Raw genomic sequence first — 72,089 nt, 5'->3', positions numbered from 1 at the left:
CTATGACTGACCCGTGTAAAACAACACCTATCATACTACTACTGACCCTGTACAACAACACCTATCATACTACTATGACTGACCCTGTACAAAACAACACCTATCATGTAAAACAACACCTACATACTGACTGACCTGTAAACAACACCTATCATACTACTATGACTGACCCTGTAAAAACAACACCTATCATGCTATCTACTACTATGACTGACCCTGTAAACAACACCTATCATACTACTATGACTGACCCTGTAAACAACACCTATCATACTACTATGACTGACCCTGTAAAACAACACCTATCATACTACTATGACTGACCCTGTAAACACACCTATCATACTACTATGACCCCTGTAAAACAACACCTATCATACTACTATGACTGACCCTGTAAAACAACACCTATCATACTACTATGACTGACCCTGTAAACAACACCTATCATACTACTATGACTGACCCTGTAAAACAACACCTATCATACTACTATGGCTGACCCTGAAACAACACCTATCATACTACTATGACTGACCATGTAAAACAACACCTATCATACTACTATGACTGACCCTATAAAACAACACCTATCATACTACTATGACTGACCCTGTAAAACAACACATATGTGTCAATCACAAACATACAGTGTCTATACTACATGCTACCATGACTAGGTTTGGCTTTCTCCCTGCTGTCTGTTTCTCCCTGCTGTCTCCCTGCTGTCTGTTGTCCCTCAGAACATCAGAGAAACTAGCTGTGGCCATGGTGACTGTGTGTTGCCTGCTCTGTTATATATGAATGACTCTAGCACCACCTGGTGATGTAATATTTTATATGAATGACTCTAGCACCACCTGGTGATGTAATATTTTATATGAATGACTCTAGCACCACCTGGTGACGTAATATTTTATATAAATGACTCTAGCACCACCTGGTGATGTAATATTTTATATAAATGACTCTAGCACCACCTGGTGACGTAATATTTTATAAAATGACTCTAGCGCCACCTGGTGATGTAATATTTTATATAAATGACTCTAGCGCCACCTGGTGATGTAATATTTTATATAAATGACTCTAGCGCCACCTGGTGATGTAATATTTTATATGAATGACTCTAGCACCACCTGGTGATGTAATGTTTTATATGAATGACTGTAGCACCACCTGGTGATGTAATATTTTGGGTGATATATAAATGATTACATTATTACATGCTAGCTCAAAAGAGATCCACATCTGAGTGATATAAAAACCAGGGCCTATTACACTGAATGACCCTCTAGCCCCCCTGTCCACCTGGCCCCCTGATGTAATATTTTATATGAATGACCTCTAGCACCCCCTCCTCCTCTTCCTACCTGGTGATGCCCCCTGTTCTGTGGGAGTATTTTCCTAGCCCCCCCTGTTCTGTGAAGCCCCTATAAATGACTCTGTGGAGCCTCCACCTGGTATCCTACATTATTACATGCACTATAGACCCCTGTTCTGTGGAGCCCTCCTCCTTAGCCCCCTGTTCTGTGGAGCCCTCTTCCTCCTAGCCTCCTGTTCTGTGGAGCCCTCCCCATCCTCTCCCTAGCCCCTGTTCTGTGAAGCCTCCTCCTCCTAGCCCCCTCTGGGCAGTGTCCCAAGCCCCCCTAGCCCTCCTCCTCTTCCTACCCTGTTCTGTGGAGTCCTCCTTATTTCTGTGGAGCCCTCCTCCTCCTCTTCCTACCAGTTCTGTGGAGTCCTCCTCCTCTTCCTAGTCTGAGTCCTACTCCTCTTCCTAGCCCCCTGTTCTGTGGAGCCCTCCTGCTCTTCCTAACACCCTGTTCTGTGGACCAGCCCCCCTGTTCTGTGGAGTCCTCCTCCTCTTCCTAGCCCCGTTCTGTAGAGTCCTCCTCCTCTTCCTAGCCCCTGTTCTGTGGAGCCCCTCCTCACCTCCCCCTGTTCTGTGAAGCCCTCCCCCTCCTAGCCCCCTGTTCTGTGGAGTCCTCCTTCTCCTAGCCCCCAGTTCTGTGGAGTCCTCCTCCTCCTAGCCCCTGTTCTGTGGAGCCCCTCCTCCTAGCCCCCTGTTCTGTGGAGCCCTCTTCCTCCTAGCCTCCTGTTCTGTGGAGCCCTCCCCATCCTCTTCCTAGCCCCCTGTTCTGTGGAGCCCTCCTCCTCCTCCTCCTGTTCTGTGGAGCCCTCCCCATCCTCTTCCTAGCCCCCCTGTTCTGTGGAGCCCTCTTCCTCCTAGCCTCCTGTTCTGTGGAGCCCTCCCATCCTCTTCCTAGCCCCCTGTTCTGTGGAGCCCCTTCCTCCTGTGTTCTGTGGAGCCCTCTTCCTCCTAGCCTCCTGTTCTTGGAGCCCTCCCCAGCCCCCTGTTCTGTGGAGCCCTCCCCATCCTCTTCCTAGCCTCCTGTTCTGTGGAGCCCTCCCCATCCTCCTCCTAGCCCTCTGTTCTGTGGAGCCCTCCCCATCCTAGCCCCCTGTTCTGTGGAGCCCTCTTCCTCCTAGCCTCCTGTTCTGTGGAGCCCTCCCCATCCTCCTCCTAGCCCCCTGTTCTGTGGAGCCCTCCCATCCTCTTCCTAGCCTCCTGTTCTGTGGAGCCCTCCTCATCCTCCTCCTAGCCCCCTGTTCTGTGGAGCCCTCCCCATCCTCCTCCTAGCCCCCTGTTCTGTGGAGCCCTCCCCATCCTCTTCCTAGCCTCCTGTTCTGTGGAGCCTCCTCATCCTCCTCCTAGCCCCTGTTCTGTGGAGCCCTCCTCCCTCCTCCTAGCTGTTCTGTGGAGCCTCCTCATCCTCCCTAGCCCCCTGTTCTGTGGAGCCCTCCTCATCCTCCTCCTAGCCCCCTGTTCTGTGGAGCCCTCCTCATCCTCTTCCTAGCCCCCTGTTCTGTGGAGCCCTCCTCATCCTCCTCCTAGCCTCCTGTTCTGTGGAGCCCTCCTCATCCTCCTCCTAGCCCCTGTTCTGTGGAGCCCTCCTCAGCCTCCTGTTCTGTGGAGCCCTCCCCATCCTCCTCCTAGCCCCCTGTTCTGTGGAGCCCTCCCATCCTAGCCCTCTGTTCTGTGGAGCCCTCCTCATCCTCCTCCTAGCCTCCTGTTCTGTGGAGCCCCCATCCTCCTCCTAGCCCCCTGTTCTGTGGAGTCCTCCTAGCCCCCTGTTCTGTGGAGCCCTCCCCATCCTCCTCCTAGCCCCTGTTCTGTGGAGCCCTCCCCATCCTAGCCCCCTGTTCTGTGGAGCCCTCCCCATCCTAGCCCGTAGATGGTGCTAAACCCATACAATTCTACAGAGCTGCTGAGACAACATGAAGGCCTACCACTATATCACATTTAGTTACTTTCTAGAGACATGGTTTCACGAGTCAACGCAAACTACCTTATGTGTCAGAGGACGCATGGCTTTCGACCTTTGTCTCTCCCGAGCCCGTACGGGAGTTGTAACGATGAGACAAGATAGTAATTACTAACAATTGGATCCCACAAATTGGGGAGCAAAGGGGGGTAAAATTTATTTTTTTAAATAAAATAAAACTGCATGCAGACATAAAATGATTATCCATGAGTTCATCTGACTGTGGGCAAGTAGATAATGGGCTTAAACTGTCAAAAATCAAACTATCTCTGCATAGCTAGCATTAGCTGATCAATATAACCTGTTGGTGGCTAATTGACTGGCAAGTAACGTTAGCATGTTTTCTATGCTAACTTTAGCTAGCTATATAACTTATACAGTTGAAGTCGGAAGTTTACAAACACTTAGGTTGGAGTCATTAAAACTTGTTTTTCAACCACTCTACAAATTTCTTGCTAACAAACTATAGTTTTGGCAAGTCGGTTAGGACATCTACTTTGTGCATGACACAATTTTTCCAACAATTATTTACAGACATATTATTTCACTGTACCACAATTCCAGTGGGTCAGAAATGTACATACACTAAGGTGACTGTGCCTTTAAACAGCTTGGACAATTCCAGAAAATGATGTCATGGCTTTAGAAGCTTCTGATAGGCTAATTGACATCATTTGAGTCAATTGGGGTGTACCTGTGGATGTATTTCAAGGCCCACCTTCTAATTCAGTGCATTTTTGCTTGACATCACAGGAAAATCAGCCAGGACTTCATAAAAAAAATTGTAGACCTCCACAAGTCTGGTTCATCCTTGGGTGCAATTTCCAAATGTCTGAAGGTACCACGTTCATCTGTACAAACAATAGTATGCAAGTACAAACACCATGGAACCACGCAGCCGTCATACCGCCCAGGAAGGAGACGCGTTCTGTCTCCTAGAGATGAACGTACTTTGGTGCAAAAGTGCAAATCAATCCCAGAACAACAGCAAAGGACCTTGTGAAGATGCTGGAGGAAACAGGTACAAAAAGTATCTATATCCACAGTCAAACAAGTTCTATATCGACATAACCTGAAAGGCCACTCAGGAAGGAAGAAGCCACTACTCCAAAACCACCATAAAAAAGCCAGACTAGGTTTGAAACTGCACATGGAGACAAAGATCGTACTTTTGTCTGTCCTCTGGTCTGATGAAACAAAAATAGAACTGTTTGGCCATAATGACCATCGTTATGTTTGGAGGGAAAAGGGGGAGGCTTGCAAGCCGAAGAACACCGTCCCAACCGTGAAGCACTGGGGTGGCAGCATCATGTTGTGGGGGTGCTTTGCTGCAGGAGGGACTGGTGCACTTCACAAAATAGATGGCATCATGAGGATGGAAAATTATGTGGATATATTGAAGCAACATCTCAAGACATCAGTCAGGAAGTTAAAGCTTGGTCGCAAAAGGGTCTTCCAGATGGACAATGACCCCAAGCATACTTCCAGTTGTGGCAAAATGGCTTAAGGACAACAAAGTCAAGGTATTGGAGTGGCCATCACAAAGCCCTCACCTCAATCCTATAGAACATTTGTGGGCAGAACTGAAAAAGCGTGTGAGCAAGGAGGCCTACAAACCTGACTCAGTTACACCAGCTCTGTTGGGAGGAATGGGCCAAAATTCACCCAACTTATTTGTGGGAAGCTTGTGGAAGGCTACCCAAAACGTTTGACCCAAGTTAAACAGTTTTAAGGCAATGCTACCAAATACTAATTGAGTGTATGTAAACTGACCCACTGGGAACGTGATGAAAGAAATAAAAGCTGAAATAAATCACTCTCTACTATTATTCTGACATTTCACATTCTTCAAATAAAGTGGCTATCCTAACTGACCTAAGACAGGGAATTTTTACTAGGATTAAATGTCTTGAATGGTGAAAAAACTGAGTTTAAATGTAGTTGGCTAAGGTGTATGTAAACTTCAGATATATACAGTTGAAGTCAGAAGTGCAATGTAAAATGCAACAATTTCTAAGACTTTACCGAGTTACAGTTCATACAAGGAAATCAGTCAATTTAAGCCCCAACCTGTGGATTTCACATGACTGGGCAGGGATGCAGCCATGGGTGTGCCTTGGGAGGGCATAGGCCCACCCACTTGGGAGCCAGGCCCACCCACTTGGGAGCCAGGCCCAGCCAATCAGAATGAGTTTTCCCCCACAAGAAGGCTTTATTACAGACAGAAATACTCGTCAGCCCCCCTGACGATCTCGCAGGTGAAGAAGCCGGATGTGGAGGTCATGGGCTGGTGTGGTTACACATGGCTTGCAGTTGTGAGACTGGTTGCACATACTGCCCCCCCAAAAAATGACATTGGAGGCAGCTGATGGTAGCTCTGGTGGACATTCTTGCAGTCAGCATGTCAACTGCACGTTCCCGCAAACCTTGAGACATATGTGGCATTGTGTTGTGACAAAAGTGGCGTTTTATTGTCCAAAGCACAAGGTGCACCTGTGTAATGATCATGCTGTTTAATCAGCTTCTTGATATGCCACACCTGTGGATGGATTATCATGGCAAAGGAGAAATGCTCATTAACAAGGACGTAAACACATTTGCGCACAACATTTGAGAGAAATAAGCTTTTTGTGTGTTTGGAACATTTCTGGGATTTTTTATTTCAGCTCATGAAACATGGGACCAACACTTTACATGTACATTTTATATTTTTGTTCAGTGTAGTGAGACAACCTGAACCTGTCAGTCAATAATGGGTTGCTAAAATCAACATCTGCTCCAACAGTTACAACAATTCCATCAAATCCCGAGTGGTGCAGCGGTCTAAGACACTGCATCTCAGTGCAAGAGGTGTCACTGCAGTACCTGGTTCGAATCCATGCTGCATCACATCCGGCTGTGATTGGGAGTCCCATAGGGACTACTAAAAGCTGCATGAACTGTTAAGTCTCGACATGTCCTGGGGCAATAGAGAGCGGGAGATAGCTGTCTATCAAAATGTTTTTACAGGCACCTGAAAGCTGGCTAGGCAACAGGAGAGCGACCCATCTGTCCACCACTAAACTTTGTACCGGCTGCTTAAAAGGCAAGAGAACCATGGACTTCAGAAACGCGCTGTGTCTGTGTTGGAGTCTGTAATTGGAGTATATAGCCAGAGCGAATTTAGGAACGCAGGCTATGTCTGAGTGTTGGAGTGTGCCCCTTACAGGTTAGGATAATTAAAGTGGCAATTTAATTAATTTTTCCACATTAAGAGCGTTGTCAGACTGTCAGTTCGTATCGCTCTCGGAGCGTTCAGAGCCACACTGGACGCTCTGGCGGAGGAGGAGGGTTGATTCAAGCGTTCTGACCTCACAACGGCAGTCAAGCATCCAAGATAACTGGTTAACATTGGCTAGCTTGCTAGCTACTTCCAGTACAAATGAGAGAACTCTGACATTTCACTCGCCTTAGCAGAGCTGGTTAGGCTGTGTTCATGTTATCCATTGGTGACTTTAACTGAGGCATTTTTTTTTTTTTCGTGACGTTTACTGACACCGGCCGTATTCAAGGGACGTCGAGCGTTTGTTTTTCATCAATTATTCTTCCCTCTGGCACTCAGACGAGAGTGGTCTGAAATCGGAGTATATAGCCAGAGCGAATTTAGGAACGCAGGCTATGTCTGAGTGTTGGAGTGTGCCCCTGACTATCCGTACATTTAAACTACAAGAAAATCGTGCTGTCTATTTCGCTTAATATAATGAATTTGAAATTATTTATACTTTTACCTTTGATACTTAAGTATATTTTAGCAATTACATTTACATTTGATACTTATATGTTAAACTAAATACTTTTAGACTTTTACTCAAGTAGTATTTTACTGGGTGGCTTTCACCTTTTCCTTGACTCAAGTATCTTTACTTTAACTCAAGTATGACAATTGGGTAGTTTTTCCACCACTGGCTGCAATGCTTCCAATGTTATGCTCTCTCTAATTCTCTTTCTTTCTTTCTCTCTCTCTCTTGAGGGACCTGTTCCCTAGGACCATGCCTCAGGACTACCTGACATGATGACTCCTTGCTGTCCCCAGTCCACCTGGCCGTGCTGCTGCTCCAGTTTCAAAATGTTCTGCCTACATTATTGGTTCCATGCTGGTCATTTATGAACATTTGAACATCTTGGCCATGTTCTGTTATAATCTCCACCCGGCACAGCCAGAAGAGGACTGGCCACCCCATATAGCCTGGTTCCTCTGTAGGTTTCTTCCTTGGTTCTGGCCTTTATTAGGGAGTTTTTCCTAGCCACCCTGCTTCTACAGCTGCATTGCTTACTGTTTGGGGTTTTAGGCTGGGTTTCTGTACAGCACTTTGAGATATCAGCTGATGTACGAAGGGCTATATAAAATACATTTGATTTGATTTGATTTTTAAAATGTATTCAGACATCTAAATGTACAGGATTTCCCATGTGCATTTTTTAAATTTATTTAACCTTTATTTAAGTGTTCGGTTTCCCGCACAAATACCAGTATGCATTCTAAAAACGGTGGAAAAGGCAACATATGACAATAACACAACTGATGGCAGTTGCTAACTACTGTAGCTAACTAGCCTCTGTAGCTAGCAAGCAATGCTAAAAAGAGATTGCAAACGGGTTAGCATAACTAGCCAAACAAAATATTAAATAAACATTAGCTAATTGACTAGTATTTATGAGGCCAGCAAACAAATTCCTCACATACTAGGAACGTATTTCCTCCAACGTTATAGTGAAAAGGAGCCTCTCTGTCACAAAACAAGTTTTCTGGAGACTTGTGGGAGTGCTGATGACGTTGCTCACTGTGTGCGCTTTTGGTAGCCGGATTGCACCCAGACTGAGGAGAAATCCACACACAATTGTCGTGACTTTACTTTCATTAATCTGATGACTGTTATGTATCTAAATCAACTAACTCTGTTTGTTACCCGATTAAATTAATCATGTAACAATGAACTCATTAGGAATTTTGGGGCACCATGAGAGCATCTCCCTAATTAAACTCTAAAAGGGTATTTACCTATCACATCCATAAAACAGTCAACGTTTTAATCATAACCCCGTCTCATATCATCATTCTGAACCGTCGTAACCTCCTGCATCTGCAAAAACCCCAGCCTTACTTATGATTCAGTAGTACACAAATTGATTTAAATATTTATTTACAAGCTAACTAAATGATAACACAGGATAAACATACACACTTAATACATGAGAAAAGGTCCCTAGCGGACTGACACAATATAGTGTTTATTTTTTTTTACAAAAGGAGAGAGAGAGAGAAAAAAAACGACACTTATCATCGATACATTTTAGAAACTATTCTCACAGTAATCATATACTTTGCAGACGAGAAGAAATCCTGAATGTATTTACGTGTGAATGCCTTCGTTCGCTGGTTATCTGTCGGCACCAGACCTTCTTAGGAAGGGTGTGCGGCCTTTCCCGCGGCACGTTTGTAAGGTTCTGATTGTCCAAAAGGGTTTCCTCTAAAATGAGTTCCGGCACCTATTTCAGTCCAAGTCAATGAGATTAAAATCACCTATTTCAGTCCAAATCAAGCAATGAGATTAAAATCACCTATTTCAGTCCAAGTCAATGAGATTAAAATCACCTATTTCAGTCCAAGTCAAGCAATGAGATTAAAATCACCTATTTCAGTCCAAGTCAAGCAATGAGATTAAAATCACCTATTTCAGTCCAAGTAAAGCAATGAAATTAAAATCACTCCATCACCTAATTTTAATCTTAGCTGGTCTGAGAGAACTGATGAGTCTTCTCTCCTTTATGCATACGTTGGTGTGTTTTTAAATTGCTCTGTTGAGAGAAACTCTTCCCACAGACAGAGCAGTAGTAAGGCTTCTCTCCTGTGTGTATACGTTGATGTGTGTTTAAATGGTTCTGTTGAGAGAACCTCTTCCCACAGTCAGAGCAGATGTAAGGCTTTTCTCCAGTGTGTGTTCTCAGATGAATTTTTAGATCAAATGATGTTGTGAAGCTTTTTCCACAGTCACAGCAGGAGTAAGGCTTCTCTCCTGTGTGTATACGTTGGTGTTTCTTGAAGCTGCTCTGTTGAGAGAAACTCTTCCCACAGTCAGAGCAGATGTAAGGCTTTTCTCCAGTGTGTGTTCTCTGGTGAACTTTTAGATCAGACGATGTTGTGAAGCATTTTCCACAGTCAGAGCAGGAGTAAGGCTTCTCTCCTGTGTGTAGACGTTGGTGTTTCTTGAAGCTGCTCTGTTGATAGAAACTCTTCCCACAGTCAGAGCAGACGTAAGGCTTTTCTCCAGTGTGTGTTCTCTGGTGAACTTTTAGATCATATGATGTTGTGAAGCATTTTCTACAGTCAGAGCAGACATATGCCTTCTTTTCTTTATGTCTACGTTCATGTGATTTTAAATGGTTCCGTTGAGAGAAACTCTTCCCACAGTTGGAGCAGGAGTAAGGCTTCTTTCCTGTATGTATACGTTCATGCGATTTTAAGGTACCCAATCGGGAGAAACTCTTCTCACAGTCAGAACAGGAGTAAGGCTTCTCTCCTGTGTGTATACGTTGGTGTGCTTTAAAGCTACCCTGGTGGGAGAAACTCTTCCTACAGTCAGAGCAGTAGTAAGGCTTAATTCCTGTATGTATACGTTTATGCAATTTTAGGGTACCCAATCGGGAGAAGTTCTTTCCACAGTCAGAGCAGGAGTATGGCTTCTCTCCTGTATGTATACGTTGGTGTGCTTTTAAGCTACCCTGGTGGGAGAAACTCTTCCCACAGTCAGAGCAGATGTAAGGCTTCTCTCCAGTGTGTGTTCTCATATGAACTGTTAGCTCAGATGAGGTTGTGAAGCATTTTCCACAGTCACAGCAGGAGTAAGGCTTCTCTCCTGTGTGTAAACGTTGGTGTTTTTTAGGTTGGTCTGTTGAGAGAAACTCTTCCCACAGTATGAGCAGGAGTAAGGTTTCTCTTCTGTGTGCACTCTCTGATGAACTGTCAGTGCCTTTGATGTTGTGAATCTCTCCCCAGAGTCAGTACAGGAATACAGATTCTCTCCTGTGTGGAATTTTAAGTGTATTTTTAGCTTTGATAAACCTGGGAACATCTCCTCACAATGTGGGCAGTGGTGAGACCTCTTAGCTCTGTGATCTTCCTGCTGTTGCTCTCTAGATGTAGAGAATGTCTCAACATGGTCTCCTGTGTGAACAACAACAAAAGAACCAGTCAGTTGGTGTGATATACATGTCAATCAAAAGTTTGGACACACCTACTCATCCAACGGTTTTTCTTGAACTATTTACTACTCTTTGTAATACCAAAAGTGTGCAAAGTTGTCATCAAGGCAAAGGGTGGCTACTTTGAATACAAAATATATTTTGATTTGTTTAACACTATTTTGGTTACAACATGATTCCATATGTGTTATTTTCATAGTTTTGATGTCTTAACTATTATTCTACAATGTAGAAAATAGCAGAAATAAAGAAAAACACTTGAATGAGTAGGTGTTGTCAGGAGTTTACCTAGGGGGGGGGGTCATGATTTGGGTCTGTACAAATATTTGATGTATATTATACGAATAATTGATTATGCTTATGTTATATTAATAGAAGGGGAGGGGTTAAAAGACCCCTCCCTCCTTACATTTATAAGGTTTTATATTACAGATTAACAATATAAATTCATTGTAGAGGTTTAGTATTGTTCTACAGTTATATTTTAGTTCTCTCTCTCTTTCTGCCTCATTATAAAGAGGCCCCTCTTAGAAATGTGTGACTTAGACAGAACTCTGCAGGGGAGTGAAGGAGATAAGACTAGGCAAACATTCCACAATAAATCCACTTTGGGGCGAGGGGACATTTACTGCTAAGTGTTTAGCTAACAGTTAAAGGACCTGTTTATACAGCTCTGTAGGCATGGTTTTGGTCCCAGGAGTAGAGGATGATGATGTCGGCGGTGACATCATCAGGGCGCGACTCAGGGTGTAATAAAACAACTGGAGGCCTTTTGTTAGACGCAGAACTTACTCTGAAACATACGTGCCATGTTCCTGGTTTGTCAACGTCTGTCTGCAAATTGCATTAATAAAGGTTTTTGAATGATTTAATTAAAGATAATTGTCATAATGCTAATTTCACCAACGAACCAATGATTTGACAAGGAAGGAAGTAAGGAACGAACCCTAACGGTGTGTCCAAACGTTCGTCTGGAACTGCTCTTATTTTATGAAGCTACATCTACATTGGGGTTTTAGGTTTCTGTAAAGAACTGTGTGACAACTGCTGATGTACAAAGGGTTTCATAAAATACATGTGGCATGTATAAGTGCTGAACAGAAACCCAGCCTCAATCCCCAAAGAGCAAAGCAATGCAGATGTAGAAGCACAACGGCCACGAAAAACTCCCCAGCAAGCAGGAACATAGGAAGAAACCTAGAAAGGAACCAGACTCTGAGGGGTGGCCAGTCCTCTTCTGTCTGTACCGGGTGACATATGTATTCATATCAGTAGGCTGTACAACACAGGGGAATAAAACTATTCTAAAAGTGGGTAACAGTCTGGGTTGGGGGCAATTCCATTTAAATAACAGTCCATTCAGAAAGTAAACCTAATTCCAATTCCACATTTGGTTAATTTAAAGGCATTGAAGAGAATTGGAATTTCAGTGTATTTCCCAAAATTTCTAGAATTGACCAGAACCCTGACAACAGAATTGACCAGACCAGAGTAACTACAGACTCATTTCTATCATCCTCCACTCACTATCACAAGGGTTAGTAACTACAGACTCATTTCATATCATCCTCCACTCACTATCACAAGGGTTAGTAACTACAGACTCATTTCATATCATCCTCCACTCAGACTATCATCCTCCACTCACTCACAAGGGTTAGTAACTACACAGACTCATTTCATATAACTCACTCCACAGACTCATTTCTATCATCCTCCAAGGGTTAGTAACTACAGACTCATTTCATAGAGCTTTAAAACACTGGCAGTTTGTCTACTTCACTTCTTTAGTCTCCTCTCTGATCACTCCAGATAACCCAGTTGTCAGAATTACAGAATTCAACCTAGCAATAGACTGGTCATAACTTATGGAGGTCTAATATATGAAGATAACTTATAGATAGAACCAGCTCTTACCATGACTAACAGTTGTCCTAATCTTCTCCTCCTCTTCATCTTTAATGTTGACATTCAGCTCCAGTGTTTGACTGCAGTCTTCCAGCTTCACTGATGCCATCTCTGGATCCTGCAGTACAAACTGGGCTCCACTGTCACAATCAGGACCCAGTGACTGTAGGTTTGGACTCAGTGTGGAAGGAGAGAGGCAGGCTGGGTTTGTCCTCACTGTTGATGTTACCGGCCTCAGACTTAATCTGAGTCGGTCTGTAGTTGGTCTGTTGGTCTGTAGTAGTAAAGACAAACAGAAAACAATCTTGACAGTTCTGGTGCTTTTCTTTGTCCTCAAAAAAATGTATTATCTTTTTTGTTGTTGTTCAATCATCTCATTTCAACAGATCAGATAAACATTGACAACAAAACATTAATTCAAAACATTAGACAGAAAGTTCACACTTTAAATTACACAAAGTAAGAGATGATCTAAGTGTACAGAATGGTTACCTGGAGGAAAAGGAGGGCTGTGCTTTTTCAATGTCAGTCTAAGGGAGGGTTTAGTATTGTTTTAATCTCGTCCAGAAGAGGGTCATGTCATTTGTAATTGGTGAAATTTCAATATTTCTCAGTGTTTAAGAATGAGTTGCTTATTAGGCTTTATAAACTGGGTGGTTGGAACCCTGAACGCTGATTGGCTGACAGCCGTGGAATATCACACCATATACCAGGGGTATGACAAAACATTCCTTTTTACTCTTCTAATTACGTTACGTACGTTATAATAGCAATAAGGCACCTCAAGGGTTTGTGGAATATGTCCAACATATCAGGGTTAAGTATCCAGGCCCTCCACAACAGCCCTTATCCGTGGTATATTGGCCATATAACAAACCCCCCTCTGACCTTATCACTTAAATATATCAATGTGTGGCTGATGCCTCCCCTCATCTCTGATTCTCTGCTGGACAATATCAAGTGGGACTATAGGCTATTTAGTGTGATGTCAATCAAATGATCCATAGCCTATAGAATACCAAGTGCATGCTGGGAGGAAGCACAGAGCAAAGTTATACTGTATTTCTATGATAGTTGCTGAGAGGGTGTAAATACAACTAGGCTGCATTACACACTACAAAAGGTTATTCCAATCCTGAGCCCCGACTTGCTCTGCTTGTTGATTCAAAACGTTTATTTTTATTTTTATGCTACCTAACCAACGGCTGTGATGTGTCATCCTAACCAACGGCTGTGATGTGTCATCCTAACCAACGGCTGTGATGTGTCGGCCTATCCTGACCAACGGCTGTGCTGTGTCGGCCTATCCTGACCAACGGCTGTGCTGTGTCTGACCAACGGCTGTGCTGTGTCGGCCTATCCTGACCAACGGCTGTGCTGTGTCGGCCTATCCTGACCAACGGCTGTGCTGTGTCGGCCTCCTGACCAACGGCTGTGCTGTGTCGGCCTATCCTGACCAACGGCTGTGCTGTCGGCCTATCCTGACCAACGGCTGTGCTGTGTCGGCCTATCCTGACCAACGGCTGTGCTGTGTCGGCCTATCCTGACCAACGGCTGTGCTGTGTCGGCCTATCCTGACCAACGGCTGTGCTGTGTCGGCCTATCCTGACCAACGGCTGTGCTGTGTCGGCCTATCCTGACCAACGGCTGTGCTGTGTCGGCCTATCCTGACCAACGGCTGTGCTGTGTCGGCCTATCCTGACCAACGGCTGTGCTGTGTCGGCCTATCCTGACCAACGGCTGTGCTGTGTCGGCCTATCCTGACCAACGGCTGTGCTGTGTCGGCCTATCCTGACCAACGGCTGTGCTGTGTCGGCCTATCCTGACCAACGGCTGTGCTGTGTCGGCCTATCCTGACCAACGGCTGTGCTGTGTCGGCCTATCCTGACCAACGGCTGTGCTGTGTCGGCCTATCAACCAACGGCTGTGCTGTGTCGGCCTATCCTAACCAACGGCTGTGCTGTGTCGGCCTATCCTAACCAACGGCTGTGCTGTGTCGACCTATCCTAACCAATGGCTGTGATGTGTCGGTCAATGGTGGCAGTTGAGGAAGAGAGTGAAAGGTTTCTTCACATTTTGTTGTTGTTGATTAGACCAAGTACCCCAAAAACATAAACCACCATCTTGCACGCGGACTAGCCTATTCCTCAACCCACCCGGCACTCTTTAAATAGCCTACCTCCATGTCAGTGAATGTCAGTGAAGGGCTGTTGAGTTAAAACCCAGACTCCACTTGAGGGGTTATGCCATAGGCCTCTTTTAGTGAAGATGCTGTCAAAAAGCACAGGCCTCCCACTTGTTAGATAACATGAAGAAAATCAAACTGATCTGATGATATAAAGAGATCTGTAACAGTGTTTTGGTCAGCGCTGCTTTACGCCAGAAACAGGCTGTAAAATAACCAGGAAAGAAGTTACGTTGTTTCTTTGACATTCAGAGGCTGAGCTACAACCTTCTATATCCTACGAGACAAACAAAAAAATAAATATACTAATCTAATTCTGTCACTATCAATTTATTAAGCTATTTACTGGTCTGTACAATAGAAGATGTTTAAACCCAGACAGCTTTTAGGGAAATATTTGTTGGGTTAAAGACAAAGAATGAGAGTAGCCAGCAGTTGGAGATTTACATTTCTCTGCTAAAAGACTGGATGGTCAATCCGATATCTGACTGCAGATGCATCCTCTGCAGACATCTGGGCTTTTATACTTCTAGCGCTTAACGGAGGAGAGCTGTTGTCAAGGAAGTGAGTTTGTGTTTATACTGGACCTCCCGCCCACCAATCATGTCAATGCGGTGCTATACGGAGCCCTTCACATTGTTACAAAACTTGAAGAGGCACACGGCGATGCGTTAGGAGCTTGATTTGACCTCTGCCTCTGTGGGTTCAGAAATTGTGTCACACCCTCCCTAAGAAGCTTCCGAACACATTTTGGGATCAAACATGAATTGTCTTTTACTCTGTCTGGAGTGGAAAGGTAGCTTGTCTTTTACTCTGTCTGGAGTGGAAAGGTAGCTTGTCTTTTACTCTGTCTGGCGTGGAAAGGTAGCTTGTCTTTTACTCTGTCTGGAGTGGAAAGGTAGCTTGTCTTTTACTCTGTCTGGAGTGGAAAGGTAGCTTGTCTTTTAATCTGTCTGGCGTGGAAAGGTAGCTTGTCTTTTAATCTGTCTGGAGTGGAAAGGTAGCTTGTCTTTTACTCTGTCTGGCGTGGAAAGGTAGCTTGTCTTTTAATCTGTCTGGAGTGGAAAGGTAGCTTGTCTTTTACTCTGTCTGGCGTGGAAAGGTTGAACTATTTAAAGTACCATGATCAGATGGTCTCACATTTGATTATTTGTAAACAGGGACAGATTTGGCATCGGAGAAATATGGAGATGAACACATAGGCCTTTCTCCATTCTTAGCCTGTGTGGTATTAAAAAACATTTGGCTAATACGTAAAATGACGGAGACTTGTATGAAATGTTTATAAAAAGGCTTTTTCTTCTCCCTCAGACCTGCAAATACGATGATAGATTCATGGAATGATTTCACCATAAAATAGATCTATCCACCCTTACTCTTGTTCACGGTGGTCTGCGAACCCACAACCTTCTGGCCCGCAGCCCTGAACGCGATCAGAATTCCTGCGTTCCCAAGCAACGCTTACAGGACGAAGAACAGTTCATAAAGTTCATATCTAAAGGCTCTGGTCTGTCCAAGAAGTGTTGGTAAACATGTTCTCTACTATCCACCTTGTTTTAATCATTATTTTGGCTATAGGGGATATTTTTATGTATTTTTATTCAGCGTTCAGGGAGGGTTTATGTCAAATATATTTTGCTCACCAGACGTTCATCCATTTTCCTTTCAGATATCCGTATTAAAAAATAATGTTCACTACCTGAGTGCAATTAATCTACAGTAGTCTTCCTAAATTCACAAATTACTAAGTAAACAAGTAATGCAAGGTTGCAGTTTGAGGCAGAACTATGTCATATTTTCCACTTTCACTCACAAAAACACATTGTATTCCCCATTCACACCATAGTAACAACTATAGATAAATATAGAAACTGAATGTGTGTGAATATTGTTACAGTGACATGTAGAAATCAGATGAACATGACATTCTGCTTGTAAACAGTAAAACAACCCTGAAACTGTCTCTCTGGTGCAGCCGCACAGCCTGCAAGTCTATTGACTCAGACCGAGAGGCGCCGCCATTTTACCAGCTCATTAACATATGGAAATAATCAGAATAATAAACATGTCAAACGAACTCAGAAATCTCAAATCAATTGATTCTTTATGAAATTACATCGACGAAATAATGTACATCCATTCACTCTGACAAACCCAAAGTCTAACCTTAGCTAGCTAAATGTGACTTCTAAAATATATTTAATCACGTTCTTCACTCACTCGGTTCAGCACAAAACGTCATAAAACCTTTAACAAACGCGATAACACCTTGACGGATTTGCTACCTAACATGTTATGACATGTTCTTTCGATATTAGACAGTTTAAACGTGCTATTACATACCTTTAGTTAATACTTCTGAAACGGACACAACCGCTACTGTCTTCAGAGAACAACTGTGGCTGAAGCCTGCCCGGAACTTCCTGTTCCCCGACTATCAAAACGCAACAGGACTTCTTCTTCTTCGGTGGGTTTAATGGTGGTTGGCATTCAATATGTTGCATTAGTTTATTTAGTAAATATTTTATTAACTCAGGTGTTGCAAGAAGGCCAATAAGGGTATTATCTTTGAAAAACAAGTGTCCTGAAAACGGACGTTTCTTTTTTTTCTTGATCAAGATATAACTGAGGGAGTCAAACAAACACTTTTTGGTTGTAATCAAGCTCTGACTTCACTACTTGTTTTGACCAGTGCCCATACTCTTATGGACTTCGTACCTTGTGCTGATTATTTGAATTAAACACACCACTTATTTTGTTCATAAAGCTGTAGAAATTGAATTAAGTGTCTGGTTAAGATCATTTGAAATGCTCAGCCTCCGGCAGATTACTCCTCTACTTTACTGAGAGAGAGAGAGAGAGAGAGAGAGAGAGAGAGAGAGAGAGAGAGAGAGAGAGAGAGAGAGAGAGAGAGAGAGAGAGAGAGAGAGAGAGAGAGAGAGAGAGAGAGAGAGAGAGAGAGAGAGAGAGAGAGAGAGAGACAGAGAGAGAGAGAGAGAGAGAGAGAGAGAGAGAGAGAGAGAGAGAGAGAGAGAGAGAGAGAGAGAGAGAGAGAGAGAGAGAGAGAGAGAGAGAGAGAGAGAGAGACAGAGAGAGAGAGAGAGAGAGAGACAGAGAGAGAGAGAGAGAGAGAGAGAGAGAGAGACAGAGAGAGAGAGAGAGAGAGAGAGAGAGAGAGAGAGAGAGAGAGAGAGAGAGAGAGAGAGAGAGAGAGAGAGAGAGAGAGAGAGAGAGAGAGAGAGAGAGAGAGAGAGAGAGAGAGAGAGAGAGAGAGAGAGAGAGAGAGAGAGAGAGAGAGAGAGAGAGAGAGAGAGAGAGAGAGAGAGAGAGAGAGAGAGAGAGAGAGAGAGAGAGAGAGAGAGAGAGAGAGAGAGAGAGAGAGAGAGAGAGAGAGAGAGAGAGAGAGAGAGAGAGAGAGAGAGAGAGAGAGAGAGACAGAGAGAGAGAGAGAGAGAGAGAGAGAGAGAGAGAGAGAGAGACAGAGAGAGAGAGAGAGAGAGAGAGAGAGACAGAGAGAGAGAGAGAGAGAGAGAGAGAGAGAGAGAGAGAGAGAGAGAGAGAGAGAGAGAGAGAGAGAGAGAGAGAGAGAGAGAGAGAGAGAGAGAGAGACAGAGAGAGAGAGAGAGAGAGAGAGAGAGAGAGAGAGAGAGAGAGAGAGAGAGAGAGAGAGAGAGAGAGAGAGACAGAGAGAGAGAGAGAGAGACAGAGAGAGAGAGAGAGAGACAGAGAGAGAGAGAGAGAGAGAGAGAGAGAGAGAGAGAGAGAGAGAGAGAGAGAGAGAGAGACAGAGAGAGAGAGAGACAGAGAGAGAGAGAGAGAGAGAGAGAGAGAGAGAGAGAGAGAGAGAGAGAGAGAGAGAGAGACAGAGAGAGAGAGAGAGGAGAGAGAGAGAGAGAGAGAGAGAGAGACAGAGAGACAGAGAGAGAGAGAGAGAGAGAGACAGAGAGAGAGACAGAGAGAGAGAGAGACAGAGAGAGAGAGAGAGACAGAGAGAGAGAGAGCAGAGAGAGAGAGAGAGAGAAGAGAGAGGGAGGGAGAGACAGGGAGAGAACGGGAGGGAGAGAGAGGGAGAGACGGGAGGGAGAGACAGGGAGAGAGACGGGAGGGAGAGACAGGGAGAGAAGAACGGGAGGGAGAGACAGGGAGAGAACGGGAGGGAGAGACAGGGAGAGAACGGGAGGGAGAGAGACAGGGAGAGAACGGGAGGGAGAGACAGGGAGAACGGGAGGGAGAGACAGGGAGGGAGAGACAGGGAGAGAACGGGAGGGAGAGACAGGGAGAGAGAGAGCGAGAAAGAGAGACAGATGCAGGATACATTTGATTGAATCTGTTGTGGAGCCCTCCACCTCCAGAGCCCTCCACCTCTGGGCCCCGTGTTCTGTGGAGCCCTCCACCTCCAGAGCCCTCCACCTCCAGAGCCCTCCACCTCTGGGCCCCCTGTTCTGTGCAGCCCTCCACCTCTGGGCCCCCTGTTCTGTGGAGCCCTCCACCTCTGGGCCCCCTGTTCTGTGGAGCCTTCCTACTCCTCCTCCTCCTCCTCCTCGTCCCCTGTTCTGTGGCCTCTTCCCATATGAAATCTGTAATTACAACTAATGAATTCATGCTCAGGATTCATTGAGGATGTCTATCATATACTGGGTAGATTAATTATGCTTCAAGGTTGGATCTGGATAGGAGAAGGAAAACAGAAAGTATCTGAAAATGATCACTGTGTTGAACTCAATGCACAACGTTGACCTGGGCCCTATGCACTTTATAGGGAACCCTACAGCTACAGCCACACACGTCAGTACAGGCCTGAGTACAGTCTGAACAGCCAGTTGTCATAGCAGCCACACCATCAGTAGGTCAAGAACTCACTGTTAAATCCATTATAAAAACATATTTAAAAAAATGGAAAGAAGCGCTACTTCTGACTAAAGAAGGCCGTCCACCAAAACTCAGTGACCGGGTAAGGAAGGTATTAGACCGAGAAGCAACCAAGAGGACAATGGTAACTGTGAAAGAGCTGGAGAGATCCACAGCTGAGACGGGAGAAACCGGCCATGGGACAACTACCACCTGTACATTGGCATTAATATGGAGTTGGTCCCCACTTTGCTGCTATAAGAGCAGCCACTCTTCTGGGAAGGCTTTCCACTAGATGTTGGGACATTGCTGCTATAAGAGCAGCCACTCTTCTGGGAAGGTTTTCCACTAGATGTTGGGACATTGCTGCTGTAAGAGCAGCCACTCTTCTGGGAAGGCTTTCCACTAGATGTTGGGACATTGCTGCTATAAGAGCAGCCACTCTTCTGGGAAGGCTTTCCACTAGATGTTGGGACATTGCTGCTATAAGAGCAGCCACTCTTCTGGGAAGGCTTTCCACTAGATGTTGGGACATTGCTGCTATAAGAGCAGCCAATCTTCTGGGAAGGCTTTCCACTAGATGTTGGGACATTGCTGCTATAAGAGCAGCCACTCTTCTGGGAAGGCTTTCCACTAGATGTTGGGACATTGCTGCTATAAGAGCAGCCACTCTTCTGGGAAGGCTTTCCACTAGATGTTGGGACATTGCTGCTATAAGAGCAGCCACTCTTCTGGGAAGGCTTTCCACTAGATGTTGGGACATTGCTGTGGAGGCTTGCAAAAAAAGCATTAGCGAGGTCGGGCACTGATGTTGGGCGATTAGGCCTGGCTCGCAGTCTGCGTTCCAATTCATCCCAGAGGTGTTTGATGGGGTTCAGGTCAGAGCTCTGTGCAGGCCAGTCAAGTTCTTCCACACCGATCTTGACAAAAACATTTCAGTATGGACCTCGCTTTGTGCACGGGGGCATCGTCATGCTGAAACAGGAAAGGCCCTTGCCCAAACTGTTGCCACAAAGTTGGAAGCACAGACTTGTCTAGAATGCCATTGTATACTGTAGTGTTAGATTTCCCTTCACGAGAACTGAGGGGTTTTGCCCGAACCATAAAAAACAGCCCCAGACCATTATTCCCCTCCACCAAACTTTACAGTTGGCACTATGCATTCGGGCAGGTAGCGTTCTCCTAGCATCTGCCATAACCCAGATTCGTCCGTCGGACTGCCAGATGGTAAGGCGTGATTCATCACTCCAGAGAATGCGTTTCCACTGCTCCAGAGTCCAACGGCGGCGAGCTTTACATCACTCCAGCCGACGCTTAGCATTGTGCATGGTGATCTTAGGCTTGTGTGTGGCTGTTCGGTCATGGAAACCCATTTCATGAAGCTCCAGGCAAACAGTTCTTGTGCTGACATTGCTTCCAGATGCAGTTTGGAACTCGGTAGTGAGTGTTGCCACCGAGGACAGACGATTTTTATGCACTGCCACTTTGCGGCTGAGACGTTGTTGCTTGTAGACGTTTCCACTTCGCAAGAACAGCACTTACAGTTGACTGGGGCGGCTCTAGCATGGCAGAAACTTGACAAACTGACTTGTTGGAAATGTGGCATCCTATGACGGTGCCACTTTGAAAGTCACTGAGCTCTTCAGTAAGGGCCATTCTACCGCCAATGTTTGTCTATGGAGATTGCATGGCGGTGTGCTCGATTCTATACACCTGTCAACAACGGCTGTGGCTGAAATAGCCAAATCCACTAATTTGAAGGGGTGTCCACATACTTTAGTATATATAGTGCAGTTTGCACCTTCTTAAGTATGTCAGGGCTGGACATGATCTTTTCTTGCCACTTGTCCAAATTATTTTTTACTTGTCCAATAGTTAAAAATACTTCTCTGAAACTGAAAAATTCTGTAGTAGTAAAAAAAAAGAAAGAACTATTGACAGATGCAATTTGATAATTATTGTAATGTTAATAACAGTGTAGCAACACCTGACTATCCAACAACATGGAAACTATGGAAACTAACCATGGAAACTAACTATGGAAACTATGGAAACTAACCATGGAAACTAAAGAAACTGAATCAAACTGAGACCATAAAGTACATCACTGAGTTTATTGACATTTTCCTTTGTGGGGCAGAACTGATGAATTACCGTATAATACGAATAGAATAACAACCTATGACAGACTAATTAAATCTGCTAGACGTGTGTCAACCTCACAATAGCAACATACATAGATAAAGAGATCATCTCTACAACGCAGTGATTAAAATGTCACAGAACACAATGAAGTTTAAGTCCACATGTCAGTGAATAACACATACCAATTTATATTTTATAACCGATAATTTACTTATGAATGATGTATGTGGTGGAAGCTAAATACAAAACAGTACCGGCACCTATTTCAGTCCAAGTCAAGCAATGAGATGAAAATTGAGTGATGGGAGTGATTTTAATCTTAGCTGGTCTGAGAGAACTGATGAGGCTTCTCTCCTTTATGTATACGTTGGTGTGTTTTTAAGTTGCTCTGTTGAGAGAAACTCTTCCCACAGTCAGAGCAGTAGTAAGGCTTCTCTCCTTTATGCATACGTTGGTGTGTTTTTAAGTTGCTCTGTTGAGAGAAACTCTTCCCACAGACAGAGCAGTAGTAAGGCTTCTCTCCTGTGTGTATACGTTGATGTGTTTTTAAATGGTTCTGTTGAGAGAACCTCTTCCCACAGTCAGAGCAGATGTAAGGCTTTTCTCCAGTGTGTGTTCTCAGATGAACTTTTAGATCAAATGATGTTGTGAAGCATTTTCCACAGTCACAGCAGGAGTAAGGCTTCTCTCCTGTGTGTATACATTGGTGTTTTTTAAGCTACCCTGGTGGGAGAAACTCTTCCTACAGTCGGAGCAGTAGTAACGCTTCTTTCCTGTATGTATACGTTCATGTGATTTTAAAGTATCCAATCGAGAGAAACTCTTCCCACAGTCAGAGCAGTAGTAAGGCTTCTCTCCTGTGTGTATACGTTGGTGTGCTTTTAAATGGTTCTGTTGAGAGAAACTCTTCCCACAGTCAGAGCAGGAGAACGGCTTCTCTCCTGCATGTATACGTTGGTGTGCTTTATAGTTACACAGGTGGGAAAACTCTTCCTACAGTCAGAGCAGAAGTAAGGCTTCTCTCCTGTGTGTATACGTTGGTGTGACTTTAAATGGTTCTGTTGAGAGAAACTCTTCCCACAGTCAGAGCAGGAGAACGGCTTCTCTCCTGCATGTATACGTTGGTGTGCTTTAAAGTTACACAGGTGAGAGAAACTCTTCCCACAGTCAGAGCAGATATAAGGCTTTTCTCCAGTGTGTGTTCTCTGATGAACTGTTAACTCAGAGGATGTTGTGAAGCATTTTCCACAGTACGAGCAGGAGTAAGGCTTCTCTCCTGTGTGCACTCTCTGATGAAGTGTCAGAGCCCTTGATGTTGTGAATCTCTTCCTACAGTCAGTACAGGAATACAGATTGTCTCCTGTGTGTATTTTTAAGTGGACTTTTAGCTTTGATAGAATTGGAAAATTCTCCTCACAATGTGGGCAGTGGTGAAACCTCTTAGGTCTGTTATCTTCCTGCTGTGTCTCTCTGGATGTAGAGAATGTCTCAACACGGTCTCCTGTGTGAACAACATCAGAAGAACCAGTCAGTTGGTGTGATATACAGTACCAGTCAAAACTTTGGACACCTACTCCTTCCAGGGTTTTCATTTATTTTTACAATTTTCTACATTGTAAATAATAGTGAAGATATATTTTAGATTTTTCAAAGTAGCCACCCTTTGCCTTGATGAAAGCTTTGCATTCTCTCAACCAGCTTCATGAGGAAGTCACCTGGAATGCATTTCAATTAACAGGTGTGCCTTGTTAAAAGTTACTTTGTGGAATTTATTTCCTTCTTAATGCGTTTGAGTCAATCAGTTGTGTTGTGACAAGGTAAGGGTGGGATACAGAAGAGCCCTATTTGGTCAAAATACCATCCATAGTATGACAAAAACAGCTGAAATAAAGCAAAGAGAAACAACAGTCCATCATTACTTTAACACATGAAAGTCAGTCAATACTCAATCATTTCAAGAACTTTGAAAGTTTCTTAAAGTGTAGTCACATAAACCATCCAGTGCTATGATGAAACTGGCTCTCAGGAGGACCGCCACAGGAAAGGAAGACCCAGAGTTACCTCTGCTGCAGAGGATAAGTTCATTAGACGTAACTGCAGCTCAGATTGCAGGCCAAATAAATGTTTCACAGAGTTCAAGTAACAGACACATCTCCAACATCAACTGTTCAGAGGAGACTGCGTGAATCAGGCCTTCATGGTCAAATTGCCGCAAAGAAACCACTACTAAAGAACACCAATATGAAGAAGAGAATTGCTTGGGCGAAGAAACACAAGCAATGGACATTAGACCGGTGGAAATCTGTCCTTTGGTCTGTCCTTTTGGTTCCAATTGCCGTGTCTTTCTGAGACGTGGTGTGGGTGAACGGATGATCTCTGCTTGTGTGGTTCCCACCGTGAAGCAATGGAGGTGGTGTGGGAGTGCTTTGCTGGTGACACTGTCTGTGATTTATTTCGAATTCAAAGCCACACTTAACCAGCATGGCTACCGGTGTGCCCTAGTAAGAAGACCACTTTGTGCAGCTCACAGCACTATCATCTCCAATGTACATAATATAAGTAATTCTACCTGATAAGCTTCTCAGTAAAGCATTAAAAACAATCAAGCAACCCATAAAAGTGCTAAAAATAGCCCATATTAATATATGTAACCTAAAAACAAGGTTCATGATATCAATAACTTGCTAGTTACAAATGACATTCATATTTAGACTATCTCTGAAACTCTACTTAGATAATACCTTTGATGATACAGTGGTAGCAATACATGGTTATAACATCTACAGAAAAGACAGAAATGCCAATGGGGGAGGTGTTGCTGTTTATATTCAGAACCACATTCCTGTAAAGATTAGAGACAATCTCATGTTAGATACTGTTGAAGTAATACGGCTACAGATTCATCTACCTCACCTAAAGCCCATTCTGGTGGGAAGCTGCTATAGACCACCAAGTGCTAACCGTCATTATCTGGATAACGTGTGAAACATTGACTGTCTCTCATCAACCTGCCCACTCAAAAAAAAAAAAAAAAGCAGCCAACAAGTGCTCATCAAATGTGGGAACTCCTTCAAGACTGCTGGAAAAGCATTCCAGGTGAAGCTGGTTGAGAGAATGCCAAGAGTGTGCAAAGTTGTCATCAGGGCAAAGGGTGGCTACTTTGAATAATATAAAATATTTTTAGATTTGTTTAACTCTATTTTTTGGTTAATACATGATTCCATGTGTTATTTCATAGTTTGTCTTCATTGTTATTCTACAATGTAGAAAGTAGTAAAAAAATAAGAAAAACCCTTGAATGAGTAGGTTTGCTAGAATGCAGGAACAGAGGAACATAGGAAGAAACCTAGAAAGGAACCGAGGGGTGGCCAGTCCTCTTCTGTCTGTACCGGGTGACATATGACTTCATATCAGTAGGTTGTACAACACAGGGGAGTAAAACTATTCTAAAAGTGGGTAACAGTCTGGGTTGGGGTCAATTCCTTTTCAATTCCAATCAATTCAAAAAGTAAACCAAATTCCAAATGCTGCTAATTGAAAAGCATTGAAGAGAATTGGAATTTCAGTGTATTTCCTGAATGATATGGAATTGACCAGAACCATGGCAACAGTCTAAGGCTAAAGGGGTGAAAATAATTACCCAGAATCCTCCTCCTCTCACTATCACAAGGGTTAGTAACTACAGACTCATTTCATAGAACTTTAAAACACTGGCAGTTTGTCTACTTCACTTCTTTAGTCTCCTCTCTCCTAGCGTTAGACCCAGTCTAACTTATGACCCAGTCTAACTTATGACCCAGTCTAACTTATGAGGAACCTGCTGTTACCATGACTAACAGATTTCCCAATCTTCTCCTCCTCTTCTTCATCTTTAATGTTGACATTCAGCTCCAGTGTTTGACTGCAGTCTTCCAGCTTCACTGATGCCATCTCTGGATCCTGCAGAGCAAACTGGGCTCCACTGTCACAATCAGGACCCAGTGACTGTAGGTTTGGACTCAGTGTGGAAGGGAGAGAGGCAGGCTGCGTTTGTCCTCACTGTTGATGTTACCGGCCTCAGACTTAATTCAAGTCGTCCTGTAGATATGAGAAGCAGAAAACAACCTTGACAGTTCTGGTGCTTTACTTCTCAAAAGATATTAGATTTTTTGTTGTTCAATTCTCTCATTTCAACAGATCAGGTAGCTAAGCATTGCCAACAAAACCTTCATTCAAAACATTAGACAAAATTCACCCTTTAAATAACACAAATAAGAGATGGATCTAAATGTACAGAATGGTTACCTGGAGGAAAATGAGGGAGGGTTATGCTGTTTCAATTTCAGTCAAGGGGAGGGTTGAGTATTGTTTTAATCTAGTCCATAAGAGGGTCATGTCATTTGTAATTGATGACATGTCAATATTTCTCAGTGTTTGACAATTACTTGCTTATTAGGCTCTATAAACTGGGTGGTTTGAGCCCTGAACGCTGATTGGCTATATATCAATGTGTGCCTGATGCCGCCCCTCATCTCTGATTCTCTGCTGGGCCACAATATCAAGTGTGACTATAGGCCATTTAGTGTGATGTCAATCAAATGATCCATAGTCTATAGGCTAAAGCAGGGCTGTCCAGCCATGTTCCTAGAGAGCTTCCCTCCTGTAGGTTTTCACTCCAACCCTGTTCCTGGAGAGCTACCCTCCTGTAGGTTTTAACTCCAACCCTGTTCCTGGAGAGCTATCCTCCTGTAGGTTTTCACTCCAACCCTGTTCCTGGAGAGCTACCCTCCTGTAGGTTTTAACTCCAACCCTGTTCCTGGAGAGCTACCCTCCTGTAGGTTTTAACTCCAACCCCATTGGTTCAGTTTATAGAATTAGGTGTGCTAGATTAGGGTTAGAGCGAAAGCCTACAGGGCTGTAGCTCTCCAGGAACAGGGTTGGAGAGTCCTGGGCTATAGGATACGAAGTGCATGCTGGGAGAAGCACAGAGCAAAGTTATAATATGGTTCTAGGATAGTTGCTGGGATGGTGTAAATATACTAGGCTGCATTACACACTGCAAAGGCTATTCCAACCCTGAGAAACGGCCTGCTCTATGCTTGTTGAGCCAAAACGTTTTTTTTTTGTGCTGTGTTGGCCTATACTATGCTGCCTAACCAATGGCTGGCTGTGCTGTGTAGGCCTATACTAACCAATGGCTGTGCTGTGTCATCCTAAACAATGGCTGTGCTGTGTTGGCCTATACTAACCAATGGCTGTGCTGTGTCATCCTAACCAATGGCTGTGCTGTGTCGGCCTATCCTAACCAATGGCTGTGCTGTGTCGGCCTATCCTAACCAATGGCTGTGCTGTGTCGGCCTATCCTAACCAATGGCTGTGCTGTGTCGGCCTATCCTAACCAATGGCTGTGCTGGCTGTGCGGCCTATCCTAACCAATGGCTGTGCTGTGTCGGCCTATCCTAACCAATGGCTGTGCTGTGTCGGCCTATCCTAACCAATGGCTGTGCTGTGAGGAAGAGAGCGAAAGGTTTCTTCAGATTTTTTTTTTGTTGATTAGGCCAAGTCCCAAAAATACACACAATCTTGCGCATGGACTACCGCACACTCACCATACACTCTTTAAATAGCCTACCTCCATGTCAGTGAATGTCAGTGAAGGGCTGTTGAGTTAAAACCCAGACTCCACTTGAGGGGTTATGCCATAGGCCTCTTTTAGTGAAGATGCTGTCAAAAAGCACAGGCCCCCCACTTGTTAGATAACATGAAGAAAATCAAACTGATCTGATGATATAAAGAGATCTGTAACAGTGTTTTGGTCAGCGCTGCTTTACGCCAGAAACAGGCTGTAAAATAACCAGGAAAGAAGTTACGTTGTTTCTTTGACATTCTGAGGCTGAGCTACAACCTTCTATAGCCCAGGAGACAAACAAAAAAGACTTTCTAATCTAATTATGTCGCTACCAATTTATTAAGCTATTTACTTTCTGTACAATAGAAGATGTTTAAACTAGAGGTCGACCGATTCATCGGAATGGCCGATTAATTAGGGCCGATTTCAAGTTTTCATAACAATCGGAAATCCGTATTTTGGTTTGGCCTACTTTTTTTTTTTTACAACTTTATTTAACTAGGCAAGTCAGTTAAGAACACATTCTTATTTTCAATGACGGCATACCAGGGAATGGTGGGTTAACTGCCTCGTTCCCTGAACGACAGATTTTCACCTTGTCAGCTCGGGGGATTCAATCTTGCAACCTTACAGTTAACTAGTCCAATGCTCTAACCACCTGCCTCTCATTGCACTCCACGAGGAGACTGCCTGTTATGCGAATGCAGTAAGCCAAGGTAAGTTGCTAGCTAGCATTAAACTTATCTTATAAAAAACAATCAATCATAATCACTAGTTAACTACACATGGTTGATAATATTACTAGTTTATCTAGCGTGTCCTGCGTTGCATATAATCGATGTGGTGCGTATCGTTGCTCCAATGTGTACCTAACCATGAACATCAATGCCTTTCTTAAAATCAATACACAGAAGTATATATTTTTAAATCTGCATATTTAGCTAAAAGAAATCCAGGTTAGCAGGGAATATTAACCAGGAGAAATTGTGTCACTTCTCTTGCGTTCATTGCATGCAGAGTCAGTGTATATGCAACAGTTTGGGCCGCCTAATTTGCCAGAATTTTACGTAATTATGACATAACATTGAAGGTTGTGCAATGTAACAGGAATATTTAGACTTATGGATGCCACCCGTTAGATGAAATACGGAACGGTTCCGTATTTCACTGAAAGAATAAACATCTTGTTTTCGAGATGATAGTTTCCGGATTCGACCATATTAATGACCTAAGGCTCGTATTTCTGTGTGTTATTATGTTATAACTAAGTCTATGATTTGATAGAGCAGTCTGACTGAGCGGTGGTAGGCAGCAGCAGGCTCGTAAGCATTCATTCAAATAGCACTTTCGTGCGTTTTGCCAGCAGCTCTTCGTTGTGCGTCAAGTATTGCGCTGTTTATGACTTCAAGCCTATCAACTCCCGAGATTAGGCTGGTGTAACCGATGTGAAATGGCTAGCTAGTTAGCGGGGTGCGCGCTAATAGCGTTTCAAATGTCACTCGCTCTGAGACTTGGAGTGGTTGTTCCCCTTGCTCTGCATGGGTAACGCTGCTTCGAGGGTGGCTGTTGTCATTGTGTTCCTGGATCGAGCCCAGGGAGGAGCGAGGAGAGGGACGGAAGCTATACTGTTACACTGGCAATACTAAAGTGCCTATAAGAACATCCAATAGTCAAAGGTTAATGAAATACAAATGGTATAGAGAGAAATAGTCCTATAATTCCTATAATAACTACAACCTAAAACATCTTAACTGGGAATATTGAAGACTCATGTTAAAAGGAGCCACCAGCTTTCATATGTTCTCATGTTTTGAGCAAGGAACTTAAACGTTAGCTTTCTTACATGGCACATATTGCACTTTTACTTTCTTCTCCAACACTTTGTTTATATATTATTTAAACCAAATTGAACATGTTTCATTATTTATTTGATGCTAAATTGATTTTATTGATGTATTGTATTAAGTTAAAATAAGTGTTCATTCAGTATTGTTGTAATTGTCATTTTTTCAAATAATATATATTTTTAAATAAAAAATAAAAAATGGCTGATTAATCGGTATTGGCTTTTTTTGGTCCTCCAATAATCAGTATCAGACAGCTTTTATGGAAATGCTTGTTGGGTTAAAGACAAAGAATGAGAGTAGCCAGCAGTTAGAGCTTTACATTTCTCTGCTAAAAGACTGGATGGTCAATCCGATATCTGACTGCAGATGCATCCTCTGCAGACATCTGGGCTTTTATACTTCTAGCGCTTAACGGAGCAGAGCTGTTGTCAAGGAAGCAAGTTTGTGTTTATACTGGACCTCCCGCCCACCAATCATGTCAGATGGTCTCTGATTTAGTTATTTGCAAACCGGGACAATTTCTTTGCAAACAAGAAACACTGATTTGGCATTGGAGAAATATGGAGATGAACACGTAGGCCTTTCTCCATTCTTAGCCTGTGTGGTATTAAAAACATTTGGCTAATACGTAAAATGACAGAGACTTGTATGAAATGTTTATAAAAAGGCTTTTTCTTCCCCCTCAGACCTGCAAATACGATGATAGATATATTTTATGATGAAATCATTCCATGAATCTATCCACCCTTACTCTTGTTCACGGTGGTCTGCGAACCCACGACCTTCTGGCCCGCAGCCCCGTTCATGGAGGGTTTATGTCTAATATATGTTGCTGACAGGACGGCCTCCATTTTCCTTTCAGATATTTTCTCCATGTAACCCTTATTAAACATGTTCCCTCTACGTGCAGATAAGCTATAGCAGACTTCCTCAAATGCATAAATGACTAAATAAACAATTAATACAAGGTTGCAGTTTGAGACATAACTATGTACTATTTTCCACTATTTCACTCACAACATATTGTATTTTCCATTCACACCAAAGTAACTACTATCGATTAATATAGAAACAACTGAATGTGTGTGAATATTGTTTCGGTGACATGTAGAAATCAGATGAACATGACATTCTGCTTGTAAACAGTAAAACAACCCTGAAACTGTCTCTCTGGTGCAGCCGCACAGCCTGCAAGTCTATTGACTCAGACCGAGAGGCGCCGCCATTTTACCAGCTCATTAACATATGGAAATAATCAGAATAATAAACATGTCAAACGAACTCAGAAATCTCAAATCAATTGATTCTTTATGAAATTACATTGACGAAATAATGTACATCCATTCACTCTGACAAACCCAAAGTCTAACCTTAGCTAGCTAAATGTGACTTCTAAAATTATATTTAATCACGTTCTTCACTCACTCGGTTCAGCACAAAACTAAAACGTCATAACACCTTTAACAAACGCGATAATACATTGACGGATTTGTTACCTAACATATGATGACATGTTCTTTCGATATTAGACAGTTTAAACGTGCTATTGCATACCTTTAGTAATACTTCTGAAACGGACACACACGCTACTGTCTTCAGAGAACAGTTCCGCAGACTTCATTGTGTCTGGAGCCCGGAACTTCCTGTTTCCCGACTATTAATATATATATATATATATATATATATATATATATATATATATATATACAGTTGAAGTCGGAAGTTTACATACAGCTTAGCCAAATACATTTGAACTCAGTTTTTCACAATTCCTGACATTTAATCCTGGTAAAAATTTCCTGTCTTAGGTCAGTTAGGATCACCACTTTATTTTTAAGAATGTGAAATGTCATAATAATAGTAGAGAATTATTTATTTCAGCTTTTATTTCTTTCATCACATTCCCAGTGGGTCAGTTTACATACACTCAATTAGTATTTGGTAGCATTGCCTTAAAACTGTTTAACTTGGGTCAGACGTTTTGGGTAGCCTTCCACAAGCTTCCCACAATAAGTTGGGTGAATTTTGGCCCATTCCTCCTGACTGAGCTGGTGTAACTGAGTCAGGTTTGTAGGCCTCCTTGCTCGCACACACTTTTTCAGTTCTGCCCACAAATGTTCTAAAGGATTGAGGTGAGGGCTTTGTGATGGCCACTCCAAAACCTTGACTTTGTTGTCCTTAAAGCCATTTTGCCACAACTTTGGGAGTATGCTTGGGGTCATTGTCCATTTGGAAGACCCTTTTGCGACCAAGCTTTAACTTTAACTGATGTCTTGAGATGTTGCTTCAATATATCCACATAATTTTCCATCCTCATGATTCCATCTATTTTGTGAAGTGCACCAGTCCCTCCTGCAGCAAAGCAACCACACAACATGATGCTGCCACCCCTGTGCTTTACGGTTGGGATGGTATTCTTCCCTGTTTCCTCCAAACGTAATGATTGTCATTATGGCCAAACAGTTCTATTTTTGTTTCATCAGACCAGAGGACATTTCTCCAAAAATTACAATCTTTGTCCCCATTTGCAGTTGCAAACCGTAGTCTGGCTTTTTTTATGGCAGTTTTGGAGCAGTGGCTTCTTCCTTGCTGAGCTGCCTTTCAGTTTATGTTGATATAGGACTCGTTTTACTGTGGATATAGATACTTTTGTACCTGTTTCCTCCAGCATCTTCACAAGGTCCTTTGCTGATGTTCTGTGATTGATTTGCAGTTTTCGCACAAAAGTACGTTCATCTCTAGAGACAGAACGCTTCTCCTTCCTGAGTGGTATGACGGCTGCGTTGTCCCATGGTGTTTATACTTGAGTACTATTGTTTGTACAGATGAACGTGGTACCTTCAGGCGTTTGGATTTTGCTCCTAAGGATGAACCAGACTTGTGGAGGTCTACAATGTTTTTTATGAAGTCCTGGCTGATCAAGCAAAGAGGCACTGAGTTTGAAGGTAGGCCTTGAAATACATCCAATGGTACACCTCCAATTGACTCAAATGGTGTCAATTAGCCTACCAGATGCTTCTGAAGCCATGACATCATTTTCTGGAATTTTCCAAACTGTTTAGAGGCGCAGTCAACTTAATATATGTAAACTTCTGACCCACTGGAATTGTGATACAGTGAATTATAAGTGAAATAATATGTCTGTAAACAATTGTTGGAAAAATGACTTGTGTCGTGCACAAAGTAGATGCCCTAACCGACTTGCCAAAACTATAGTTTGTTTAACAAGACATTTGTGGAGTGGTTGAAAAATGAGTTTTAATGACTCCAACCTAAGTGTATGTAAACTTCTGACTTCAACTGTATATATAAGATACACACATATATATATATATACACACAAACTCTGCAAAAAAATAAACATCCTCTCACTGTCAACTTGCTCACTGACATGCTCAATGGGATTGAGATCCGGGCTCTTCCCTGGCCATGCAAGAACACTGACATTCCTCTACTTGCAAGAAATCATGCACAGAACGAGCAGTATGGCTGGTGGCATTGTCATGCTGGATGGTCATGCCAGGATGAGCCTGCAGGAAGGGTACCACATGAGGGAGGAGGATGTCTTCCCTGTAACGCACAGCGTTGAGATTGCCTGCAATGACAACAAGATCCGTCCGATGATGCTGTGACACACCACCCCAGACCATGATGGACCCACCACCTCCAAATCGATCCCACTCCAGAGTACAGGCCTCGGTGTAACGCCCATTCCTTCGACGATAAACGCAAATCTGTGGTGAGACAAACCCGCGACTCGTCAGTGAAGAGCACTTTTTGCCAGTCCTGTCTGGTCCAGCAACGGTGAGTATGTGCCCATAGGCGACGTTGTTGCCGGTGATGTCTGGTGAGGACCTGCCTTACAACAGGCCTATAAGCCCTCAGTCCAGCTTCTCTCAGGTTATTGTGGACAGTCTGAGCACTGATGGAGGGATTGTGCCTTCCTGGTGTAACTTGGACAGTTGTTGTTGCCATCCTGTACCTGTCCCGCAGGTGTGATGTTTGGATGTACTGATCCTGTGCAGGTGTTGTTACATGTGGTCTGCCACTGCGAGGACGATCCGTTGCCTGTCTTGTCTCCCTGTAGCGCTGTCTTAGGCATCTCACAGTACGGACATTGCAATTTATTGCCCTGGTCACATCTGCAGTCCTCATGCCTCCTTGCAGCATGCCTAAGGCACATTCACGCAGATGAGCAGGGACCCTGGGCATCTTTCTTTTGGTGTTTTTCAGAGTCAGTTGAAAGGCCTCTTTAGTGTCCTAAGCTTTCATAACTGTGACCTTAATTGCTTGTAAGCTGTTAGTGTCTTAACAACCATTCCACAGGTGCATGTTCATGAATTGTTCATGGTTCATTGACCAATCATGGGAAACAGTGTTTAAACCCTTTACAATGAAGATCTGTGAAGTTATTTGGAATTTTACCAATTATATTTGAAAGACAGGGTCCTGAAAAAGGGGCGTTTATTTTTTGCTGGGTTAATATATATGGAAATCAGTCTATTTCAATGTAATTAATTAGGCCCTAATCTATGAATTGCACATGATTGGGCAGGGATGCAGCCTTGGAGGGCAAAGGCCCACCCACTTGGGAGCCAGGCGCAGTCAATCAGAATACGTTTTTCCCCACAAAATTGCTTTATTACAGACAGAAATACTCCTCAGCAACCCCCTCAGCCAATCCCGTAGGTGAAGAAGCCGGATGTGGAGGTCGTGGGCTGGCGTGGTTACATGTGGTCTGCGGTTGTGAGGCCGGTTGGACAAACTGCCAAATTCTCTGAAAATGAGGCTGGAGGCGGCTTATGGTAGAGAAATTAACATTAAATTATCTGGAAACAGCTCTGGTGGACATTCTTGCAGTCAGCAAGCCAACCACAAACCTTGAGGGACATCTGTGGCATTGTGTTGTGACAAAACTGCACATTTTAATAAAGTAGTGTTTTATTGTCCAAAGCACAAGGTGCACCTGTGTAATGATCATGCTGTTTAATCAGCTTCTTGATATGCCACACCTGTGGATGGATTATCATGGCAAAGGAGAAATGCTCATTAACAAGGACGTAAACACATTTGTTCACAACATTTGAGAGAAATAAGCTTTTTGTGTGTTTGGAACATTTCTGGGATTTTTTATTTCAGCTCATGAAACATGGGACCAACACTTTACATGTACATTTTATATTTTTGTTCAGTGTAGTGAGACAACCTGAACCTGTCAGTCGATAATGGGTTGCTAAAAAAAATCAACATTCACTACAACAGTTTAAACTATTCAACAACTTACGTGCAAATGGGAAATCCTGTACATCAGTTCTCCCTCTGTATCATGTGAAAGGAAACTCCTATTTCCAGGTCTGAATACATTTTATTATCCTTTTCTCCTGATTCGCTACCTTGTTTAGCAGTTGGTTCAAGGTTTGTTAGTGGTGGTGGATGAGGCGCTTTACTGACTGGCCAGTCTCTCCCCTCATCAATCGACACACAATGCCCCATAATGACAAAGCAAAAACAGGTTTTTAGATTTATCTTTGTTTAAATACTCAAATATTACATTTTAAATAAGTATTCAGACCCTTTACTTAGTACTTTGTTGAAGCACGTTTGGCTGTGATTAAAGACTCGAGTCTTCTTGGGTATAATGCTACAAGCTTGGCAAACCTGTGTTTGAGGAGTTTCTCCCATTCTTCTCTGCAGATTCTCACAAACTCTGTCAGGTTGGATGGGGAGCGTCGCTGCACATCTATTTTCAGGTCTTTCCAGAGATGTTCAATCGGGTTCAAGTCTGGGCTCTGGCTGGGCCACTCAAGGACATTCAGAGACTTGTCCCGAAGTCACTCCTGCGTTGTCTTGGCTGTGTGCTTAGGGTCATTGTGGTACTGAGTGCTCTGGAGCAGGTTTTCATCAAGGATCTCTCTGCAATTTGCTCCGTTCACCTTTCCCTAAATCCTGACTTGTCTCAATCCCTGCTGCTGAAAAACATCCCCACAGCATGATGCTGCCACCACCATGCTTCACCGTAGGGATGGTGACAGGTTTGCTCCAGACGTGACGCTTGACATTCAGGCCAAAGAGTTCAATCTTGGTTTCATCAGACCAGAGAATATTGTTTCTCATGGTCTGAGAGTCCTTTAGGTGCCTTTTGGCAAACTCCAAGCAGGCTGTCATGTGCCTTTTACTGAAGGGTGGCTTCCGTCTGGCCACTCTACCATAAAGGCCTGAATGGTGGAGTGCTGCAGAGATGGTTGTCCTTCTGGAAGATTCTCCCATCTCCACAGAAGAACTCTGGAGCTCTGTCAGAGTGACCATCGATTGCTCAATTTGGACGGGCGGCCAACTCTAGGAAGAGTCTTGGTGGTTCCAAACTTCTTCCATTGAAGAATGATGGAGGCCACTGTGTTCTTGGTTACCTTCTATTCTGCAGAAAGGTTTTGGTACCCTTCCCCAGATCTGTGCCTCAACGTAATCCTGTTTCAGGATCTACTGACAATTCCTTTGACCTCATGGCTTGGTTTTTGCTCTGACATGCACTGTCAACTGTGGGACCTTATATGGACAGGTGTGTGCTTGATTTCCAAATCATGTCCAATCAATTGATTTTACCACAGGTGGCCTCCAATCAAGTTGTAGAAACATTTCAATGATGATCAACGGAAAAGGGATGCGCCTGAGCTCAAGTTCAAGTCTCATAGAAAAGGGTCTGAATATCGAAAGGTTTCTGTTTTTTTATTTTTAATACATTTGCACGAAATTTCACTATCAAACTTTAGAATAAGGATGTAAAAAAAAAATTGAAAAAGGGAAGGGGTCTGAATACTTTACGGATACACAGTATATATTTTTTTACCATCCAAAGTGTGGGGCCTAAAACATCCGGGGCTGAAGCCCCGAAACACAGGACTAGTAATGCCACTGAATGCAATTATCCAAACCCATTGATGATGAATAACTATAATAACTAACCTAGTTTTAAAAGACAATTTAATAAACACATATTGTCGTTTCAGAGACTGTGTATCATTAAACAAGTAACTATGTAATAAAAACCAACCCCCCAAACTAATGGTGACTGATCATCACACCATCTCTATCTGATACATGTTGTGAGTTCCGGCGCTTGACTTGGGCAGGAACTTAACAGAGCGGAGTACCAGGCCCTCAAATGTTCTACTGCTTGAGCTCCTGTTCCTGTTATAGATGAGCTCAAAAGTATTGTGGAGGTCCTGAAGCTAAATATAAAGTGCCGGCACCTATTTCAGTCCAAGTCAAGCAATCAGATAAAAATCACTCCATCACTAAATTTTAATCTCAGCTGGTCTGAGAGAACTGATGAGGCTTCTCTCCTTTATGTATACGTTGGTGTGTTTTTAATTGGTTCTGTAGAGAGAAACTCTTCCCACAGACAGAGCAGATGTAAGGCTTCTCTCCTTTGTGTTTACGTTGGTGAGTTTTTAAGTTGCTCTCTTGAGAGAAACTCTTCCCACAGTCAGAGCAGTAGTAAGGCTTCTCTCCTGTGTGTATACGTCTGTGTGTTTTTAAGTTGCTCTGTTGAGAGAAACTCTTCCCACAGTCAGAGCAGTAGTAAGGCTTCTCTCCTGTATGTATACGTTGGTGTGCTTTAAAGCTACCCTGGTGAGAAAAACTCTTCATACAGTCAGAACAGGAGTAAGGCTTCTTTCCTGTATGGGTACGTCCATGTGATTTTAAGGTATACAATCGGGAGAAACTCTTCCCACAGTCAGAGCAGGAGTACGGCTTCTCTCCTGAATGTATACGTTGGTGTGCTTTAAAGTTACACAGGTGGGAGAAACTCTTCCCACAGTCAGAGCAGATGTAAGGCTTTTCTCCCGTGTGTGTTCTCTGATGAACTGTTAGCTCAGATGATGTTGTAAAGCATTTTCCACAGTCACAGCAGGAGTAAGGCTTCTCTCCTGTGTGTAGACGTTGGTGTTTTTTGAAGTTGCTCTGTTGAGAGTAACTCTCCCCACAGTACGAGCAGTAGTAAGGCTTCTCTCCAGTGTGCACTCTCTGATGAAGTGTCAGAGCCCTTGATGTTGTGAATCTCTTTCCACAGTCAGTACAGGAATACAGATTCTCTCCTGTGTGTATTTTTAGGTGTAATTTTAGTTTTGTAATAATTGGGAAATTCTCCTCACAATGTGGGCAGTGATGAGAAATCTTGGCTCTGTGATCTTCCTGCTGTGTCTCTCTGGATGTAGAGAATGTCTCAACATGTTCTCCTGTGTGAACAACATCAGAAGAACCAGTCAATTGGTGTGATTATTCATGTCAAATGTATTTTATGAAGCTACATCTGCATTGCTTTGCTCTTTGGGGTTTTTAGGCTGGGTTTATGTGAAGCACTTTGTGGTCAACTGCTGATGTAAAAAGATATATATATATATAATAAAATACATTTGACATGTATAAATGCTTAACAGAAACCCAGCCTAAAACCCCAAAGAGAAAAGCAATGCAGATGTAGAAGCACAGTGGCTAGGAAAATAACTCCCTAGAGGGCAGAAACCTAGAAAGGAACCAGACTCTGAGGGGTGGCCAGTCCTCTTCTGTCTGTACCGGGTGACATATGTATTCATATCAGTAGGCTGTACAATACAGGGGAGTAAAACTATTCTAAAAGTGGGTAACAGTCTGGGTTGGGGGCAATTCCATTTAAATAACAGTCCATTCAGAAAGTAAACCAAATTCCAATTCCACATTTTCCTAAATGAAAAGGTTTGAAGAGAATTGTAATTTCAGTCTATTTCCCAAAATATCTAGAATTGACCAGAACCCTGGTAACAGTCGAAGGCAAAAGGAGTGAAAATAATTATCCATAATCATCCTCCACTCACTATCACAAGGGTTAGTAACTACAGACTCATTTCATATCATCCTCCACTCACTATCACAAGGGTAAACTACAGACTCATTTCATATCATCCTCCACTCACTATCACAAGGGTTAGTAACTACACAGACTCATTTCATATCATCCTCCACTCACTATCACAAGGGTTAGTAACTACAGACTCATTTCATATCATCCTCCACTCACTATCACAAGGGTTAGTAACTACAGACTCATTTCATATCATCCTCCACTCACTATCACAAGGGTGTAACTACAGACTCAGACTCATTTCATATCATCCTCCACTCACTATCACAAGGGTTAGTAACTACACAGACTCATTTCATATCATCCTCCACTCACTATCACAAGGGTTAGAAACTACACAGACTCATTTCATATCATCCTCCACTCACTATCACAAGGATTAGTAACTACACAGACTCATTTCATAGAACTTCAAAACACTGGCAGTTTGTCTACTCCACTTCTTTAGTCTACACTCAGATCACTCCAGATAACCCAGTTGTTCAGGGATGTGTTGTCAGAATTACAGAAGTCAACCTATCAATAGACTGGTCATAACTTAAGGAGGTCTAATTTATGAAGATAATTTATAGATAGATAGAACCTGCTGTTACCATGACTAACAGATGTCCTAATCTTCTCCTCCTCTTCTTCATCTTTAATGTTGACATTCAGCTCCAGTGTTTGACTGCAGTCTTCCAGCTTCACTGATGCCATCTCTGGATCCTGCAGTGCAAACTGGGCTCCACTGTCACAATCAGGACCCAGTGACTGTAGGTTTGGACTCAGTGTGGAAGGAGAGTGACAGGATTGGTTTGTCTTCACTGTTGATGTTACCGGCCTCAGACTTAATCTGAGTCGGTCTGTAGTAATAAAGAGATACGGACACAAAGTTATTGTCTTAACAGTTCTGGTTCTATATTCTCTAAAAATGTATTTTTTCTTGATCAATCATCTCATTTCAACAGATCAGGTAGTTAAACATTGAGAGCAAAACATTAATTCTTATTAGACAGAAAGTTCACACTTTAAATGACCCAACATAAGAGATATAAATGTACAGAATCTAAATGTACAGAATGGTTACCTGGAGGAAAATGAGGGTTATGCTTTTTCAATGTCAGTCAAGGGGAGGGTTGAGTATTGTTTTAATCTAGTCCAGAAAGAGGGTCCTGTCATTTGTAATTGGTGGATGGTTTGTGCCCTTAACACTGATTGGCTGACAGCCATGGCATATTAGAACATATACCACGGGTATGACAAAACATTCCTTTTTACTGTTCTAATTACATTGGTAACCAGTTTATAATAGCAATAATTCTGTATCCAGGCCCTCCACAACAGCCCTTATCCATGGTATATTGGACATATAACAAACCCCCTCTGACCTTATCACTTAAATATATCAATGTGTGGCTGATGCCTCCCCTCATCTCTGATTCTCTGCTGGACAATATCAAGTGGGACTATAGGCTATTTAGTGTGATGTCAATCAAATGATCCATAGCCTATAGAATACCAAGTGCATGCTGGGAGGAAGCACAGAGCAAAGTTATACTGTATTTCTATGATAGTTGCTGGGAGGGTGTAAATACTGCAAAAGGTTATTCCAACCCACACGTGTTAATCCCAAACGCGTTTAATGCTGTATAACCAATGGCTGTGCTGTGATTTTATTGTTGATTAGGCCTAGTCCCCCAAAAATATACTGTTCCTCCACACACCGGGCCTCTTTTATTGAAAAAAAAGCAAGCATTCAGGGGGGGGGGGGTTAAGTTCAATGTATATTTTGTTGACAGGCATCCATTTTCCTTTCAGAGGTCCTTATCGTAAATAATGTTCACTCCTTAAGTGCAGTTAAAATAAAGTAGACTACCTACATTTACTTAAATAAACGTTTAATACAAGGTTGCAGTTTGTTTGATGGACTATTTTCTACTTATTTCACCCACAAAAAAAACGATTGTATTTCCCATTCACACCATAGTAACAACTATAGATAAATATAGAAACAACTGAATGTGTGTGAATATTGTTACAGTGACATGTAGAAATCAGATGAACATGACATTCTGCTTGTAAACAGTAAAACAACCCTGAAACTGTCTCTCTGGTGCAGCCGCACAGCCTGCAAGTCTATTGACTCAGACCGAGAGGCGCCGCCATTTTACCAGCTCATTAACATATGGTAATAATCAGAATAATAAACATGTCAAACGAACTCAGAAATCTCAAATCAATTGATTCTTTATTAAATTACATTGACGAAATAATGTAAATTAACCCCAAAGTCTAACGTTATATGACTAACAATATATGTTTTAGCACGTTCTTCATTCGGTTTAGCACAACAATAACACGTCATAAAACCTTTATTAACAAACGCGATAATAACTTGACGGATTTATGACCTGACACGTTCTTTCGATATTATAAAGTTTAAACGTGCAATGACATACCTTTTAGTAATACATTTGAAACGGACATAAAAGCTATCGTCTTCAGAGAACAGTTCTGGCGCTTTCATTATGGCTGACGCCTGCCCGGAACTTCCTGTTCGCCGACTCCCGCAGCGCAACAGGACTTGTCCTTGTTTGGTCGGGTTTAATGGCTGTTGGTCAATATGTTGCAGTACCACCCCAACTGGACTTTAAGTATAAACCACGTTTCCCCAACTGGCGGCCCACGGGTGGTTTTATTTGGCCCCCCAAGTTTTAATGAGCAAAACAAATAAACATAATAGACTGTAAAAACACCAGGAAATCAGCTCCAAGTGATTTTAAATACAAATATAATAATTTCAATGTATTTATTTTTATTTAATCTTTATTTAACTAGACAAGTCAGTTAAGAACGAATTATTATTTACAATGACGGCCTACGGGGGAACAGTGGGTTAACTGCCTTGTTCAGGGGCAGAGAGAGAGATTTTTACCTTGTCAGCTCGGGATTTGATCCAGCAACCTTTCGGTTACTGGCCCAAGTGGTGGAAAAAGTACCCAATTGTGAATCTTGAGTAAAAGTAAAGATACCTTGATAGAACATTTCTCAAGGGGAAGTCACCCAGTAAAATACTACTTGAGTTCAAGTCTAAAAGTGTTTGATTTTAAATATACTTAAGTATCAAAAGTAAATGTATTTGATAAAATATACTTAAGTATGGAAAGTAAAAGTATAAATAATTTCAAATTCCATATATTAAACAAACCAGAAGGCACCATTTTATTTTTTATTTTTTTATTTTTACATTTACGGATAGCCAGGGGCATGCTCCAACACTCAGACATGATTTACAAACGAAACATTTGTGTTTAGTGAGCCCGCCAGATCAGAGGCAATAGGGATGACCAGGGATTTTCTCATGATAAGTGCGTGAATTGGACAATTATTTTCTGTCCTGCTATTCATTCAAAATGTACAAAGTATAAATATTGATTTAATGTAGTGTATAATATATATATTTGTGTATGTAACAGTTGTTAAAGTACTATGTATTTCACCAGCTTCATATATTAATATGTCGTGTTGATCTGTTATTATGCTGCATCCTGGGAGAAGGGGAGTGGGTACTTACGTTTTGCCCTGCGTGCTCGTGCTCAAATCATTTTGACGCACTATGAGAGGTAGGCGCGCCTTTTCTGTCTTCAGAAACTTTTGATTCTTTTAAGCACAAAGTCATTCACACAGTGTTTTGTTCAATGAATAATGTTGTATATTTAGAGGTTACTCATAAGTGGATGGTATTGTTAAGATGCACTTGTAATTGTACTTTTTAGGATGATATCAACATTCTGAATTCAACATGTGGTTAATAGCAGGCTATTTTATTGTATGTGTGAACGATGGCCAGCTCCTCGAATGATCCCAGACCCTCCTATCGTGCATCTGTTGTAGAAAGAGGTGACGATTCTCAGAACATAATGTGGCTCTACAAATGTTTGATTTCCTTTTGGATGCAGGTATGTGGTTTTATTATTTTTTTGTCAAATATGTTATGTGTTGATGCATAATAAGGAGAGGCTGTACTAATTTTTGTATTCTAAAATCATTTTGATGCACTATGAGAGAAAGAGGTGACGATTCGCAGAACATAATGTGGCTCTAAAAATGTTTTATTTCGTTTTGGATGTAGATGCAGGATGCAGAGAGTGAATTATGTTGAATTAAAACTACCTGATCTCCACAGCCCACGTCTATAGTGTCAATCAACCACACACAACGCAGAGCTACAGCGGTGCAGCACAGAACCGGTTACATGTCTACATATATACAGTACCAGTCAAAAGTTTGGACACACCTACTCATTCAAAAAATATGTATTTTTATTTTTTAACTATTTAGTACTTTGTAGAATAATAGTGAAGACATCATAACTATGAAATAACACATGCAGTAACCAAAAAAGTGTTAAACAAATCAAAATAGATTTTAGATTCTTCAAAGTAGCCACCTTCTGCCTTGAGGACAGCTTTGCTCACTCTTGGCATTCTCTCAACCAGCTTCATGAGGAATGCTTTTCCAACAGTCTTGAATGAGTTCCCACATATGCTGAGCACTTGTTGGGTGCTTTTCCTTCACTCTGTAGTCCAATTTATCCCAAACCATCTCAATTGGGTTGAGGTCGGGTGATTGTGGAGGGCCAGGTCATCTGATGCAGCACTCCATCATTCTCCTTCTTGGTCAAATAGCCCTTACACAGCCTGGAGGTGTGTTTTGGGTCATTGTCCTGTTGAAAAACAAATGATAGCGCATTTGTGATAGCACAAATCAAATGGATTGGCGTATCGCTGCAGAATGCTGTGGTAGCCATGCTGGTTAAGTGTGCCTTGAATTCTAAGTAAATCAGACAGTGTCACCAGCAAAGCACCGCCACAATGTCACACCTCCTCCATGCTTCACGGTAGGAAATACACATGCGGAGATCACGGAGACACGGCGGTTGGAAGCAAAAATCTGAAACTTGGACTCATCAGACCAAAAGACAGATTTCCACCGGTCTAATGTCCATTGCTCATGTTTCTTGGCCCAATCAAGTCTCTTATTATTATTGGTGTCCTTTAGTAGTGGTTTCTTTGCGGCAATTTGACCATGAAGGCCTGATTCACGCAGTCTCCTCTGAACAGTTGATGTTGGAGATGTGTCACTTACTTGAACTCTGTGAAACATTTATTTGGCCTGCAATCTGAGCTGCAGTTACCTCTAATGAACTTATCCTCTGCAGCAGAGGTAACTCTGGGTCTTCCTTTCCTGTGGCGGTCCTCCTGAGAGCCAGTTTCATCATAGCACTGGATGGTTTTTGTGACTGCACTTTAAGAAACTTTAGAAGTTCTTGAAATGTTCCATATTGACTGACCTTCATGTCTTAAAGTAATGACGGACTGTCGTTTCTCTTTGCTTATTTGAGCTGTTCTTGACATAATATGGACTTGGTATTTTACCAAATAGGGCTATCTTCTGTATACCACCCCTACCTTGTTACAACACAACTGATTGACTCAAATACATTAAGAAGGAAAGAAATTCCACAAATTAACTTTTAACAAGGCACACCTGGTTAAATTAAATGCATTCCAGGTGACTTCCTCATGAAGCTGGTTGAGAGAATGACAAGAGTGTGCAAAGCTGTCATCAAGGCAAAGGGTGGCTACTTTAAAGAATATCAAATCTAAAATATATTTGTTTGACAGTTTTTTTGGTTACGTCATGATTCCATTTGTGTTATTTCATTGTTTTGATGTCTTCACTATTATCCTACAATGTAGAAAATAGTAAAAAATTAATAAAAACCCTTGAATGAGTAAGTGTTCTAAAATGTTTGACTGGTACTATATATCCACAGTGTTCTGTCATCAGTCTTGCTCTGTGGAGGAACTTGTGGCTTCAAGCAACCCTACAGCTACAGCCACACATGTCAGTACAGGCCCGAGTACAGTCTGAACAGCCCGTTGTCATAGCAGACATACCATCAGTAGATCAAGTATTCAGGAACTTTAAACTGCAGCCCCCTCCCCTCCATGCCCCTTAGCCCCACCCTCTTCTATCAGTTCACAGATCTGAAAGGACAGGATGGGTGGAAACACCAATCAATAGGCTGTGTGGTGTGTGGAACCTCTTTCATGTAATTCCTTTCAGTTCCCCCTGAGGAGGCGGGATCTAATGAGGGGAGGAGCTGAGGTCTGAAAGGACAGGATAGGTGGAAACACCAATCAATAGGCTGTGTGGTGTGTGGAACCTCCGCCATGTTGCTTTCACCCAGGTCTTTCATGTATTCCTTTCAGTTCCCCCTGAGGAGGCAGGATCTAATGAGGGGGAGGGAGCTGAGGTCTGAAATGGAATCTAAAATCAGGTAATGATAGATGTATCCAAGGCAACGGTTCTTAAAGTTCTACTGCTACCTCACTTCCTGGTGAGAGTCATTGAACCATAGCTAAAGAGACTTATACCCAGGCTAACATTCCACATTCCTAGCCACGCCTTGTCATTTACTAAAAAGACTAGCCTTTCATCACTCTTCAAATATGAACATTTTCTCAATAATGAGCTCAAGGAGATCAGAGAATTTGATCCTGATTAAATAACCCTCACCGCTATCATCCAATCACAATATTTATGCAAATTAGACTGACAGGAAAACGTTCCTTAATTCTTAATACTAACATTGGGCATTCTGACGTAATACATTTCATTATAAACATCAACGTTGGGCACAGCCAATGGGAGCACATCAGAGAAGCTCTCGCCATTCATTGTGAACATTGTAATATATCCAGTAAGCAAGGTGCTTCTTTCCTCAAATATATATTGTTCAAAGTAAGAGACCAAACTATATCGCTACTTCTGGGACACATTGGGCTAGGCTATAATATAATATAATGTAGAGAATTGCTCAAGAAGGGAATAGTGAAGACAGAGTTGTGTAAGTTGGCCTCCCGAGTGGCGCAGAGTGGTGGTCTAAGTGGCCTAAGGCGCTGCATCACAGTGCTATCTGTGCCACTAGAGATTCTGGGTTCGAGTCCAGCTGGCCACGACCGAAGGACCCATGGGGCGGCGCACAATTGTCCCAGCGTCGTCCGGGTTAGGGGAGGGATGTCCTTGTCCCATTGCGCACCAGCGACTCCTGTGGCGGGCCGGGTGCAGTGCATGCTGACACAGTCACCAGGTGTATGGTGTTTCCTCCGACACATTGGTGCCAAGAAGCAGTCGGGTCGTGTTTCGGGGGACGCACGGCTCTCGACCTTCCCGAGTCCGTACGGGAGTTGAAGCGATGAGACAAGACTGTAAAAGAAAAAGCCTGGGCTATTAATACACAATTCGTATGCTAGCCTACAGTGAATTTAATACACAATTTGTATGCTACAGTGAATTCAGGCGACCTGTAAGCCAGAGACAAAACAATATCTTTGTCTGACGCAGGATTTTTCATGTGAGGGGAGTGGTGTATCCAGGGACAAAATTTCATTTGTGGCCTTATGCTGTCATCTATCGGAATTATTTAGCAACTGCAGTAGTACTGAATAAAGTGTATATCCTTAATTACTCAGAATTGCAAAAGACAACATTTTCCAGTAAATGTAATCACTTATAACCATAAAAAAAGCCATTTATAGCATAAAAAAAAACAATGAAACTGACATAAACCAAAAACACCATTTTAGTTAATTTAAACTCTGTTTTTTTTGTCTTAATCACGTTGTTCCTGTGAATTGAAGTTGAAAACCGGCAAATGCGTCGGTTTAATTACATTTTTAAAAATAAATAAAAGTATAGTGCCTAGGCCTATTCAATGAAATCCTGGCTGTTGACGTAGGAAACAGATCGCAAAGCAGGGAATCCCCATTCCCCGCGAAATGGGCAAGTTCACCTTTCTCATCCATAAACACATACAGTATCAAGTGCAACTTCACTGTCCTCTGCAGCTCACAGCAGCAGGATGGGTAGTCTGTTCATTAGGAGGGATGGCTACCGTGGAGGTTCAAAACAATGATTAGGATCACATTTCCTCCATTTAAATATTAGACCCATGGGGACACCTATACGTTTGGCTGCCAGGCACGGGTGATCATTGTAGCCTTTTATTGTCTGGACATGATGTTGAAATGTCTTCACGCCAGGCTTCCGTCATAGACTGAACTGAATGGAAGAAATACAGTTAAGAATTACAGGCTGTTTAGAAAGAAAAAGAAAAACGCTAAGATTGAAAGGCCAGTCTCTTTGGCAATGACAAGGAGTGGCAAGGAGTGGATTGTTAGCTAAAGAGACTCGTAGTCTAGCTAATTGAGCCCTACAGACAGACCGAATAGAGAGAGAGAGCCCTACAGACAGACCGAATAGAGAGAGAGACTCAACCCCGCAGATAGATAGAATAGAAAGAGAGAGAGAGCCCTACAGACAGACCAAATAGAGAGAGAGCCCTACAGACAGACCCCACAGACAGACCAAATAGAAAGAGAGAGAGAGCCCTACAGACAGACCAAATAGAGAGAGAGCCCTACAGACAGACCAAATAGAGAGAGAGCCCTACAGACAGACGGAATAGAGAGAGAGCCCTACAGACAGACCAAATAGAGAGAGAGAGCCCTACAGACAGACGGAATAGAGAGAGAGAGCGAGCCCTACAGACAGACGGAATAGAGAGAGAGAGAGCCCTACAGACAGACCGAATAGAGAGAGAGAGCCCTACAGACAGACCGAATAGAGAGAGAGAGCCCTACAGACAGACCGAATAGAGAGAGAGAGAGCCCTACAGACAGACGGAATAGAGAGAGAGAGCCCTACAGACAGACCAAATAGAGAGAGAGCCCTACAGACAGACCGAATAGAGAGAGAGAGCCCTACAGACAGACCGAATAGAGAGAGAGAGAGCCCTACAGACAGACGGAATAGAGAGAAGAGAGCCCTACAGACAGACGAATAGATTAGCCCTACAGACATCTGGAATTGAAGAGAGAGAGCCCTACAGACAGACGGAATAGAGAGAGAGAGAGCCCTACAGACAGACGGAATAGAGAGAGAGAGCCCTACAGACAGACCAAATAGAGAGAGAGCCCTACAGACAGACGGAATAGAGAGAGAGAGCCCTACAGACAGACCAATAGAGAGAGAGAGAGCCCTACAGACAGACCAAATAGAGAGAGCCCTACAGACAGACGGAATAGAGAGAGAGAGAGCCCTACAGACAGACGGAATAGAGAGAGAGAGAGCCCTACAGACAGACGGAATAGAGAGAGAGAGAGCCCTACAGACAGACCAAATAGAGAGAGAGAGCCCTACAGACAGACCGAATAGAGAGAGAGAGCCCTACAGACAGACCGAATAGAGAGAGAGAGAGCCCTACAGACAGACGGAATAGAGAGAGAGAGAGCCCTACAGACAGACGGAATAGAGAGAGAGAGAGCCCTACAGACAGACCGAATAGAGAGAGAGAGCCCTACAGACAGACCGAATAGAGAGAGCCCTACAGACAGACCAAATAGAGAGAGCCCTACAGACAGACGGAATAGAGAGAGAGAGCCCTACAGACAGACCGAATAGAGAGAGCCCTACAGACAGACGGAATAGAGTAAGCAGCCCTACAGACAGACGGAATAGAAGAAGAGAGCCCACAGACAGACCGAATGAGAGAGAGCCCTACAGACAGACCGAATGAGACAGACTCAACCCCGCAGATATAGAATAGAAAGATAGACCCTACAGACAGACCAAATGGAGAAGCCCTACAGACAGACCAAATAGAGAGAGAGAGCCCTACAGACAGACGGAATAGAGAGAGAGATAGCCCTACAGACAGACGGAATGAGAGAGAGAGAGCCCTACAGACAGACGGAATAGAGAAGAGCCCTACAGACAGACCAATAGAGAGAGACTCAACCCCGGATAGATAGAATAGAAAGAGAGAGAGCCTACAGACAGACCAAATAGAGAAGCCCTACAGACAGACGGAATAGTACAGACAGACCAAATAGAGAGAGAGCCCTACAGACAGACGGAATAGAGAGAGAGCCACAGACAGACGGAATATAGTAACCCTACAGACAGACGGAATAGAGAGAGAGAGCCCTACAGACAGACGGAATAGTAAGACAGACCAAATAGAGAGAGAGAGCCCTACAGACAGACGGAATAGAGAGAGAGAGAGCCCTACAGACAGACCAAATAGAGAGAGAGAGAGCCCTACAGACAGACCAATAGAGAGAGAGAGACCCTACAGACAGACCAAATAGAGAGTAACTCAGAGCCCTACTGAGAGTAGAGAACCCTCAGACAGACCAAATGGAGAGAGAGAGACAGACCAAATAGAGAGAGAGAGCCCTACAGACAGACCAAATAGAGTAGACTCAGTAACCCTACAGACAGACCAAATAGAGAGAGAGAAGCCCTACAGACAGACCAAATAGAGAGAGAGACCCTGACAGACGGAATAGAACCCTGATGACGGAATAGAGTACAGACAGACGGAATAGAGAGAGAGAGCCCTACAGACAGACGGAATAGAGAGAGAGAGAGCCCTACAGACAGACGGAATAGAGTAAGAGAGAGAGAGCCCTCACAGACAGACGGAATAGAGAGAGAGAGAGCCCTACAGACAGACGGAATAGATAGAGAGAACCCTACAGACAGACTGGAATAGTACAGACAGACCAAATAGTAACAGACAGACGGAATGTATAGAGAACCCTACAGACAGACGGAATAGAGAGAGAGAGAACCTCAGACAGACGGAATAGAGAGAGAGAGAGCCCTACAGACTGGAATGAGAGAGTACAGACAGACCGAATAGAGAGAGAGACTCAACCCTGCAGATAGATAGAATAGAAAGAGAGAAGAGCCCTACAGACAGACCAAATAGAGAGAAGCCCTACAGACAGACGGAATGAGATAGAACCCTACACAGACCAAATAGATACAGACAGACGGAATAGGAAGACAGACGGAATAGAGAGAGAGAGAGCCCTACAGACAGACGGAATAGAGATAGAGAGAGCCCTAAGACAGACGGAATAGAGAGAGAGAGAGCCCTACAGACAGACCAAATAGAGAGAGAGCCCTACAGACAGACGGAATAGAGAGATACAGACAGACGGAATAGAGAACTCCCTACAGACAGACGGAATAGAGTATAGAACCCTACAGACAGACGGAATAGAGTAAGAGCCCTACAGACAGACGGAATAGAGAGAGAGAGAGAAGCCCTACAGACAGACGGAATAGAGAACCCTACAGACAGACGGAATAGAGAGAGAGAGCCCTACAGACAGACGGAATAGAGAGAGAGAACCCTACAGACAGACGGAATGAGAGAGAGAGAGCTACAGACAGACGGAATAGAGAGAGAAGAGCCCTACAGACAGACCAAATAGAGAGAGAAGCCCTACAGACAGACGGAATAGAGATGTACAGACAGACGGAATAGAACCCTACAGACAGACGGAATAGAGAGAGAGAACTCAGACAGACGGAATAGAGAGAGAGAGAGAGCCCTACAGACAGACCAAATAGAGAGAGAGACCCTACAGACAGACGGAATAGAGAGAGAGCTCAGACAGACCAAATGTACAGACAGACGGAATAGAGAGAGAGAGCCCTAACAGACAGACCAAATAGACTGGAGAGAGGAAGAGAGAGAGAGTAACTCAGACAGACCAAATGGAGAGAGAGCCCTACAGACAGACGGAATAGAGAGAACTCACTGGATGTCCTACAGACAGACCAAATAGAGAGAGAGAGGGAGAGAGAGAGCCCTACAGACAGACCAAATAGAGAGAGAGCCCTACAGACAGACGGAATAGAGAGAGAGAGGGAGAGAGAGTCCTACAGACAGACTCAATAGAGAGAGAGAGGGAGAGAGAGAGAGAGCCCTACAGACAGACCAAATAGAGAGAGAGCCCTACAGACAGACCGAATAGAGAGGGAGAGAGAGAGCCCAACAGACAGACCGAATAAAGAGAGAGCCCTACAGACAGACCGAATAGAGAGGGAGAGAGAGAGCCCAACAGACAGACCGAATAAAGAGAGAACCCTACAGACAGACCAAATAGAGAGAGAGAGAGCCCTATAGACAGAAGGAGAAATGATCTAGTGAATAATTAACTTTTAGCTGATATCTGCATTGTAAACTGTACACGGGCAGGAAGTTAGCCAGGCAAGCCCACTGGAAAGTTCACCACACCTAGCCATTGTAGAACTCACTGGGATCCCTCTCTTAGTCACAACAAGACAACATCTATTGATCCTGTTCATCCGTGTTAGAGGAGGAGTGGGTTCTGAGACTTCCAACTGAAAGGTAAGACCTCTGTTTCATCTGATGGGTTTTGATTGGATACAGGGCATTGTAGTGTACCTCAGATAGCTGAATTCCAAGTGGTTGCTCATGGTCAGTAAGCACTATGCTATCTTATAAAGAACACACCCACCTTATCCTGGACACACCCACCTTATCCTGGATCTTATCCTGGATACACCCACTTTATCCTGGCAAGTCCTACTAACTGCATGTACACTACACATAGCCTATTGGATGGATAGTAACTCAGTAACTCACTGGATGTATAGGAACTCAGTAACTCACAGGATGTATAGTAACTCACTGGATGTATAGTAACTCACTGGATGTATAGTAACTCACTGGATGTATAGTAACTCAGTAACTCACTGGATGTATAGTAACTCAGTAACTCACTGGATGTATAGTAACTCAGTAACTCACTGGATGTATAGTAACTCCCTGGATGTATAGTAACTCAGTAACTCACTGGATGTATAGTAACTCAGTAATTCACTGGATGTATAGGAACTCAGTGGATGTATAGTAACTCACTGGAGGTATAGTAACTCAGTAACTCACTGGATGTATAGAAACTCACTGGATGTATAGTAACTCAGTAATTCACTGGATGTATAGTAACTCACTGGATGTATAGGAACTCACTGGATGTATAGTAACTCACTGGAGGTATAGTAACTCACTGGATGTATAGTAACTCAGTAACTCGCTGGATGTATAGTAACTCAGTAACTCACTGGATGTATAGTAACTCAGTAACTCACTGGATGTATAGTAACTCAGTAACTCACTGGATGTATAGGAACTCACTGGATGTATAGTAACTCAGTAACTCACTGGATGTATAGGAACTCACTGGATGTATAGTAACTCAGTAACTCACTGGATGTATAGGAACTCACTGGATGTATAGTAACTCAGTAACTCACTGGATGTATAGGAACTCACTGGATGTATAGGAACTCACTGGATGTATAGGAACTCACTGGATGTATAGTAACTCAGTAACTCACTGGATGTATAGTAACTCAGTAACTCACTGGATGTATAGGAACTCACTGGATGTATAGTAAGTCTAAATAGCACCAGAATGACAGACACTGTATATATTGAGGTGTATTTTGTCACCAAGTCATTTTATTTCTATATTATCTACTGCTGCACTTTCTATATAACCCTGCTGTTATATTAGTATTCAATTCCCCAACCCTCTCTCTCTCTCTCTCTCTCCCTCTCCCTCTCTTTTTCCCTCCCCCTTCTCATTCACCTCCACCCTCTCTCTCTCTCTCCCTCCCTCTCTTTCACCTGAGGATTTGTGAGTGTTATTCTTGTCATTCACAGATCACAAACAGCCATACATTACCATTATTCTCTGGGTGCCGTTGGCAACAACCAATACAATGATAACAAAAGGTGAGCTCTCTCTTGAGAGAGATCATTGAGATTCCAGATTCCATTTCCTCCTCCAAATTGTTAGTTTCTAGGGTCCCTCACTCTCAGCTCCTCTCTGAGTTACCCTAGCCCAATTATGGCTGTGTGAACAGAATAGAACAGAACAGCATCTGAGTGTTTGCATAATGATATACTGGGCCTGTTCTGTAGCAGCTGGAATACACAAACACAGGACAGTGTCCCAAATGGCACCCTATTCCCTATGTAGTGCGCTACTTTGGACCAGAGCCCTATTCCCTATGTAGTGCACTACTTTGGACCAGGGCCCTATTCCCTATGTAGTGCACCTATTTGGACCAGGGCCCTATTCCCTATGTAGTGCACTACTTTGGACCAGGGCCCTATTCCCTATGTAGTGCACTACTTTGGACCAGGGCCCTATTCCCTATGTAGTGCACTACTTTGGACCAGGGCCCTATTCCCTATGTAGTGCACCTCTTTGGACCAGGGCCCTATTCCCTATGTAGTGCACTACTTTGGACCAGGGCCCTATTCCCTATGTAGTGCACTACTTTGGACCAGGGCCCTATTCCCTATGTGGTGCACCTCTTTGGACCAGGGCCCTATTCCCTATGTAGTGCACTACTTTGGACCAGGACCCTATTCCCTATGTAGTGCACCTCCTTGGACCAGGGCCCTATTCCCTATGTAGAGCACTACTTTGGACCAGGGCCCTATTCCCTATGTAGTGCACTACTTTGGACCAGGGCCCTATTCCCCCATAGGGTTCTGGTCAAAAGTAGTGCACTACATAGGAAATAGGGAGCCATTTCAGATGCAGTCATACTGTAGGTTTTAAAAAGAGGAAGTTGTGTGCAACTGGTATTAATTAGGAAATTTGATAACTTTTATTATCCCATTGGAGGAAATTCATGTGGTCACATGCTTTAAAAATACATATTTACAGTGGAGGTCACTCCCATCATTCAGAAAACACTGTCAATCATTAAAGAAATATCTTTTGGTATATATTTCATTAGTCCATTGTTGATATAGTCCCCAAAATGTTTTGCAGGTCAGATATTGAATTTTCAAATTAACAGTGGGGCAAAAAAGTATTTAGTCAGCCACCAATTGTGCAAGTTCTCCCACTTAAAAAGTTGAGAGAGGCCTGTAATTTGCATCATAGGTACACTTCGACTATGACAGACAAAATGAGAAGAAAAAAAATCCAGAAAATCACATTGTAGGATTTTTAATGAATTTATTTGCAAATTATGGTGGAAAATAAGTATTTGGTCAATAACAAAAGTTTATCTCAATACTTAGTTATATACCCTTTGTTGGCAATGACAGTGGTCAAACGTTTTCTGTAAGTCGTCACAAGGTTTTCACACACTGTTGCTGGTATTTTGGCCCATTCCTCCATGCAGATCTCCTCTAGAGCAGTGATGTTTTGGGGCTGTTGCTGGGCAACACAGACTTTCAACTTCTTCCAAAGATTTTCTATGGGGTTGAGATCTGGAGACTGGCTAGGCCACTCCAGGACCTTGAAATGCTTCTTACGAAGCCACTCCTTCATTGCCCGGGCGGTGTGTTTGGGATCATTGTCATGCTGAAAGACCCAGCCACGTTTCATCGTCAATGCCCTTGCTGTTGGAAGGAGGTTTTCACTCGAAATCTCACTAAACATGGCCCCATTCATTCTTTCCTTTACACGGATCAGTAGTCCTGGTCACTTTGCAGAAAAACAGCCCCAAAGCATGATGTTTCCACCCCCATGCTTCACAGTAGGTATGGTGTTCTTTGGATGCAACTCAGCATTCTGTGTCCTCTAAACACGACGAGTTGAGTTTTTACCAAAAAGTTATATTTTGGTTTCATCTGACCATATGACATTCTCCCAATCTTCATCTGGATCATCCAAATGTTCTCTAGCAAACTTCAGACGGGCCTGGACATGTACTGGCTTAAGCAGGGGGACACGTCTGGCACTGCAGGATTTGAGTCCCTGGCGGCGTAGTGTGTTACTGATGGTAGGCTTTGTTACTTTGGTCCCAGCTCTCTGCAGGTCATTCACTAGGTCCCCCCGTGTGGTTCTGGGATTTTTGCTCACCGTTCTTGTGATCATTTTGACCCCACGGGGTGAGATCTTGCGTGGAGCCCCAGATCGAGGGAGATTATCAGTGGTCTTGTATGTCTTCCATTTCCTATTAATTGCTCCCACAGTTGATTTCTTCAAACCAAGCTGCTTACCTATTGCAGATTCAGTCTTCCCAGCCTGGTGCAGGTCTACAATTTTGTTTCTGGTGTCCTTTGACAGCTCTTTGGTCTTGGCCATAGTGGAGTTTGGAGTGTGACTATTTGAGGTTGTGGACAGGTGTCTTTTATATTGATAACAAGTTCAAACAGGTGCCATTAATACAGGTAACGAGTGGAGGACAGAGGAGCCTCTTAAAGAAGAAGTTACAGGTCTGTGAGAGCCAGAAATCTTGCTTGTTTGTAGGTGACCAAATACTTATTTTCCACCATAATTTGCAAATAAATTCATTAAAAATCCTACACATTTTTTTTCTGGATTTTTTTTTCTCATTTTGTCTGTCATAGTTGAAGTGTACCTATGATGAAAATTACAGGCCTCTCTCATCTTTTTAAGTGGGAGAACTTGCACAATTGGTGGCTGACTAAATACTTTTTTGCCCCACTGTATAACTTTCAAAATACAGAAACACAGCCGGTATTTTGGTCCCTTTATTTTTATCTTGTAGATGTTTTATTTGTAGTTTCCCACTACATTTTAACTACTTAACCGAACCTATCAAAGTGCCTGGAAGGAACTTCCTGTGTTACATTTATCTCTTTTGATTCTATAGATTTGCCGTCGGATCACATCTATGCGTACGCTCTGTCCAAGACTCTGATTAAAGTGTCCTCTCCTGCTACAGTGGGCCTCTACTCATCATGTCAGAACCGCATCAACATGATCCTCAGATATATAGAGGGTAGGTAGACACCACATGATCCTGTCTTATAGAGGGTAGGTAGACACCACATGATCCTGTCTTATAGAGGGTAGGTAGACACCACATGATCCTGTCTTATAGAGGGTAGGTAGACACCACATGATCCTGTCTTATAGAGGGTAGGTAGACACCACATGATCCTGTCTTATAGAGGGTAGGTAGACACCACATGATCCTGTCTTATAGAGGGTAGGTAGACACCACATGATCCTGTCTTATAGAGGGTAGGTAGACACCACATGATCCTGTCTTATAGAGGGTAGGTAGACACCACATGATCCTGTCTTATAGAGGGTAGGTAGACACCACATGATCCTGTCATATAGAGGATAGATACAACATGATCCTGTCATATAGAGGGTAGGTAGACACCACATGATCCTGTCATATAGAGGGTAGATACAACATGATCCTGTCTCATAGAGGGTAGATACAACATGATCCTGTCTTATAGAGGGTAGATACAACATGATCCTGTCTTATAGAGGGTAGATACAACATGATCCTGTCATATAGAGGATAGATACAACATGATCCTGTCTCATAGAGGGTAGATACAACATGATCCTGTCTTATAGAGGGTAGGTAGACACCTCATGATCCTGTCTCATAGAGGATAGATACAACATGATCCTGTCATATAGAGGATAGATACAACATGATCCTGTCATATAGAGGATAGATACAACATGATCCTGTCATATAGAGTGTTGACGATATTCATCTACGCAGGATGCTCAGCGTTAGAAAGTAGCCCTAACGCCCACAGCTAGAATTAATATATCCTTATCTCACTGTTCTCTTTCTCTTTCTCTCTCTCTCTCTCTCTCTCTCTTGCTCGCTCGCTCGCTCCTTGACTAGTCCACATGGAGCAGGAGGCAGAGAGGAGGGAGCAGAGTTACCAGGGCAGATCCAAGCCTCGTTCCGTCAAAGCCTCCATCACTGGTCTCCTAACTCTGATCTGCAGGCTGCTGTTCTACCGACCCGTCTGGACCGAGGAGAACCAGCGGCGGAAGAATGTCCGGTTCATCTATGTTCGGTTCTCCGCATGGCACTTCGCCGGGAGTGACCTCCTCTGGGCGGGGCTGGTGATGAGACTGTGCCTGGCACTGCAGGAGAGCTTCGGGAAACTTCAGGTGGGTTACCCTAGAGGTTAGAAGTTAACTTCAGGTAGGTAGCCTAGAGGTTAGAGGTTAACTTCAGGTAGGTAGTCTAGAGGTTAGAGGTTAACTTCAGGTAAGTAACCTAGAGGTTAGAGGTTAACTGCAGGTAGGTAGTCTAGAGGTTAGAGGTTAACTTCAGGTAGGTAACCTAGAGGTTAGAGGTTAACTTCAGGTAAGTAACCTAGAGGTTAGAGGTTCACTTCAGGTAGGTAGTCTAGAGGTTAGAGGTTAACTTCAGGTAGGTAGTCTAGAGGTTAGAGGTTAACTTCAGGTAGGTAGTCTAGAGGTTAGAGGTTAACTTCAGGTAGGTAACCTACAGGTTAGAGGTTAACTTCAGGTAGGTAGCCTAGAGGTTAGAGGTTAACTTCAGGTAGGTATTCTAGAGGTTAGAGGTTAACTTCAGGTCGGTGACCTAGAGGTTAGAGATTGACTTCAGGTAGATGACCTAGAGGTTAGAGGTTCACTTCAGGTAGGTGACCTAGAGGTTGACTTCAGGTAGATAACCTAGAGGTTAGAGGTTAACTTCAGGTAGGTGACCTAGAGGTTAGAGATTGACTTCAGGTAGATGACCTAGAGGTTAGAGGTTCACTTCAGGTAGGTGACCTAGAGGTTGACTTCAGGTAGGTGACCTAGAGGTTAGAGGTTAACTTCAGGTAGGTGACCTAGAGGTTAGAGGTTAACTTCAGGTCGGTGACCTAGAGGTTAGAGATTGACTTCAGGTAGATGACCTAGAGGTTAGAGGTTCACTTCAGGTAGGTGACCTAGAGGTTATAGGTTTACTTCAGGTAGGTAACCCAGTGGTTAGTGGTTGACTTCAGGTAGGTAACCTAGAGGTTGACTTCAGGTAGGTAACCTAGAGGCTAGAGGTTGACTTCAGGTAGGTGACCTAGAGGTTAGAAGTATACTTCAGGTAGGTGACCTAGAGGTTGACTTCCGGTAGGTAACCTAGAGGTTAGCGGTCTCCCTCATAAAATAGGTCCTTTGACCTCAACAGGACTTCCTGTATAAATAATGGTTAAATCCAATAAGAGGTGAGAGCTTTGTTAGTTCCAAACCCAGTTCTGACTGGAAACATCAAGATAAGTCTTCTTGTTGTTCTTCAGCTGGGCCTGTACCGCGTGGCGCAGCACAACGAGGAGGATGAGGTGAAGAAGAAGGTGATTGAAAACACATCGTCAGAGTGGAGATCTAAGAAGTTCTGCTGTTTCCCCCTCTGGTCCCTGGTCCTGGCCGTGCTGCTGGCTGCTCTCATAGTCCTCGTCTTTCTGGTGAGGATCAGAAGGTTGTTAGAGGCTGCTTCCCAAATGACACTCTTTTGCCTTCAATGTGCACTACCTTGGAGTAAAAGTAGGACACTATGTAGGGAACGGGGTTCCAACCTGGGATAGAACCATAGTAACAAGTCCATTTATGTTCTAGTATCCCATAATATGTTTAGCGTAAACGAGGAAGAATTGTAAACAAAGGGACCAGTGAAGCAAGGTGATACAATATGACGACGAGTGAGGGAATCTTTGGCAGCATGAAAAATTTCACCAATCAGCATTAAGATGGAAAAAATAACACATTCATTGTGAATTTCAGCGAACAAGTCAGTGAACACAGAGTAGGACGTTGTCCTGACCTTGTGTTCCTGCACCTATAGGGGAAGTATGGCTTCCCGGAGGTTCCAGACGCACCTGAACTGGACGGACTGGGATCCGGAAACGGAACAGGAGGAGAAGAAGGTCCGAGTGAAGCCCAAAGAGGGGCCGGGGTGTTGGAGGGCCTGGCGTTCGCTGTCTTCGGGCTTCCTGCAGCAGCAGCTATGAGATTCATCTTCCAGATGGGAAAGAACCTGATCTTCAACCAGGACCTGAACGTCCGTAAGGCGCTGGACAACGAGAGGGTCAGCGGCCAACTGGGGTTCATGAACGAGGTGAGGGAGGATATAATTGCACCCTATTCCCTACAGAATGCACTATTTTAGATCAATTCACCAACTTTTGACCAATGAATCAGCTCCCTAACCTGCTTTCTCCAACTTTTTATCTTTCTTTCTCTTTTACTCTCTCTCTCACCTCTCTCTCTCTGTTTCTCTGTCTCTGTTTGTCTCTCTCTCTTTCTCTCTCTCTCCCTTCCTCTCCCAGGTGAGGAAGGAGATGTGGCTGTTGTCCAGGTTCATCCTGTTCATGGAGGTATTTGAGCAGAGGAGGATCCGCGTGGTTCTGGAGATCACTAACCTGGACCGATGTGCTCCTAAGAAGATCGTTGGTGTCCTGGATGCTATCAGTATACTGCTCTCTGATGAGGAGTCCCCCTTTATCTCTCTGCTGGCAGTCAACCCTGAGGTCCTGGTTCAACAGGTACATATTGTGTTATCAGTCAACCCTGAGGTCCTGGTTCAACAGGTACATATTGTGTTATCAGTCAACCCTGAGGTCCTGGTTCAACAGGTACATATTGTGTTATCAGTCAACCCTGAGGTCCTGGTTCAACAGGTACATATTATAGTATCAGTCAACCCTGAGGTCCTGGTGCAACAGGTACATATTGTGTTATCAGTCAACCCGGAGGTCCTGGTTCAACAGGTACATATTGTGTTATCAGTCAACCCGGAGGTCCTGGTTCAACAGGTACATATTGTGTTATCAGTCAACCCGGAGGTCCTGGTTCAACAGGTACATATTGTATGATCAGTCAACCCTGAGGTCCCGGTTCAACAGGTAGACTAAGAGTCGTCAGATTGATTTCTATACATACGAACAACAACTTACAGACAGACGCATACAAACAATGGTCAGACCTGCAGGCTCACACCCCCATCCCAGACCACACCCGGATCCTGGACCACACCCCCATACCTGACCACACCCCCATCCCGGACCACACCTCCATCCCTGACCACACCCCCCCCCCATCCCGGACCACACCTCCATCCCTGACCACACCCCCATCCCTGACCACACCCCCATCCCGGACCACACCCCCATCCCTGACCACACCCCCATCCCTGACCACACCCCATCCCTCAACACACCCCCATCCCTCAACACACCCCCATCCCTAGTGCCTGCATCATTGTTTGCCACTTGGCCTTAAATTGTGCCAATTTGTTTTCTCGTCACCCATGCTATTTCAATATTAAATCATTAGATGTTTTCATTGTGTTAATGATGGTGGATCATTTGATTTCCACGTTCTTTTGAGTCGTTTTTTTTCAAGATGAGTGATGAGAAGAGAATGGTCCAGCCCGTTGGGTATCTCCCTACACCCCATATGCCATGTCTTGAAATATGCAGACGGATTTCTACAGTTTTAATCAACAACAGCGGTCACAGAATTAAGCCCTGTGGAAGACGCTTTTTAAATTCCAGGGTTGAGTTCAGTACTAAACAGAAATATGTATATACAGTAGTAGTAATAATAATAATCATAATAATCATAATAATAATAATAATACAATCTGGGTAACTGTTGGGACCCTCATGATAAGAATAAGTCACACACAGTAAAGTATATCCCTTATAGCAGTGGTTCCCAACTCCAGTCCTCCAGTGGTTCCCAACTCCAGTCCTCCAGTACCCCAACAGTGGGACCCAACTCCAGTCCTCCAGTGGTTCCCAACTCCAGTCCTTCAGTCCTCCCAACAGTGGTTCCCAACTCCAGTCCTCCCAACAGTGGTACCCAACTCCAGTCCTCCCCCAACAGTGGTACCCAACTCCAGTCCTCCAGTACCCCAACAGTGGTTCCCAACTCCAGTCCTCCAGTACCCCAACAGTGGTTCCCAACTCCAGTCCTCCAGTACCCCAACAGTGGTTCCCAACTCCAGTCCTCCAGTACCCCAACAGTGGTTCCCAGTGGTTCCCACTCCAGTCCTCCAGTACCCCAACTCCAGTCCTCCCAACAGTGGTACCCAACTCCAGTCCTCCAGTACCCCAACAGTGGTTCCCAACTCCAGTCCTCCAGTACCCCAACAGTGGTTCCCAACTCCAGTCCTCCAGTACCCCAACAGTGGTTCCCAACTCCAGTCCTCCAGTACCCCAACAGTGGTTCCCAACTCCAGTCCTCCAGTACCCCAACAGTGGGACCCAACTCCAGTCCTCCAGTGGTTCCCAACTCCAGTCCTTCAGTCCTCCCAACAGTGGTTCCCAACTCCAGTCCTCCCAACAGTGGTACCCAACTCCAGTCCTCCAGTACCCCAACAGTGGTTCCCAACTCCAGTCCTCCAGTGGTTCCCAACTCCAGTCCTCCAGTACCCCAACAGTGGTTCCCAACTCCAGTCCTCCAGTCCTCCCAACAGTGGTTCCCAACTCCAGTCCTCCAGTACCCCAACAGTGGTACCCAACTCCAGTCCTCCAGTGGTTCCCAACTCCAGTCCTCCAGTCCTCCCAACAGTGGTTCCCAACTCCAGTCCCAGTGGTTCCCAACAGTAGTACCCCAACAGTGGTTCCCAACTCCAGTCCTCCAGTGGTTCCCAACTCCAGTCCTCCAGTGGTTCCCAACTCCAGTCCTCCCAACAGTGGTTCCCAACTCCAGTCCTCCAGTGGTTCCCAACTCCAGTCCTCCAGTACCCCAACAGTGGTTCCCAACTCCAGTCCTCCAGTGGTTCCCAACTCCAGTCCTCCAGTACCCCAACAGTGGTTCCCAACTCCAGTCCTCCAGTGTGTTCCCAACTCCAGTCCTCCAGTACCCCAACAGTGGTTCCCAACCCAACTCCAGTCCTCCAGTGGTTCCCAACTCCAGTCCTCCAGTGGTTCCCAACTCCAGTCCTCCAGTACCCCAACAGTGGTTCCCAACTCCAGTCCTCCAGTGGTTCCCAACTCCAGTCCTCCAGTACCCCAACAGTGGTTCCCAACTCCAGTCCTCCAGTACCCCAACAGTGGTTCCCAACTCCAGTCCTCCAGTACCCCAACAGTGGTTCCCAACTCCAGTCCTCCAGTACCCCAACAGTGGTTCCCAACTCCAGTCCTCCAGTACCCCAACAGTGGTTCCCAACTCCAGTCCTCCAGTACCCCAACAGTGGTTCCCAACTCCAGTCCTCCAGTACCCCAACAGTGGTACCCAACTCCAGTCCTCCAGTACCCCAACAGTGGTACCCAACTCCAGTCCTCCAGTACCCCAACAGTGGTACCCAACTCCAGTCCTATAAGTGTATATCTTCCAGAGCTGCATACAAGAGGGAAAAATAGAGGTCTGGTCTTGAGAAAAGCCTCAGCACAGAAATGTTGACTATTTAAATGATTTACAGTGGAAGAAGGTGAATCAATATAATGAATATTATTTACAGTGGAAAAATGTGAATAGGGCAATAATGCAGTTTGTTTCTCTCCAACAGGTGAACTATGCAGATGGGTGCTTCAGTAAAGAAGACAGAGCCTATGCCTTCCTGAACCGCATCGTGACCCTGGCCTTCACCATACCGCCGCTCTGCCACACCTCCAAGCACAAGGTGTTCTATATGAAATGGATACATTGTATCAAATAACTCAGCGTTTGCTGCCATTCATAATCTGGAATGCTTCCAAAATGTGTAAAAAAAAAATCTATTCTCTCTCCCAAGGTGTTCTACAATATCGTTAGCGGCCAATCAGAGATCACGGAAGAAGCCAAGAGTCATGGGTCAAAGGGGATCGAGCTGGACCTGGGCAGCCCGAAGTCATCCCTCTCCTGGATCGAGAGCACCCCCCAAACAAAGGAGACGTCAAGTATTCTGACGGAGGCCAGTATTCCTTTGATAGACAACAACCACATCAAGGAGGCGCACGTGGCGTTTGCGCTGAGTGAGGACGAGGCGGACAAGGCGATAGAATCTGCGCTGGAGAGCATCCTGTCCAGTAACAGAGGGAACCTCCACCACTACATCTCTGATGACACCATGTCCATGAGACGGGTCATCAACTCCATCAGGGTCACCGTGGTGCTCATGGAGGCTCTGAAGACTGAGCTGCCTCCGCCAGAGAACATCGCTGCCTGGGTACTGTAACACCCCTCTTTATGTTGTGGGGAGGGAGGGAGGGAGGGAGGGAGGGAGTGAGTGAGTGAGTGAGTGAGTGAGTGAGTGAGTGAGTGAGGGAGGGAGGGAGGGAGGGAGGGAGGGAGGGAGGGAGGGAGGGAGGGAGGGAGGGAGGGAGGGAGGGAGGGAGGGAGGGAGGGAGGGAGGGAGGGAGGGAGGGAGGAGGGAGGGATGAATGAGTGAGTGAGTGGTGGTGAGTGAGTGGTGAGTGAGTGAGTGAGTGAGTGAGTGAGTGAGTGAGTGAGTGAGTGAGTGAGTGAGTGAGTGAGTGAGTCATACAAATGATAAGATTAGAAAAACGTAAATCGGTTGGGGCGTCTGATATGTTTGTTGGCCTTTACTGAAAGCATTGTGGGGATAGAAAGTATGGACTGGACTTCTGTAATGATCACAACATTAGAGTAAAACATGGAATGGAATTCTGAGTGTCAGTCTGCAATGTAATGAAAACATGGACTGGACTTACTGTAATGATCACGACATTAGAGTAAAACATGGAATGGAATTCTAAGCGACAGTTTGTAGTGTAATGAAAACATGGACTGGATTAACAGTAATGTTCACCACATTACAGGTCGTTCTTGCCAACCATTGGCCCTGTCGTCTCAGCTGGATCCTACAGTGTCTGGAGGACGAGCAGCAGAGAGCAGAGATCGATGACGCCGTCGGGACGGCGACAGTCGTCGACGAGTCCAAGGCTTTGTGGGAGGTCTGCTAAATGGCATATATTATTATAATTAAATTCTACATTATTATTTTATATATTATTAATACATTATTATATACATTATAATAGGTGTTCAGCGACTCGAGGATGGAGCTTCACATGATGAGGGAGGAGATCGAAGACCTGCTGGAGCAGGACGGAGATCCAGAGATGTTTGAGATGTTCCTCAAGGTGTGTGTTCCGTTTACGCTCCTTCGAGACCAGCGACCTGTGTTTGTGTGTGCATCTCTCCAACACTTCATCTTCATCTTCCAATCTTCCAGGTGCATTTCCAGTTCAGGGTGAGGGACGCGGAGAGGTTCAAGCTGACCACGGTTAACCTGGATCATTCTATCAGGAGGGAGCTGGCCCGGATCAGAGGGACCACCGGACTGAAGAATTCTGGGTGGGGGAGGAACCTGGCTCCTCTCAACATCAGGACTGTTATCAACATGACCTCTGAGGACGTCTGCAAAGCGGTAGGGGGTTGGTTGTGTCCCACATGGCACCCTATTCCCTATATAGTGCACTCCATTAGACCAGGGTCCATAGCCACCTTTAGACCTCAGATAAATACAATAAAGATGTTTATTTTATTTTATTTAACTAGGCAAGTCTGTTAAGAACAAATTCTTATTTACAATGACTGTCTATGAGCAGTGGGTTAACTGCCTTGTTCAGGGGCAGAATGACAGATTTTTACCTTGTCAGCTCAGGGATTTGATCTAGCAACCTTTTGGTTACTAGTCCAACGCTCCAACCACTAGGCTACCTGACTCCCCAAACATGTTAAACTGAAATGTTCTTTCTATGTTCTGCATCTTTCCAAATTCCCCAAAAGCTGGCGAGGATGAACCTCCCTAAGAAGTACGCAGACATCGTCCGTAGCAATGACCTCACCGGCCAGGCGCTGGTCTTCGGTGATCCCGACGACCTCAAACAGCTGCTCCAGATGACCTTCGGGGAGTGGACGACCTTCAGACTCCACTTCCTGGGTATCGGTGGGAGGGCCCAAAGTGGAGCCAAGGCCACTTCCCTAAACCCCAAACAACTGACCAATCAGCAGTCCAAACAACCTCATTTCGGTTCCCACAGCCACGGATCAACATTAAATTTGTCTTTTTCTTGATGCCGTGGCGAGATAGAGATGCATGATAAACGGAATGGTCTGTGTATTGATGTGTAGTACCCATGAGAACCTACCTATCTATTGTGTAATAACAGTGAACTGCATTCCTCTGTCAGCTCCTGTCGAGCTTTCAGTTGCTCATACCAGGGTAAAGTTCAAAGGAATGCAGTTCATTTAACTGGTTAATAGTTACTTAGATTACATTTTCCATTACATTTAGTTACATTTAACTGGTTAATAGTTAATAGTTACTTAGATTACATTTTAGATTAAATGTTTCCACCACTGGGTGGCGCTGCCATTGGTTTCATGTCAAAGAGACTTACTGTCAACCAACAAAATAAAATAACACACAGAACAATTTAACAATGCAAAACTATAACAAAAAGGGTCTCTACTCATATTACAGAGGGGTAAAAGCTTCGTTCGACACCAAGTTGAACTTTGTAGCACCTACAGATGAAATATGGTCTCAAGAGGAGGAGCCTGGGTAAGGCTGAAATGTCCTAAATATACAGACTTCTGTCAATTATTTATCAATTATGCTTTTAGATACAAATGTCAATAATATGTCAACAATCCTACCAGTGGAGGCTGCTGAGAGGAGGACGGCTCATAATAATGTCTGGAAAGGAGCGAATGGAACGGCATCAAACACCTGGAAACCATGGAAACCATGTGTTTGGTGTGTTTGATACCATTCCGTGGATTCCGCTCCAGTCAATACCACGAGCCTGTCCTCCCCAGTTAAAGTTCCGCTCCAGTCAATACCACGAGCCTGTCCTCCCCAGTTAAAGTTCCACTCCAGTCAATACCACGAGCCTGTCCTCCCCAGTTAAAGTTCCACTCCAGTCAATACCACGAGCCTGTCCTCCCCAGTTAAAGTTCCACTCCAGTCAATACCACGAGCCTGTCCTCCCCAGTTAAAGTTCTGCTCCAGTCAATACCACGAGCCTGTCCTCCCCTTAAAGTTCTGCTCCAGTCAATACCACGAGCCTGTCCTACCCAGTTAAAGTTCTGCTCCAGTCAATACCACGAGCCTGTCCTCCCCAGTTAAAGTTCTGCTCCAGTCATTACCACGGGCCTGTCCTCCCCAGTTAAAGTTCTGCTCCAGTCAATACCATGAGCCTGTCCTCCCCAGTTAAAGTTCTGCTCCAGTCAATACCACGAGCCTGTCCTCCCCAGTTAAAGTTCTGCTCCAGTCAATACCACGAGCCTGTCCTCCCCAGTTAAAGTTCTGCTCCAGTCAATACCACGAGCCTGTCCTCCCCAGTTAAAGTTCCGCTCCAGTCAATACCACGAGCCTGTCCTACCCAGTTAAAAGTTCTGCTCCAGTCAATACCACTAGCCTGTCCTCCCCAGTTAAAGTTCTGCTCCAGTCAATACCACGAGCCTGTCCTCCCCAGTTAAAGTTCCGCTCCAGTCAATACCACGAGCCTGTCCTCCCCAGTTAAAGTTCTGCTCCAGTCAATACCACGGGCCCTGTCCTCCCCAGTTAAAGTTCTGCTCCAGTCATTACCACGGGCCTGTCCTCCCCAGTTAAAGTTCTGCTCCAGTCAATACCCCAAACCTGTTAAAGTTCTGCTCCAGTCATTACTGTCCTCCCCAGTTAAAGTTCTGCTCCAGTCAACCTGTCCTCCCCAGTTAAAGTTCTGCTCCAGTCATTACCACGGGCCTGTCCTCCCCAATTAAAGTTCTGCTCCAGTCAATACCATGAGCCTGTCCTCCCCAATTAAAGTTCTGCTCCAGTCAATACCATGAGCCTGTCCTCCCCAATTAAAGTTCTGCTCCAGTCAATACCACGGGCCTGTCCTCCCCAGTTAAAGTTCTGCTCCAGTCATTACCACGGGCCTGTCCATCCTCCCAGTTAAAGTTCTGCTCCAGTCAATACCATGAGCCTGTCCTCCCCAATTAAAGTTCTGCTCCAGTCAATACCACGGGCCTGTCCTCCCCAATTAAAGTTCTGCTCCAGTCAATACCACGGGCCTGTCCTCCCCAGTTAAAGTTCTGCTCCAGTCATTACCACGGGCCTTTCCTCCCCAGTTAAAGTTCTGCTCCAGTCAATACCACGGGCCTGTCCTCCCCAGTTAAAGTTCTGCTCCAGTCATTACCATGAGCCTGTCCTCCCCAGTTAAAGTTCTGCTCCAGTCATTACCACGGGCCTGTCCAGTTAAAGTTCTGCTCCAGTCATACCACGGGCCTGTCCTCCCCAGTTAAAGTTCTGCTCCAGTCATTACCACGAGCCTGTCCTCCCCAGTTAAAGTTCTGCTCCAGTCATTACCACGGGCCTGTCCTCCCCAGTTAAAGTTCTGCTCCAGTCATTACCACAGTTAAAGTTCTGCTCCAGTCATTACCACGGGCCTGTCCTCCCCAGTTAAAGTTCTGCTCCAGTCATTACCACGGGCCTGTCCTCCCCAGTTAAAGTTCTGCTCCAGTCAATACCATGGGCCTGTCCTCCCCAGTTAAAGTTCTGCTCCAGTCATTACCACGGGCCTGTCCTCCCCAGTTAAAGTTCTGCTCCAGTCATTACCACGGGCCTGTCCTCCCCAGTTAAAGTTCTGCTCCAGTCATTACCACGGGCCTGTCCTCCCCAGTTAAAGTTCTGCTCCAGTCAATACCACAGCCTGTCCTCCCCAGTTAAAGTTCTGCTCCAGTCAATACCATGAGCCTGTCCTCCCCAGTTAAAGTTCCGCTCCAGTCAATACCACGAGCCTGTCCTCCCCAGTTAAAGTTCCGCTCCAGTCAATACCACGAGCCTGTCCTCCCCAGTTAAAGTTCTGCTCCAGTCATTACCACGGGCCTGTCCTCCCCAGTTAAAGTTCTGCTCCAGTCAATACCACGAGCCTGTCCTCCCCAGTTAAAGTTCTGCTCCAGTCAATACCACGAGCCCTGTCCTCCCCAGTTAAAGTTCTGCTCCAGTCATTACCACGAGCCCTGTCCTCCCCAGTTAAAGTTCTGCTCCAGTCATTACCACGAGCCCTGTCCTCCCCAGTTAAAGTTCTGCTCCAGTCATTACCACGAGCCCTGTCCTCCCCAGTTAAAGTTCTGCTCCAGTCAATACCATGAGCCTGTCCTCCCCAGTTAAAGTTCTGCTCCAGTCAATACCATGAGCCTGTCCTCCCCAGTTAAAGTTCTGCTCCAGTCAATACCACGAGCCTGTCCTCCCCAGTTAAAGTTCTGCTCCAGTCATTACCACGGGCCTGTCCTCCCCAGTTAAAGTTCTGCTCCAGTCAATACCACGAGCCTGTCCTCCCCAGTTAAAGTTCTGCTCCAGTCAATACCACGAGCCTGTCCTCCCCAGTTAAAGTTCTGCTCCAGTCAATACCACGAGCCTGTCCTCCCCAGTTAAAGTTCTGCTCCAGTCAATACCACGAGCCTGTCCTCCCCAGTTAAAGTTCTGCTCCAGTCATTACCACGGGCCTGTCCTCCCCAGTTAAAGTTCTGCTCCAGTCAATACCACGGGCCTGTCCTCCCCAGTTAAAGTTCTGCTCCAGTCATTACCACGGGCCTGTCCTCCCCAGTTAAAGTTCCTCTCCAGTCAATACCACGAGCCTGTCCTCCCCAGTTAAAGTTCTGCTCCAGTCAATACCACGGGCCCTGTCCTCCCCAGTTAAAGTTCTGCTCCAGTCATTACCACGGGCCTTTCCTCCCCAATTAAAGTTCTGCTCCAGTCAATACCACGAGCCTGTCCTCCCCAGTTAAAGTTCTGCTCCAGTCATTACCATGAGCCTGTCCTCCCCAATTAAAGTGCCACCAACCTCCTGTGAAATCCATCCCCCATTAAATTTAGTGAAAATCCCCAAAGTCATGGTCTTTGTCCTGGTTTCATTCATTGGTAAGAGAATGCCCCTCTCCCTACAGGTGTGATTACTACCTCTGAGGGTTTAGAGCTTGAGGTAGTCACCTTATACAAGTACTTGGGAGTGTGGCTAGATGGTACACTGTCCTTCTCTCAGCACATATCAAAGCTGCAGGATAAGGTGAAATCTAGACTTGGTTTCCTCTATCGTAATCGCTCTTCTTTCACCCCAGCTGCCAAACTAACCCTGATTCATATGACCATCCTGCCCATGCTAGATTATGAAGACGTACTTTATAGATTGGCCATCAGATTTGCCACCAATGTTCCTCATCCTCCACATACAATACCCGTTCTGCCAGTCACCTTCTGTTAAAGCTCGCCAAAGCACACACATCCCTGAGTCGCTCCTCTTTTCAGTTCGCTGCAACTAGCGACTGGAACGAGCTGCAACAAACACTCAAACTGGACAGTTTTATCTCCATCTCTTCAATCAAAGACTCCGTCATGGACACTTTTACTGACAGTTGTGGCTGCTTTGTGTGATGTATTGTTGTCTCTACCTTCTTGCCATTTGTGCTGTTGTCTGTGCCCAATAATGTTTGTACCCTGTTTTGTGCTGCTTCCATGTTGTGCTGCTGCCATGTTGTGTTGCTACCATGCTGTGCTGCTACCATGTGTTGCTACAATGTTGTGCTGCTACCATGTTGTGTTGTTGTCATGTTGTGTTGCTGCCATGCTATGTTGTTGTCTTAGGTCTCTTTATGTAGTGTTGTGTTGTCTCTCTTGTCGTGATGTGTGTTTTGTTCAATATTTTTATTAAATATATCTTCAATCCCGGTGCCCGTCCCTGCAGGAGGCCTTTTGCCTTTTGGTAGGCCGTCATTGTAAATAACAATTTGTTCTTAACTGACTTGCCTTGCTAAATAAAGGAACAAATAAATAAATAAATACATGTGGAATCACTCAAAGGCATTATGAACTTTACCCTGATTTAAGGTGGAATCACTCCAACAGCAGTATGAACTTTACCCTGATTTAAGGTGGAATCACTCCAAGGCCATTATGAGCTTTACCCTGGTTTAAGGTGGAATCACTCCAACAGCATTATGAACTTTACCCTGGTTTCATGTGGAATCATTCCAAGGCATTAAAATCAAATCAAATGTTATTTGTCACATACACATGGTTAGCAGATGTTATTGAGAGTGTAGCCGAAATGCATGTGCTTCTAGTTCCGACTAATGCAGTAATATCCAACGAGTAATCTAACCTAACAGATTCACAACAACTACCTTATACACACAAGTGTAAAGGAATGAATAAGAATATGTACATTAAAAAAAATATGAATGAGTGATGGTACAGAACGGCATAGGCAAAGATGCAGTGGATGGTATAGAGTACAGTATATACATATGAGATGAGTATGTAAACAAAGTGGCATAGTTAAAGTGGCTAGTGATACATGTATTACATAAGGATGCAGTGGATGATATAGAGTACAGTATATACATATGAGATGAGTAATGTAGGGTATGTAAACATATAAATGGCATTAGACCAGTATGAACTTTACCCTGGTTTAAGGTGGAATCACTCCAAGGCCATTATGAACTTTACCCTGGTTTAAGGTGGAATCACTCCAAGGCCATTATGAACTTTACCCTGGTTTAAGGTGGAATCACTCCAAGGCCATTATGAACTTTACCCTGGTTTAAGGTGGAATCACTCCAAGGCCATTATGAACTTTACCCTGGTTTAAGGTGGAATCACTCCAAGGCATTATGAACTTTACCCTGGTTTAAGGTGGAATCACTCCAAGGCCATTATGAACTTTACCCTGGTTTAAGGTGGAATCACTCCAATGCCATTATGAACTTTACCCTGGTTTAAGGTGGAATCACTCCAACAGCATTATGAACTTTACCCTGGTTTAAGGTGGAATCACTCCAACAGCATTATGAACTTTACCCTGGTTTAAGGTGGAATCACTCCAACGCCATTATGAACTTTATCCTGGTTTAAGGTGGAATCACTCCAAGGCCATTATGAACTTTACCCTGGTTTAAGGTGGAATCACTCCAACAGCAGTATGAACTTTACCCTGGTTTAAGGTGGAACCACTCCAACAGCAGTATGAACTTTACCCTGGTTTAAGGTGGAATCACTCCAAGGCCATTATGAACTTTACCCTGGTTTAAGGTGGAATCACTCCAACAGCATTATGAACTTTACCCTGGTTTAAGGTGGAATCACTCCAAGGCCCTTATGAACTTTACCCTGGTTTAAGGTGGAATCACTCCAAGGCCCTTATGAACTTTACCCTGATTTAAGGTGGAATCACTCCAAGGCCATTATGAACTTTACCCTGGTTTAAGGTGGAATCACTCCAACAGCATTATGAACTTTACCCTGGTTTAAGGTGGAATCACTCCAAGGCCCTTATGAACTTTACCCTGATTTAAGGTGGAATCACTCCAACAGCATTGTGAACTTTACCCTGATTTAAGGTGGAATCACTCCAACAGCATTATGAACTTTACCCTGGTTTAAGGTGGAATCACTCCAACAGCATTATGAACTTTACCCTGGTTTAAGGTGGAATCACTCTAAGGCCCTTACGAACTTTACCCTGGTTTCATGTGAATCACTCCAACTATACCACAATGCAACATGTTTTAGTGAGACAGCCAATGCTAATTCTCTTGGGCTGAGTTCCAAATAGCTCCCTATTCCCTAAAGAATATATTTTGATTTAACACTTGTTTGGTTCCATATGTGTTATTTCATAGTTTTGATGTCTTCACTATTATTCTACAATGTAGAAAATAGTCCAAATAAAGAAAACCCCTTGAATGAGTAGGTGTGTCCAAACTTTTGACTGGTACTGTTGATCTCTAACAAAGGGGTCGTGGAAAAGGTCTGTTGAAATGAATACTGTAGTGGTGTGTGAAAGGTAACACAAGCTTCCTCTCTGGTTCCATTCCCCCAATAGTAACTGGGTCATTATTGGATGGTGAATGTCATGCTGTCCCTGGACTGTAGCACCACATAAAAAAATGACAAATACATTTATTTAACTGTTATTTAATAAGAAACCTATGTAAATCCTTTATACTGATAAACATATATTTGTACAGATTGTAGACAATACTGGTGCCTAGATAAATGGGCCTCTTCCAATGGTGATGTGTAGAGATCTAGTGACATGTTTTGACTAGATAAATAAACATTATTTTGAATACCATGAATTAAGCAAAAACATAGTATTTTCTGTATAGATAAAACCCCACCCCCCCAAAAAAGTGTATTTTTTATTAGCAGATCAATTAAGTTCATTGAAGTTATCCAAATACATGAATCATCAATGGCTAACATAATACATCTAGTTTTAAAACACATGTAGTCATTTCATAGCCTGTGTGTCATTAAACAAAAGGCATTTAGTAGTAAAACAAATGATCCACCCAGGACCAAGTTTATAAAACCCTGATTGAGCAGACACTCCCATCAAGAGCTACCCACAGCTTGTGGATTCATCTTAAGATAGCCAGGCGAGACAACAACACATCAGTCGTATCCCAACCATGTAATACAATACAATACAATACAAAATACCATATATAGTGCATTAGTAAAGTATTCAGACTCCTTGACATTTTCCAAGTTTTTTCCCCCCTCACCAATCTCCACACAATACCCCATAATGACATCACAATACCCCATAATGACATCACAATATCCCATAATGACAAGACAAAAACATCACATTTACATTTAGTATTCAGACCCTTTACTCCGTACTTTGTTGAAGCACCTTTTGGCAGCGATTACAGCCTCGCGTCTTCTTGGGTTTGACGTTACAAGCTTGGCACACCTGTATTTGGGGACTTTCTCCCATTCTTCTCTGCAGATGCGCTCAAGTTTTGTCAAGTTGGATGGGGAGCATCGCTGCAAAGCTTTTTCAGGTCTCTCCAGAGATGTTCGATCGGGTTCAAGTCCGGGCTCTGGCTGGGCCACTCAAGGACCTTCAGAGACATGTCCCGAAGCCACTACTGCATTGTCTTGGCTGTGTGTTTAGGGTCGTTGTCATGTTGGAAGTTGAACCTTCGCCCCAGTCTGAGGTCCTGAGCAGGTTTTTATCAAGTATCTCAATGTTCTTTGCTCCCCATTCATCTGTCCCTTGATCCTGACTAATCTCCCAGTCCCTGCCGCTGAAAAACATCCCCACAGCATGCTGCTGCCACCACCATGCTTCACCGTAGGGATGATTCCAGGTTTGCTCCAGACGTGACACTTGGCATTCAGGCCAAAGAGCTCAATCTTGGTTTCATCAGACCAGATAATTGTGTTTCTAAATGGTCTGAGAGTCCTTTAGGTGCCTTTTGGCAAACTTCAAGCGGGCTGTCATGTGCCTTTTACTGAGGAGTGGATTCCTTCGGCCACTCTACCATAAAGGCCTGAATGGTGGAGTTCTGTAAATAAGGTATTTTTCTATATATTTTTATATATTTAAATATATATATAAATAAATTGGAAAATGTTGTAAAACCTGTTTTTGCAATGTCATTATGGGGTATTGTGTGTAGACTGATGAGTAAAAAAACCAAACAAT

General features: G+C 44.0%; 2 protein-coding genes and 1 pseudogene across 3 annotated transcripts; 1 reads left to right on the top strand and 2 right to left on the bottom strand.

Moving 5' to 3' along the window:
• Positions 1-8,545: 8,545 nt before the first annotated feature.
• Positions 8,546-17,118, bottom strand: LOC121844365 (annotated as a pseudogene).
• A 2,194-nt stretch (positions 17,119-19,312) lies between these two features.
• On the bottom strand, positions 19,313-40,556 carry LOC121844364 (zinc finger protein 239-like). The gene is made up of 5 exons (XM_042314387.1): positions 40,444-40,556; positions 38,599-38,847; positions 36,873-37,343; positions 22,605-22,765; positions 19,313-19,324 (listed from the first exon to the last, which is right to left on the bottom strand). Exons 1-5 carry the CDS (start codon positions 40,469-40,471, stop codon positions 19,313-19,315), a joined length of 921 nt encoding a protein of 306 aa, XP_042170321.1. The 5' UTR covers positions 40,472-40,556.
• A 9,673-nt stretch (positions 40,557-50,229) lies between these two features.
• Positions 50,230-64,328, top strand: LOC112241820 (NTPase KAP family P-loop domain-containing protein 1-like). 2 transcript variants are annotated; one of them, XM_042314388.1, is made up of 13 exons: positions 50,230-50,264; positions 51,606-51,677; positions 54,530-54,658; positions 55,541-55,815; positions 56,946-57,110; positions 57,488-57,760; positions 57,972-58,187; positions 61,160-61,273; positions 61,385-61,798; positions 62,412-62,546; positions 62,634-62,735; positions 62,828-63,022; positions 63,385-64,328. In XM_042314388.1, exons 2-13 carry the CDS (start codon positions 51,665-51,667, stop codon positions 63,670-63,672), a joined length of 2,319 nt encoding a protein of 772 aa, XP_042170322.1. In that variant the 5' UTR covers positions 50,230-50,264; positions 51,606-51,664; the 3' UTR covers positions 63,673-64,328. The 2 variants fall into 2 exon arrangements, with proteins under 2 accessions (XP_042170322.1, XP_042170323.1); XM_042314389.1 differs by lacking the exon at positions 50,230-50,264 and having other exon boundaries at positions 51,549-51,677.
• Positions 64,329-72,089: the final 7,761 nt, after the last annotated feature.

This window comes from Oncorhynchus tshawytscha, unplaced genomic scaffold (genome assembly GCF_018296145.1).
Source record: "Oncorhynchus tshawytscha isolate Ot180627B unplaced genomic scaffold, Otsh_v2.0 Un_contig_121_pilon_pilon, whole genome shotgun sequence".
In the NCBI taxonomy this organism is placed as follows: domain Eukaryota; kingdom Metazoa; phylum Chordata; class Actinopteri; order Salmoniformes; family Salmonidae; genus Oncorhynchus; species Oncorhynchus tshawytscha.
The sequence above is the reverse complement of the archived record's forward strand: the minus strand, read 5'-3'. Positions and strand labels throughout refer to the sequence as shown.

Coding starts and splice junctions, on each gene's coding strand:
- LOC121844364 (XM_042314387.1), bottom strand. CDS start 40,471: ATGTCCGTTTCAAATGTATTACTAAAAG. Junction 38,848..40,443: donor TTCAAATGTATTACTAAAAG/GTATGTCATTGC, acceptor TTATTACTACAG/ACCGACTCAGATTAAGTCTG. Junction 22,766..36,872: donor TAAAGCACACCAACGTATAC/ATTCAGGAGAGA, acceptor ACCAACGTATAC/ATGCAGGAGAGAAGCCGTTC.
- LOC112241820 (XM_042314388.1), top strand. Junction 57,761..57,971: donor AACTGGGGTTCATGAACGAG/GTGAGGGAGGAT, acceptor TTCCTCTCCCAG/GTGAGGAAGGAGATGTGGCT. Junction 61,274..61,384: donor GCCACACCTCCAAGCACAAG/GTGTTCTATATG, acceptor CTCTCTCCCAAG/GTGTTCTACAATATCGTTAG.